Source organism: Gymnoscopelus braueri (assembly GCF_963280865.1).
Source record: "Gymnoscopelus braueri genome assembly, chromosome: 6".
NCBI classification, from domain to species: Eukaryota; Metazoa; Chordata; class Actinopteri; order Myctophiformes; family Myctophidae; genus Gymnoscopelus; species Gymnoscopelus braueri.
This window is the reverse complement of record NC_137607.1, coordinates 25892753-25964841: the sequence shown is the minus strand read 5'-3', so window position 1 is coordinate 25964841 and position 72089 is coordinate 25892753. Positions and strand designations below refer to the sequence as shown.

The following is a 72089-nucleotide window of genomic DNA, read 5'->3' as shown; positions in this document are numbered from 1 at the left end:
TTTGGGGGGGTTCCAGCGGGTCCCCAACTAAATGATTGATAGTTAGGAACCAAATGGACACTTACAGGTATGTAGTAACTCTGTCAGTGTACAAATGGTACCAAATGGACCCTTACAGATCTACATTGTTACACATTTGTACATGTTAGAGTTAAATTAACACAGAGGATTTCACAGTGTAGACTGGGATCGCAGATAGGCCTAAGGATATCGAACCGGGGGTCCTTGAAATTAAAAAAAGGTTTAGAATCTGTGGTGCTGGATGGATGTGAGAAGCAGGAAAATGAGTTTTCCAGAATCCCACACATTAGCCGGGAGCTGTTTGGCCTGACTCCGGAATAGGAAAGCTGAAATCTGTTTGGCTTTGTTTTGTTGGCGGAAAAATGGTTATAGATGGATTAACAGAGTCCCAGTGCTCAAGGCCGTATGGCCCAGACATCAACCCCCCATATCACTGCTGTCGCATGGAAACCTCATAACCCACATATGGACATGGTCCTAACTCCTTTGTACAATGTCTTAACCATGAGTTTTATGTATTCAAGACATGCATGGTTGTCAATCTGAAAATAAGGTTGTTTTTCAATTCAGAAAACCAGACTTTACAGCAATCAATGAATCTCTTTGAACAGCAGCAGTATAATGCATGCTGTATAATATGCTTGAAGCTGGCTCAGAGAAAGACCGTCTTCATAACTGACACATAGTGAAATGAGTATGCACTCTTTTCTAACTGCAGATATGAAATGCATTCACAACAACATCAGTAGTTGGGACACAATTGAAAAACCATAAATAATAATAATAATTGGAATTTATATAGCGCTTTTCTAAGTACTCAAAGTCGCTGTACGTGTGTGTGGGGGCCAGGGGGAGAGGGTAAAAAGGGAACAACTTTATTAGGAGAAAAACTCAGATCTATGAGCGTACCTGTGTTATCAATGATGATTTTAAGTTGAATGTATGCCATGTTTCTTAACAAACTAGTCAGTGGCGTAACGGAGGGGTAGCAAGTGATGCTGTGCGGGGGGGCCACCAGCAGGGGGGGCCCCGCCTGCGCTGATACAAATATTTTCACAGTTAAAAAAAAGAAAAAAGTTGATTTATATTGGTCAAATAGAACCGAATTAGACCCGAATTAGACCAAATTAGACCCGAATTAGAATTAGACCCGAAATTTCCAGGTTGTGCACGCACATGCACGCGCGCGTACGTGAAACTCCCGCGGGGAGGCCCCGCGATTCTGCGTTACGCCACTGAAACTAGTACTGTATACAATACATATTACTGGCCTGGAATTAAGACCATTGCCATGTCAATGACCATGCAGATAGGTTAGAAAGGCAAGGATCAACCGAGCATGCAAACTATAGTACATCACATCTTTTAAGATGAATATACAGAAGTGTTCACTCCCTATACATTTTACAGCAGTGATGGGCAGAGGTACAGTATAGTTAATTACGCTTCATCCTTATTTTGTTTCCTGTTTTGGATCTGTCACATGCTATAAAACTAAAACAATTCATATTTACATTACACTGTCATGATAAATTACTGAACACTGGTCATAAACCTGTTAGTACTTTTGGTGAAAATAAGGCAAAACTATCATTTATTTTGTTAATCACATTTCTGTTCTGTGTGTTGGAAATATATTTTACCATTATGTATTTAAATACAATGGATGTATGAATACAAGGGACATGCTGATGTGGGCATGCTTGAATTCTCCTACACACCTTTATTCATGAACACATATGGCAGACAATGTTCTGATGCGGGTATGGATCATTTCGAAGTGATAGTCTACTCTACATGATTCATCTCAGTGCAGAACTTTCTACTTGGATGTGTGTATTATTACCCACAAAAACATGCGTACACCATGTCAATTCAAGTAGTACTAAGCTAAGCTAAATACTGCTTGTAACCAGAGCACATACTGTAGCGATTAGTGTGGCCTTGGATCAGCAGAAGACAGATTCATTTGTAGGCTGGTAAAGAGATTGCATATCATCAAACAAACTCCGCATTTCAACTGTTATTTTCAGTTAAAAAAAAATATGTGTTTATTGGATTTTCCATAGAAGCATTCAACATCAAAAGTTGGTACTTATGAAGATCCAGTGCAATCCATCAAATACAAAAATTGCAGTAAAGAGCAGTTTTTTGTTTCCTTCATGTTGTTCTATGCAACCATGGAAAACTGGCTATTTCTCTCCTCCTACGCAATGTTCTATAACAATACGCATCTTACTGTCTTTTACAAGGTAAAAACGCCCTACCCATTACAGACGAGATAAAAAAGTTCTAGCACTAAAAGTAGAAATCATTACGTAAATGCAACCTGCAGACAAGCCTAGATCAGCAGCAGCAGATTTCACAGCCTTGTACACGGCGTTGTCAGCATGTGCCACCTCAGCGCTGACTGAGACACAGTAGTATATTTACTACCATCCTCATTAGAAGCTCAGTCGTTTGCCAGCCCAAACCTCAAACCTCAGTCCTGAACCCAACCCCTGACTCTACCACACCCCAGGAGGCCTTGCTATTTACAGCAACACGCAGGCAAACAAAGTTGTGGTTGTTGTCTGTTGCTCACTCCCCGTTTTTCTTTTTTGTTTGGAACGCATTAAATGAACAGCAGAACTGGATGGACGGATTGGATGGATGGATGGATGATTTGATGAATTGTTGGAAGGATGGATGGGACATGCCTGATGACGTGATGCCGGTTGATGTCAGCACAAGTTGCTGTTGGGCAACGGTTTCTGTTGTGTGTGACATCAGACCAGGTCTCGATCATAGAGAGAGCTAATGACAGAGAGAGCCTATTTATTTGGCTCTCAAAACCTTTTATTTGCTTAAATTTCTTTTAACCTGATTGATTTCTATCCCCTATTTTATTTTCTCCCTCAAAAGGCCTTGCCTTTTGCCAGGCCACAATTGTAAATAAGAATCTGTTCTTAATTTGTCTTGCCTGATTAAATACAGATTTAATCCTATATTAAAATTGGCTACTGGGAGGGCCGGCCGGCCGGCGGACCAGGCCACGTCACTCTGACTCAGACATAACCATAAACAAACCCGATACGCCGGACGCCCATATACAGTATAGGCAGGACCATGGCCACGTCACTCTGACTCAGACATAACCATAAACAAACCCGATATGCCCATATATAGGCATGTCACTATGACTCAGACATAACCATAAACAAATCCGATACGGCCATATATAGGCATGCCACTTTGACTCATACATAATCATAAACAAACTCGATATCCCCATATATAGGCATATATGGAGATCCGGATGACCAGAGCCACAGAGCTATAATCGTCATTAAGTCCATTGGGTGTCATAGTGTTGAGTGTGTATATCCACTGCATTTCTCTCTGGGCCAGTTTCTTTAGATGTCCATGGGCATATATGGATATTAGGGCTGCATTATGACCAAAATGATTATCACGATGATTTTGATCAATATTGAGATGACGGTTATTTATCACGATTATTCATTGAGTTTAGTGACAAACTTATTTTTTATTGCGCTGCTACACAAACATAACACTGCTTGCACATTCATGTTGTGCTAATGTACACATCTTTGAATCAAAATAAAATTGTTCCTCCTCATTCAGCTACTGTAAATTCTGCGCATCTCAGAATGAATAACAAAACATAACACTGAATTAAATGAAGAGAGCACTGCTTTAACTTTTACATTGTGCTACATTCCTGCTAATGATCATCAATAAATGTCAATAATCGGACGACCATGTTCATGTAATTGTGGGAAGCATAAATTGTGATCACGATTAAAATTATTTTAATTGTACAACCCCTAATGTCCAGAACCACCAATCCAACCAATATGCCCATATATGGACATGCCAATATACAGGCCATATACCCCCCCACCCCCCCCAATTCCTAACTAAAAACCAAACACTAATGAAAGAAAAATGCTTTCTAAACTAACTAAAGAGAACTGTGGGTTGGTGCTCCTGGGTGTGTGTGTCGACTGCAATACTAAATAAACATGCTGGCTTTTAAAGCAGTGGTGGAAATGGGGCTGCCTTCAGCAATCATTGATATGCTGCAGGTGTGCCTGCCTGATGGAGAGAGGAGAAGTCACAGCCACGTGGGTGATGTCATGCCTCACGCAACACTCCCTAGCTCCACCCTCTCATCCAAGTATGGTCACTTCTGGCTGCAAGGATACCTGACGGCAGCGTACTATATCCAACATGGCGACGGCCAATTTACTGAACTCAAGGCTTCAAAATGAGAATACACAAACCAATAGGTGACGTCACGACAGTCACAGTGACTCTGTCCATTTTTTTTACTCGCTATGTGCTCACCACCACCTTTTAAATCAGTTCAGTATCGTGGTTTTCTCTGGGTTACATCTATTGGTTTTCTGAGCCTGCCAGTGTAATTCATTGTACTGGTGCATACAGTGTGACTTTGGCATCAGCAGATCTCTCACCTCATTTAGCAGGCGCCTCATGCTGTTCCCTCCGTCTAAACTAGCTCTGCTAAGAACACCCTGACTTTCTGCCTCATCTCCTCTTCTGGATGGTCACCAGGGCTTGTCCTCCCGTTAGACAGGATTGTGGTGCCATGGTGTGTGTGCGTGCGTGCACGTATTAACCTTATAGAAAGCACAAAAATAAAATAAAAACCCTAAGAGAGAAATCAAGGGGCCACTTTCTCAGCTTAGAAACAAGTAAAACGATGTAAAAAATGTAAAAAAGTTTTAAAAAAATGTTATCCAAGCTTCGGCTTCAACCCCTCCAGATAAACTGTGTGGCCAATTAGTGTTGAACACTGTCAACACTGTCCTTTGCATGAACCAATTATGTCGGTTCATGCAAAGGGCAGCTGCCACCCACCCACATATAGGATAGATCATTAAAATGCCCTCGAATGCATGTTCTCCCCGTGTCTCCTAGGGTAGTTAATACCCTCACAAAAACATGTAGTGATCCTGGTCACTATACTGCCTCCCCCTGGTCAGCCAGGGCGCCTGATGGAGGGGAAGGGAACTGGTTGGAATAACGTGTTCCTTCCACGCGCTACCTCCAACCAGGGAAACTCCCCCGTCAGGTGACAAGAAGGTCAGTTGGCTCTCATGCGTTGAAGGAGGCATGAGCTCGGCCCTGGGCTCCCTAGGCTAGTGTAGTACCCAGGATCACTTAGAAAATTGGCACCGGGGGAAAAAAAGGGTTACAAAATCATGGGATAAAAAATTAAATAAATAAAAATGCCTTCGAAAATGTTTAACCAATCTGTTACATTAGCAGGGTTTCCCTGCTCCATAATGGAATATGGGTTCTCTGATCGTCTAATTGTTTGGAACAATAATAACGCCCATTGACAGAGATGTAACTACTGAATCTATATGGATGTGTTGTTCCACTGGACAATGCTAATGCCACTAATAATTTGCAGAGAGTCAGAGATAAACCGTACCATGGCATGGGAGAATCAATAGGTTCCTCTCCACTGTTTCATTGATTTGACCTTGAGGGTCAGAAGGAAGCCATACAGGAAATAAGAAAGGTACATTTAAGACTGCTAAAGGTCAGAGGGCAAAGGCCTTTGGCTGAGGGACTGTTCTACTCACTCTGTACAATTAGCTCACCATTGACATTAGCTCAAACCAGTGGTTAAATAGTTAATCGAACTTATCGAAAGAATAATCAATAATCAATAATTTAGTAAGCCAATTGATTAATAATCAATCCCTATTTTGAGCATGTAATTATAGGGGAACATTTTCAAAACATTTAAAACTGTGAAAATAGAAGTTCTAGAAGCTCACAATGCGTGAGACAAAGTAAAATAGGGCTAAAGTGGTTATAATCGATTTGTCGATATATAAATGATTAAATAATTTAAACAGTATTTTTTTTAAAACATGCTTCTCGATTATTTGATTAATTGGACAAGAAGTCAATAGAATAATCGTTAAGAAAATAATTGACAGTTGTAGCTCTAACTTAAACATCTTGGTTTGTGATCTCAAGTGGTCCACTTTCAGGGTTGTGTCAGGTTCAATTCACTTCCCCAACAGGACTGGTGAAGGAAGCATAAAAACCGAAGCGCAATGACATGTGCAAATGCATAGTATAATAATCGTCATCTCCAGCAGTCATTATCACAAATCATCTGGCAATTAAACATTCAGAGAAAATCCTGTGGCACACTGGTTTCTTTTAGTGTGCTCAGGGCTGCGGGAGCCCAGATTGGCACTTTGCAAAAAAATATCTGAGTTGAATGTTAAGATTGTGCAGTGTGTCCAGTTGGCAGCTATTGTGCTGCTGTCCCTGGGGCCAGGCCAGCAACCATAGCCAGTCCACTTTGTTGGAGAGAGCGAGAAAGACAGAGAAAATGAGAGAGAGAGGGGGGGGGGGGGGCAGAAGACAGACAAAAAGATAGGTAGACTAGGTAATGCGTGCGTGTGTGTTTAGGAAACAGTGAAAGAAAGCCAGACCGACAGACAGACCGACCAACAGACCGACAGACAGACAGACCGACAGACAGACAGGAGAGAGGGGATGGATATCATCATGCCAAACCTTGAATGTCAGTTCCATATATCACCTCCTGGCCCCTGCTCTTTGCTGCAGGCTGCTCTGCTAATGTATTCTGGGGGTGATTTTGTTCCACGACCACAGCCGGCCGCCATTCGCCGTTCTTCAACCTCCCACACACACAAATCAAATTGGAAGGCAGCAGTGCCTGTTATTTTGGATTCATAGCACTTTCATTTATTTCTACCATGCGACTCATAAACGCACGCACATCTTTGACTAGCATAGAGCTACAAGCTCACAACACATCACAATGCAGCACTTGCAGGGGTGTGAGCATGTAAATCTGCACTTTTCGGTGTGCGACACAGGCGAGCAACTAAGTAAAAATCAGGCATTAGTGCTTAGTTTACTGTGAGCCATGGCGTTTTCTAATTTTTCTTCAATGTAAGATATACTGTATGCCTTCTACTCATGAAAATATGAATTCCTATCGATCTGTATGCATTCATAGACAGTTCCATTCATAGCAATGCTGTGGAGACAGTAATTCATCCATGGCTGCCTCCGTGACACATTTGTTCAATAGGAAGATTCGGTTAAACATCCATAACAATAAATGTCATCAGGTCCTCCAGCAAAGTAGGTGGCTCTGAACATGGGAAATGTGGGCGCCTATGAAGTACTCTCTTAACTGTACCTCTCAGCTGTAACCCATCGAATCAGAATAAGGCGTTTAACCACTTAAACCCTCTAGTAAAATGGACCTGAGTTGCAACTGTACATGGTACTCTATATTTTCACACTACACAAAATCTCTGCACCAGAAATGGTGTGGCGCGTTGTGAAGCTTGTAGATCTGCTGTTTTTGCCCCAGAATTGGGATGCGGGGGTTCAAGTGGTTAAGAAATAGTTTAAAACGTTCTTTTTCCACTCTCTAATTTCGCCGTTGCTCCTTTCCATTTCTCCACAGGCCCACCTGCGCTCAGTGGATGTGAAGATCCTGCAGCAGCTGCTGGCCGTCCACGAGGGCATCGAGGCGGTCAAGTGGCTGATGGAGGAACGCAGCACCCTGACCAGCCGGTGCAGCAGCTTGACCAGCAGTCAGTACAGCCTGGGAGAGGGTCCAGACACCTCCTGGAGAGGCTCCTGGAGCAGCCTGCACGACAACGACAAGCTGGACAATATCTCCATTGGCAGCTATCTGGATACCCTGGCGGATGACATGGACGAGTACTGCCCCTCCAGCTCCGAGTCTGTCATCTGCTCCTCCGCTCCGCCGGCCTCCGAGGCAGCCGGGGCAGGCCGGACAGCGGGAGGCACCGGGGACGCGGTTACAGGAGCTGGGGTCGGAGCCGGAGCCGGATCTGGGTCAGGGTCCAAGTCTGGAACCGAGGGCACCAGGCCCGTGGGCGCTGGGCCTGGGGCCGGAGAAGGGGCTCGGCCTGGGGGTGCCGGGGTTACGGTCGGAAGTGGGATGGAGGTGAAAGCCGGTCCAGGGACTGGGACTGCCAGCAGTATCTCTGCAGTCGCTACACGCGCTGCAGCACCAGGGAAATCAGCTGCAGCTGGCAGCTCTCCGCAGAAGTCTGAGGGTTCTAAGCAAGACGCTACCATTTGGACTAAGGCAACAGAGAGGGAGAAGGGAGCCCCGGTCAGCAAGGACAATGGCCCTTCAAAGGCAGTTAAGACTAATGGTGTCCTGGAGAAAGCAACCAAGCAGATAGGCGGTGGTGCTGACACAACCCGGTCCCGTCTCAATGATAAGTTGGGGAAAAAACAGAGTCCAAAACTTAAGCCCTACAAGAATGGGAAGATCGACCTGGAGAGCTGCAAAAGGAAAGGCAAAATGCACCTGGAGTATGACGCACACTGGCGGTGGGTGCAGTCACAAGAGGATGTGACTTTTTTGTAAGAAGGGTATACAAGCCGCTGTTGACCACACTCTCTGTAATGTAAAAGAAAACTTAAGTGAAAGTGTATGATGGAATTGAACTGCTGTTTTCAAATGCACAGTTACAGGAATGCTGTTATGAAAGGCACTGGGTTTGGATGAGAGAGAGAGAGGATATACTAGTATTTTTCTTTTGTAGTTTCAATCCTGGAACTGCACTAATGTTATATAAAACATTGATGATGTCAGTATTAGGGTAAATGCACATTACAGAACTTTGACCATAATATAGCCGAAATAGATGGCCTCACAGAAAAGTACAGTAGATTATTTATAAAAAAAAGAAAAAAAGAGCCCACATCATAGTGTTTCTCAGGGTCTATCTCAGCACTCCCTGATTATATATTATATTTTCTAGATTAACTCAAGTACTGTCATAGTGTGAGTTCACCCAAATAAAGCACAGTGTTAAGATCTGTTATAATCTCGTCTACCACTTGCTGGACAGCCAAAACATCTCTTCTGATTTGTATTGTTTTTGGTAGACATTTGTTTAAATCTATTCTATTCAGGAAAACAAAACAAATATATACATAAAAACATGTAATAATTCAGTTAACTAGAGCTCTTCAACATGAATCAATCAATCAATAGAACCTAATCTCCAAAGTTCATGGCCAACGTTTTCCACAATCAATCCCACTTTCACACAAGTGAAAATTGATTTATAAACTCCAGCTCATTGACAATTTATAATTGAATTGAACCATGAATGTGGATGTTCATAGATAGTATTACTCAATAAAGTAATAGCAAAAGTTGTGCAACCCTGAAATTAATTGCCTGAGTATCGTTATGAAATCTGTGAGCCACAGTGTCCTTAGTGTTTCTCTGCCATTTCTATTCATTTTACCAGGAGCAGATGACATATTAGTACAGAGAGAACTGAAGATAGTAACAATACATTTCTCTCATTCAGAATGTACCCACTGTATGCACCTGTGTCTTTGTGGAGCTAATACCTACAGTACTTAACCGACCAATTGCAATATTGTATAATCAGTGACCCTGCAATAGTGCAATACAGCTACTGTGCATCAGGTACTAGTTGTGAATGGTTGTAGGCAAAACCTAACTGTTATTGTTCTTTTCTGATGGTTACAGTAAACTGTGTTATAGATTTATATTTGAGAGCAAATGTTGTGCCTGATTGGTGTAAACCTAACCTGCATATGCCTGTATTTTCTCTCCCAAGATGACTGCACTGTTGTTATGATAATCTTGGTTTTTTTATATGACAGTTGTTGGTTTATTTGCCTCTGCTTGCGTGTCTAAATCAATAGACCCACACTCTTGTGTACTCTTACCATGTGAGTGTTGAGTGGTAAAATGTGTTAGTGTGACTGGGTGGATATTGCATGCCCTAGCTGTGCTGAGAGCTTTATTGGTTGAATTGTGAGACAAATGTGTGATAGATGTAATACTATCAGAGAAGAAAAGCAATATTCCTGGAAGACTTTATACTTGGCTTATATCAAAAGCCTCTCCACACATAGAAAAGCCACTGAAAGCTAATAATGTCTGCTCTTCAAGACAGCGAGTTTGCCAAGACTACTGACAGAGAGAGGGTAATGTGGATGCTTGCATGCATGTGTGTGTGAGTGTGAGTGTGAGTGTGAGTGTGAGTGTGAGTGTGAGTGTATGTGTGTGTGTGTGTGTGTGTGTGTGTGTGTGTGTGTGTGTGTGTGTGTGTGTGTGTGTGTGTGTGTGTGTGCGTGTGTGCGTGTGTGAGAGGGGAAGAAGGAGAGAGTGAGAGAGACTGCCTGCCTGTGCACAGCTGGTCTGTCAGTTGGGGATGCGAACAGACAAATCCCAAAGGTTTTCAAGAGTTTTCAACTCATTCTTCATGGGCTCGCTCATATTTAACTGTCATATTTAGAATGGGGGTTGCTGTATTTGATATATAGGCGAGACCACAGTTCATAATAAGTTGCTCATTTTATTTATTTATTGTACCTTGCCAGAAAAAAAACAACCTCTTAAAACGTTGCGGTTTATGTTCCCTCCTACATGTTATGACCTTTTAAAGAGCTGACATTTCAGGCTATGAACTTTGTTAGGCCACTTAGTACTCCCGCTATTACAGTTCTCCCTCTTCAACAGCCCTGGGTCGGGTTTTTCAAAAGTCCTTTTTAACATAAAGGTCACCATGGTCCATTGTTGTACGCTGGAACGGAACTGATTACAACAACTTGTGGCTTTCTTTACAACTCAGTAAAGCAACAAAGACGATGATGATGGTGTTGTTTGTTGAGTCTCAACTGACTGTGCCACTCCTTGTGATGAAATTATTCATCACTTACAGGCCGAAATAAGAGTGGAGCACCATCTTCCTTTATTCCGTTTTTTTCTCTATACTGCTCCCCTCGCTTTGTGTGGTTCTTCTTCTCCATCACAACACTGGCTTCATGGAAACACACACCCAGTGCCAGCATGCACACACTACTATGCATTCACAATGCCTGCACATTTGAGGCTGCACCAATAAAGATGGCACCACAGTAACTATAGTGACTCCAGGCTCACTCTGGAGGCAGGAGAGGGAAACTATGCCAAAAACCAGACTTTTTAAATGTAACATTCCCTCATGGACCAGTAATACATCATTAAAATATTTTCCCCCAACTAATATCTCTTTCTCTTTTTTGTTTTGACCCCTCCCCCCCCCCCCCTCTCTCTCTCTCTCTCTCTCACCCCCAATTCTCTCAGTAAAACTAAAGAGAGCATCCATCCATTGTTGGATGAGTGTGCCAACCATGAGTGTAGACATGGAGTCTGGTTCCTTATTTAACATATGTGTTGGCTGTAAAACGTGATTGCGTGCCAGAGCGTCTGCTCCCACAGTTTGTGGTTTTTCTTTCCAGATTAGCTTAGCCATATGGAAAAAGCTACTGTACCACTTTCAGTGTGGGGAGCAAAGCTGTGAAACACATTAGATCAAGCTAAGGTATATATCTTAAGATACATGTACTGCCGTTGTAATGTTTCTTCACTTTGCCCATCCATGCATAATACACAAACAGAAATGGTCTGAAAAGATCATTTACACATTGTTTCTAAAAACCGACTCACCAGTGAATCACATAAAAATCACATAAAAATAAAAACACAATGTACCCTGAGAAATCCTTATGGGTGCATTTTTACACTCAGCTCAGGATTTAGGTGCCAAGAAGTGCTGTGACTGTAGGAGCAGTCTTTGAAAGCAGACATGGTGGTAGGCTCGGTGATTGAGTCACTGTGTGTATGAGTTTTCTTTGTCAGTGATTCTCAAACGTTTTGATTCCAAGAAGCCCCATAACTCTTAACAGACCTGTAAGGGTCCATTTGGAAGCCCCTTAAGGAACGTAAAATTGTATGAAGACATTCTGTGTATATAATCAACAGTGGAAATGTAGCGTTGACTGACTAGTGATTTTCAGCTCCAACACAGAATTCACATAATGATGACCAGAATATGATTTGAGACTTAATTGAGAGATTATGGAGGCGACAATATGCTAGATCCATTGCATAAAATCCTGCCAGGCACCCTGTCATTCTGGGCTTTAGACAAACAGCATGATTATGAACAACTGCGGATAACCACTTCAGTTGCCATGACAATGAGACCAACGAGGCTTCACCACTGATGGCCTGCAAAAACGATGTAGAACAATCATTGGATTATGTAATCAGATGACAAAAATAGAGTAACTTACAACCAGCCTTTGAGATCATTGTATGCGCTTCTGCAAAAGATTATCCACAAAAACCTAAGTTGAGGTTTTCTTTAATTTCTGACTAGTGCATAAATGTAAATGGTCATTTTACTATTGCCAACAGTATGTCACTAAAGCTGCCTGTTTTCCCACACTGGCATCTCAAGTGTGCCCATTCTGCATTAGAAAGCTCAGTCACACTCTCCAACAGCTGAGTTGGTGCAAAGAGGCTCTTTACTCGCCAGTGGCTAAAGCTGGGGCTTGTTTGAGTGGCTCTAGAAGAGAGGCTAATTACATCTCCCTGGATAGGATGAGGAGGGGCTCATAGAAAGCTGAGTGGTGGAACTGAAAGGAAGCATCCACCACCGGAGTCATGCTGTTTTTCCTGCCTTTACTCACAATTGTGCTCGCATGCACATGCACATACACGCACTCACTCACACACACACACAAACTTTACCCCTGCACTGACGTGGGTCTCCAAGCACCTGATGGGTCCTTGAAGAAAAGAGCCATTAAGACCAGCTTTTCCTTTCATTGATACTCTTATTTATGCCACTCTCCCTGCATGCGCCCAAGTTCATGTGGCTCAAAGAACTGGAAGTGAATAGAAACAGGCCCACCGTGTACATGAATCGCCTCCAGAACCGAACACAGGCTGTACATAGTGTGAGGAATGGACAGAAGCCATTGAGTCTGACTGCAATGCACTGGATCAGTGGACATAATGTTTGACCGTGTGGGTGGGGGAAAAAATGATTTATTTTAACAACACATGATTTTGTTATGCAATGTTTCCAGAGAGGAATATATTATTTGTCTTGGTAAAATTGAGGTGTTCATAAAATAGTGATTGAATATGTTCATTCATGTTGAGAATTATATTATGCTGGATGCAAACTATACAAAAGCTTATCCAATGATGATTAAAGGTATTTTAAATGTTATGCCTTTGTCTCTGTTCCCTCCGCACGACTTGCTAAGAAGGAGATCTCCAGTTATGTTATTCATGAAAACATCCCATTAACAGATCTGATGACCTATCAGTCCCCTGGGCTTGGTTGGGTTTGGATACTTTGGCAATTCGTCAAATATTTCCCAACAAAGAAAGCAAATAAGACATTTGAAACGGATACCTTCCTCCTGGTGTGCTCCCCCCCCCCCCACGACCTTCTAATGTGGATTACTAAATGTGCTTTCAGGGAAACCTGTGTAAGTTCTGTAAATCAATAGACTCCAATTCTTCCTAGACACCCACTCACACTGCAGAACCATTAGCACTCAAATGTACATGGAGGACATTTACTTGTTTGTGATAAGATACTGTAATGAAAATACAGTGAGCATCACTGCCATTTCTAACTGACCTCATACACTGTCAAATAAAATACAGTGTTAATTTAACTCTAACTCTGAGAGTGCACAAATGGTGAGCTTATAGATCTACTATTTCTGAAAAACATTTGAAAAGAAATCCCCTGCTAGAAACAAAACCCCTTAAGGGTCCATTTGGTTACATGATTGTGTACACTGACACTCTCAGTAACAAATGGATAAATAAATGAACACTAAGGATTTTGGATTACAAGGGAAAGGGGTAGTGGATTAAAGATGAGGGGAATGTGATGGTGTGTGTGTGGTGCAGTTATGTTTGGTGTGGGTTTGAGTATACGCTGGTGGTGGTGAGAGATTGAAGTGATGCAGCATGATGAGTGACATGTGAAGCCACGCCCCCTGGGCACACATCAAGCTCACATGATATGACAGGACATCCAGATATCAAGACTGCTATGGATTGTGGGAAATTTGAACAATGCTCTCGAGTCAATTGGGGCATGAGTCATTAGCATTACTGGGTCTGTAATACCAGGCTGAACTTAATAGTCATTTACTAAGGCTTACATAGAAACAAATCAGCACATCCAGAAGCGATATCTTAAAAAAGAACATCCAGTTATTGACCTTTATAATGTCTGTGACTGTGACCAACATCTTCTTTGTTGTTTTTTCATAGGATTAGGAAAAAATATATATATTTTGTTATTAATTAAACCAAGCAAATATCACCCTGAAGAGAGTGTGTGTGCTTGCATGCGGGCGTGCATGTGTGTGTAAATCCAGTCAGTGCCTCATCTTCTTTATCCCTTTGTATTGGGGCTACAGGAGCCCTTTCTGATCTAATAAGCACCTCTGGCCCTTTGTCTGTCTGCTGGTACATGACATTTACACTGGATTAGAAGGAAAAGGGGTGCAGGGATTAAAGATGAGGGGAATGTGATGGGGTGTGGTGCAGTCATGTTTGGTGTGGGTTTGACTATAAGCTGGTGGGGGTGCAGTGGTGAAAGAAGCGCTCAGATTTTCAAAGAATAGCGATATAAGGGCTGTTTTATACTCCATCGTATGATGGTGTCGTGCGGAGAAAAGAGCCGATCTAGAAGCTCACAATGCGTCGCATTGTGACACATTGTGAGCTTATAGATCTGCCGTTTCTATTTCATTTTATTTTTTGGAAAGTTTTTTTTGTATAATAATGTTCATGCTCAAAATAGGTTGCAGAGTGGTTAAATGGTGTAAAATAAAAACTCTTGCAAGTCAGTGATTTCCCCCGCGGTGGAAACAAAACAAAAGCGTTTCTGTTGAGATGATGGAGTGCAGTGCTTGATGCAGTCTGGTCTGTAGTGTCACATGCATTGGTTCTCAGTGTCTGGGAGACAGTGGTTTTGTGTCGTAGTGCATAGCTTTTACTAATTGAGCTGGATAAGTCTTTGCGGATTGTGCTGCTGCCTGTGTCAGCAAACCCTTAACTGCAGAGCCATGAGAAGCCATTAGGTCCCACTGCCGGTGCGGACTACGCAGAGCCACAGTAAAGCCTAAAGTCACTAGGTCCTGCTCTCATACAGAAATTGTCAGAGAGTGGAAAAATACATGACTATATACACACAAACCAAAATGTAATTTAATATCAGGTTCACTCAAACGAAAGAAAGTTAGAAAATTTGAAGAAAAACACAAGATGATAACATTTGCATTTACACCTCCTTATTTTGCCATTCTTTTATTCCTTTGCTTTATTTTCTACACCTGGTAGTAAAGAGTGCCGAAGGTGTACGAGGAAGGCAGGGGAGGCAGTAAACAGAGCAGTGAAACAGCAGGAAGTAAGAGGAATCTGCTGGGGAGACAAACAACACCACAGGGCGGGATGGGGTGGGGGTGGGGGTGGGGTAGGGGTGGTCTTGAAGAGACAACAAGCAGCAGCGTCTGGGAGGATATGAAGTTTCAAAAAATCACCCCAAAATGTTGGCTCATTAAACATAAATCAGTAGCAGATGACTTTGCGTGGAGAGTTCGACACAAACATCTTCAGAAATCTCCAAAAGGCACTTAAAGCTGCAATCTGGAACTTATTTTAATGAATAAAACGTGGTTTTAACCAATATGTATGGTGTTATGTAAGAGTTATCTTGCTAATACAATATGATAAATAGCACTGGAGGAAGGTGGTCTCTCTAACGCCTGAAACTGAAAGCGCAATATCTCCCCAGCCAGGTGGGACGGCCACTGTCCTGGAACAGTGGTTGAAAGTGATAGAGTGGGTTTGAATCCCAGGCGGGACATGAAAGAGTGCAGCTTTTAAAAGTTCAAATCTTATAGGGAACTCTGACTTACTTCTCCCATTAACTTATAAAGCTACGCATTCATTACAAGCCAGAACCAGAGAGAATGAATTCCAGTTGACTGCTTTGTGCTTCCTGTCAAACATCCATTCAGGTTAAGGATAATGGTTTATAATGAACCACAGAGACCAACCGCACACTATACCATTAAGCCCCCTCAAGTGCGCCTCAATATCGGGACAACAAACCTTTAAAACGGGGTGAGTTCTCCAAGACTGGGGTGAAAAACACAGCAGGCTCCCCCTGGCTCGGCCTAGGGAAGAGGAAACCACACACCGGGGCCTGCTTACCACCAAAATATCTCAAGCCAAGAGTTTTTTATGACGTCTGACACGTCTCCAGAGCATGTTTACATTACTAGAGCTTTTCAAGGACAGCAGTAGCTGCACAACTGATCAGAATCAAAGGCATTGAATATTAATTTGAAGTACAGCCAGTCAGCCACACAGTAAAATCCTCTGATTTATTCATTTGTAACTTTGACAGTGTTGGTTACATATTTTACACTGTCAGAGTTAAACTGATACTCTGGATTTTACTGTGCATGCTGACAAATTATGTATTAGCAGCGGTGGAAGAAGTACTCAGATGTTTTATTAACAGTAAGTAAAAGTAGTAATACCACAATAAATAAGTACAAGTAAAAGTCCTGCATTAAAAACGCTACTAAGTACAAAGGTATTGGCATTAAAATATGTCTCTTTTCAGAAATCATATTATTGTATAAAGTAATGCATTAATGTGTTAATCAATTAGGTGTTATTTGTATTACGTTATGTGCTGTTGGTTGGCTTTATAAATATATCCTTTATCAGTTAATGTACAGTATATTTTGTCATAACAATCTACGTAAATCTGCAAAATAACTAGTAACCATAGCTGTCAAATACTTGAAGAAAGGTAAATATTTTTCTGTGAGATCTAGTCGAGTAGAAAATATAAACTACAAAAATAATGGAATAGTTGTACTCAATTACAGTACTAGAGTAAATGTACTTTGTTACATTCCATCTATTAGGTAGTGAGAGGACTGGAACATCCTGCTAAACCTTTCACCCTTTCTAGGTTAAGGTTCATTTTTGTCCCACGCCCCCTGTTTCATGACTGTGTGCTGAATGCTCGTGAACACACACACACACACACACACACACACACACACACACACACACACACACACACACACACACACACACACACACACACACACACACACACACACACACACACACACACACACACACACACACACACACACACACACACACACACACACACACACACACATTTATAATTTTAGTTTTACGTCTGTACTGACACGTTAATCAGTCTATCTCTATCTGTCTATTGTGCTTTTATTACAACATCTCACACTGTTCTGGTCCTCTGACAATTTGCTTGAAAATTCCCAGACCATTGGAATGTGTGTAGTTTGTCCAAAATAGGTTGCCACTGTGGAGTGTTTTTTCTGTGGGGGTCCCTAGCTGTTTGGGACTCTGAGGGACAAAGAGGAAGAAGAACTAGGCTGCAGAGTTCCCACCAAGTGATAATACATCCTCAACGTGGGTCAAGGTTAGTCGAGGTCACGCGTTGCGCTGGAGTTGTTGTTGAATCTCCAATGGCTACGCAGTCATTTTGTGGTAAAGCAATCCCATGGCACTGTTCAGCATTTAGACCATATGTTTTGTGTTAGCGTAACTGGGTGCATATCTGTGTGTGTGTGTGTGTGTGTGTGTGTGTGTGTGTGTGTGTGTGTGTGTGTGTGTGTAGCGTGCACGCGCGAGAGAGAGAGCAAGAGAAAGAAATATAGACAGAGATAGATTTTGTTGGTAAAATAATATAGTATGGTATTTATTTGTAAAATTGTAAATGACATTTTATTTAGTATAACAGTGACATATTTATTGTGATCGTTTTTATAATACTTTATAATGTAGTATGACATTTTTTGTAAGTATTTAACCACCTAAACCGTAGTCTTAGAGAAACAGACTTGATGTGTATCAATATTTTTATCGATTTTTTCACATTTTCTTTAACAGTACTCAACACCACATTCATACGTAGACCCTTTCCCACCCTCACCACCCCCTACACAGTACACAGTCCCACCCAATTACACAGATCTTCAGTATACAAACCACATACAACACACACAGTGCCCAGCGGTATAAAAAGAAACAAAACTATTAAAAACCAAAAAGAAGAAACTTCTTCAATAACCAAAAATACAATGATTAAAATGAATAATTACGAAACATCAGTTTAACCTTTGACGAAATTCAAATTCTAAATAAGAAAGAAATGGAGAAACGGACTTGAGTTACAGCTGTACTTGGACCACTATTTTCCGTCTACACCGAAATTAGCCGATCTGCAAGCTCATAATAACACGTGTTGTGAGCTTGTAGATCTCTTCCCCTCAGAATAGGTATGCTGGGGTTCAAGTGGTAAGTGTATCACACTGTATCATCTGGGCCTGTGGACATGAACAGGAGTTGGCTGACCTTCATTCCCATGGCTTTAACTACTACTAACATAACGTCCCTACAAAATAGCAAACAAATGGCAGATCTACAAGCTCATCTGCTATTTTGGTGAGAAACGTTGTACAATGAAGCATAAAATGGGGCTTAAATCGTGAACCACATGAACCCTATAGCTTCCCTTTTCTGGGCATGTAATAATTGTATGCGTACATTTGGCATGTAAGCTTGTTGTTATTTTCTGCAAAGGGGTTTGGTGTACAGAGAAGAAAGGAACTGGCCAAGTATAGACCCTGAGGGATTTAGTTCAACAAAGTAAATGGGTTTAAGAAGCTAAATGAGCAGATGTGGTAAACAGCCTGAAATGGAGTGATGGGGTGAAATTATAAAAAGAAAGTCCTGCATTAGGACTGCTATGACTGCACAGACCTCCAGAGTGTGATGGAATGCTGGAGTGTGCCAGTAATGTATTAAAAGAGTGAGACACACCATAAAGAGATGTCCCCCTGACCTGCTTGTACGCACGCACGCACGCACGCACGCACGCACGCACGCACGCACGCACGCACGCACGCACGCACGCTTAGGTACAGTACACTCATGAACACATGTTTGGAACTCATGAACATGAGTCATGCATTCTATCTGTTGCGCTCTCTCTCTCTCTCTCTCTCTCTCTCTCTCTCTCTCTCTCTCTCTCTCTCTCTCTCTCTCTCTCTCTCTCAGACACACATAACCTCATTTCACACATATGTCGACCTATGGCTACACTAAGCTATACTTTCCCCTTCTTAAATTGAGTGAAAGTCCACACACTCTAGCCTAGGTACCCGTGTTATTACTTGAAATACACAAGTACGCAATTCATTTCAGGCTTACTTGAAAACAAATATAAACAAATTATTATTATAATTTTTAAGGTAATTTTGTGGTTCTCTGGTTTAGAAGGTGATGTATTTCTTTTGCAGAGATATGGTCAGAAATTCTACTAAGTTGGCTGTGAATCAATTATGCCTGTGTTTTTTTTTCATGTCAAGACCCCCAAATTGATGTGCATTTGGTTGTGGAACCCCATCTAAAAATATTTTGTGGAAAAAAAAAAAATCCACAATTGTTCTAGCTTATAATAATAATAATATAATAATAGCCAAAGTATAAAATAGGGATAAAGAGGTTAACGTTCCTCGTTTGGCTGGGGACCCCCTGGAACCCCCCCCCAAGGATCCCTGGAGGTCCCTGGACCCCACTTTGAGAACCACTGAATTAGACCACAATTGAGTGTCAGAGTGAATGGAGGCATTCAACAGCACCTCTTTCACCCTATTAGCCAGAGACAAACACACTGTGTGACACACATACTGACGGATCCAAAGGAATTCTGCTCATCCGACCCATTTACCACATGCAACCTCAACAAACAGGCTTCCCCCCTGGTCATTTTCAAAGACTCTGAGTGCATGGCATGTGTATCTCGTGTTTTCACCCAACGAGCAAGTAGACTAATGGTTTTCACCACAGAAATAATTGGGCTAATGGCTTTTTTCAAACAATTGATTGTTTTTGGGTTATAAATAATTAAGAAACCATGAATCCGCATAGGCCTGCCTACTAGAGCTGCTACAACTCGGGGCTGCGCCCATGACCTAGTTTACATAATATATTGATAAATTAACTTATACTATAAAAGTACACAATTCTGAAAAATAGATGCGTTCAAATTCGATTAAAAAAAAAAAAAAAACATACACACAAGAACCTATCCACTCACTCTTGAACTTGTATCCACACACACCTCAACATCCACACACAAGCATTCCAATATGCTCATATACAGTACGTTCTCTTCTCTATATCAGTATCTTCAAAAGTCTTATTATGAATAATTAACCACTTTCAATCTGGCATCCCTAATTAATTTGGGCATACATGTCATTATAGAACTATATAATAATCTACCTATTCTAGCTATTTTTGTGAGCTAGTTGCTGCAATTTTTGCTATTGGTCTCCCTGCTAAACTCAATAAACTCAATGCTCAGGGCATGACCACTGTGGTAGGTCATATCCAACCACAGTGGTCATACCCTACCCTATCACTGGTATGACAGGGTTTGACCACTACTGGTTGACAAGTGGTACTGTCTGAAGGTTAAAATGCAGCTTCTCTGATTCTGATTCTGATTTCTCCCTTGAGCAGCAAGGGGGGCAGCCAGGGAAGCTCCATCACTGTAGCTCAGTGGTAAAAATGTCAGTACTTGCACAGGGGACCTGGGTCGGAATCCCAGGCAGGACATGAAAGTGCAGCATCACGTAGTAGTTCATGTACTTGAAACCTTGTGATGGGGTGACGGTGTAAAGTGTGTCGTCCACACACACGTACAGTACACACCCCCAATCTGCTGACGTGAAAGGCACCTGGACCTTGGTGAAATATGACGCCTTGAGGGTGAGAACAGGTTGCCCACTCCCTCTGTCAGTGCCTGGGGAGCATATTGGCTCCTTTGGCTCCATGTCCTATTCTGTCCTCCCCTCCCCTCTCCCTCTCCACGAGTTGCTACCATCAATATCCCCACATCCAGTGCTGATGTGTAGCTACGATTACAGATTAGAGGGAAGGGAGAAAAGCTTTTCATTCCCCACTGAACCTAAATCTATCCCACTATCTGAACTGTGGTGCCTGGCAACCATAATGGACGGGGTTTTTTTAACCCCTGTTTACAAGGACTGAAGAGAGAGCACATTCAAAAACAGCTTGTTAGTAGATCCAAACCGACCAAGGGCAGATTTTCTCATTTCCTTTGTGGAGATGGGGTTTTGGAGTGAACTTACCACATTCAGACCTTTGCCCCAGATGCAGGGAACCTCAAAGCACACAAGAATAAATGCCCAGTAGCTAAAGCTCCTCACGATTGCTGTTTAAGTTAATGCCTGGCGATCAATGTGGGATTTAGAGAGTCAAGCTGCTAAAGCGTTCTCCTGATTCCCATTAATAGTGATGACAACAGCCCATGCATGTACACACATGTGACATGCACCCTGATATGCATTAAAGTAAGTCTTTCCTGTCAATTTAACAGTTGACTTGCTTTTCCTGACGAATTCCTCACAATGTTCATGATATGACTTCAAATGCATATAGACACTGTAGTTTTGCCACTGGCAAGAAAATATGTATACATCAGCATTTCCTTCTTTTTTTTGTAATGGCTTAAGATGTTAATTTTGGTTCTGAGCCCACATCTATTCCTTTTAGGCCCCAGGGTTAGCACTCAAACCGTTCCGATTTGGTTTCTTTGTGATACTAATGCAAGAGATTGTGCTTGCTTGTGTTTGGGAATAGTTTGAATAGGATTGCCCGAAATTAAACTGTTAATGTCACATCTTTTGTAACAGGATTGGGTTTTTATTTTTAGTACTGAGGTATGCGGCAGACTGTTGTTAATTGATATAGACTTGTAGAGAGTAATTATCTAGGTTCTGCTCTTTGGCAGGTTTGCCAAAGAGCAAGTTAGCACTGGAGCTCCAATTGATCCATTTCTAACTCCAATTGTTCCATTGCATGTTCCATTGCACAGTACACTCCCAGAGTTAAATTAAAGGGGGGGGGGGGGGTTTACAACTGTTCTTAAAGCCCAATTGGGAAAAGGGGAATTTTAACATTACTGTTAGGCTGGCCCTAACACTAAGCAATTAGCGGCTGGAAAACAGTACAGAGCCAAGGTACGGTGCAACCAAAAGGTGTGTGCATTCACCACAGAAAACTACAAAATGGCAACAAATGACAAGTTCCAAAACAGGTGACATGGTGGAGTCCAGCTGGAGGCAATTAGTCTGGACTCCACCATGTCAAGGGGTATATTAAAAAACATACAAATACCTTTAACCCACATAAAATGATATTAATCATCTCCATGTACTACACAGGTAAGTACTGATTCCTTCTTCAAAATGATTCCTTCTTCACACTATGACACCATAAATATCCTAAGCAATTCCAACACCACAAGCCCCCTCTGCCATTCTATAATATTTTCTAGTATTTCTTCACAGGTGGAACTCAATCAGGGCTCAGTCGCCAATTCAGCTAGACAGGGAACAAACTTAATGTTCTGTAACATTCCAATACATTCTTAAAATCCTGACTGTGCATTTATTAACTGTGCAAAATATGTTTGTGCAAATTATGCTGTGCAAATTATCAATCATCCAATCAAATCAATATGTGTAAAGGATAGGTAACAGAGGACCTCTCTGTTACAACTAGCCTCCTATGCTGGGCATGTCATAATAAGCAAACATTCTGCAAAAATAGTAGATCTACAAATTGCGAGCTTACTAGATCAGCTGTTTTCTGGCAAAGAGAAAAAAGGAGGGGACCAAGTATGATAGAAATGAGAAGATGCTTTTTTTTTAGGCCCTGATGACATTGCAGAATTACACTTGTAAACTCCGCCAGTCAGATCCTCCACTCTTCATTTTCTACATCTTTCTACCTCCGATATTTTTTCGTTTAAACAAAAGATTTTTTGTTAAAAGGTTAAAGCACTATATTCTGACAGTAATCATTGCTGTATAGAGTGTTTGTTCAGTAACAGGAGTCTCCCTGTCTCTCCAGCTCTTTGATAAATAGATAGGTGACAAGTTCCAGTTCCAAATTTGTCTGCTCATTTCTGGGGGGAGCATTCGTCAGAAATAGCCGTTCTACAAGCACACACAGCAAGATTTGGTGTTAAAGGAAACAATTCAGACCAAGTACAGTTGCAACTCGGTCCATTTCACTAAGAATAGAGGGTTTAAGTGGTCAACCTTAAACTTCTCGTCCACCACGTGTTGTTTCTCCTGATGCCTGCTTTTCTTCTTCTTCCCGCAGGTCAGAGGCATTTAATCACTTCCAGATGAACTGCACTTGGCTCAAAGATAAATCAGATAAGATTCCCAAGTTGGTTTTGGTGATTATTGCAGTACCTAAGAGCTATTTCTTTGGAGGCGTGGACGCCTTCTGTGGAAATATTTGTGCAGGCCAAGACTGCGATGCACTGACTCAGTGGGGGACGTATTTCCAGATGGATGGATCCAGGAAAGGGATAGGGATGGTGGCAGGGTCACTGGTGGAAAGTAACTAAGTACATTTACTCAAGTACTTTACTTAAGTACTATTTTGAGGTACTTTTACTTTACTTGAGTATGTCCACTTTTCAATGCTCAATACTTGTACTCCACTACATCTCAGAGGCAAATGTTGTACTTTTTAGTCCACTACAATTATTTGAAATCTTTAGTTACTAGTTACTTTGTATATTTAGATTAGTATTGCATAACATACATTAACCAATTAAGTCCTATTTATTTAGAGCCTACTCAAAAGCTTTGAATCGCAAAAAAAGTGCTATTTTAAAAAGAAAGGTTGGCAAAGTTTGAAAAACTTTAGTATTAACTATAATTGTGGATACGTTTATTTTGATGCCAATACTTTTACTCAAGAAGAAGATTTAAATACAGAACTTCTATTTTTAAAACAGAGTATTTCTGGCATTGCTTTACCAGCCACCACCAGTGTTGAAGACAAGAGTATAGGGAGAGAGAGACAGGGAGAGCAATATGCAGTAATAAGTACTGTATCATTACATGTTTCTTAACTTGATTCATGGTACAAACGATTTGTGTTATTCCTTGATAATTTTATGAAATTACAGCGGAGTCTGTGTTGTGTATTGTGCACGAGACTGTCCCTTGAGCGTAACTGTAACTATTTTCTGGAATAGTTACTGTAAATCAAGATTAAAGGCAGGAACTCAAAAATTGATTCTATTAATCTGAACCAGGAACATACAATATGTGATCTCATTTGTGCACATCGTCAGAGGCAGTCACAATCGTCCTGAAGATGTTGGTGGTGGTAAGAATACAAAACAAAATCTCTTTTGTCATGTTCCAAATTAAGCTAGAGCAGAAAGAAATACAAATCCAAAACATGTATTGGTATTGTGTTCAAATGTGAATGACACTCGTCAAATGGCACTGTAGATTTAAGTGCAGTTTAAGAGGATATATTTTAACACCATGGGATGCTATTTGGTCACATCTGAAAGCTCTACACTATATCTGCAAGGTACCAAATAGCTTACACATGTGCAGCATGTTTTCCTGCCTTATCGCATGACATTCCACTAAGCCCCTGGTTTACAGACCAGTAACAAAAACACAGGTACAGGAGTCCAGGGGCGCCTCTAGGAATTCGAGGCCCCCTGACAAGACATGACACTGGACACATCAATAATGTTTTCCTGGTCTTGGCTACTTTGCTGATTGAAAATAAATTCAAGGTTCCATTTTGGACACACGCACCATTTTGTTCCAATCTAAGAGACCGTTCTGTCAACCAAATATCAAACCGTGTCAAACGTGCCCAGTGAGTGCTATTGCTTATATATTTCAAACCTGCCCTTAAAGTGGGGAACCTAGCCTAAACTAGAAAAAGTGCTCCTCGGAGCACAGGTCTCCGCCAGGTCAGGTAAGTTATTGTGGCCTCCTGGTGGCGCTATAATAGGCCAATGTGAAAAGGGTGGCATTTCTTCCTCGGCCTAGTGGGAATGTGCGTGCAAATTTTCACGGAAATCGCACGCCACGTTCATGATTTCAGACATTTTGTTCAAAACGGACCAATCCTGCAAACTTTGGAAGTCAACCGTAGCCAATCAGGATGGAATATGAAATATCGGACAGATGCGTCTTGATCACATGACTATAGAGATACTGTGTACCGATGTGCGTGATGTTTGGATAAAATCTGAAGGATTAATATCCAAAAAAATATTTGACATAAGTCGGCCTCCTGGTGGCGCTGTAAAAAGCAGATGTGAAAAATGCAGTTCAGATGTTTTTCCTTGGCCTCTAGGGAGTAGGCGTGCAAAGTTTCACGCAGATCGGTGCAGTTATAGTTAAAAATGCAAATCGGCCTGTTATAGCGCCACCATGAGGCTGATGTGAAAAGTTTTAAGTGACATTTCTTCCTCGGCCTAGTGGGAATGTGCGTGTGCAATTGTATGGAAATGGCAAGCTGCGTTCATGGTTTGAGGCAGTTTGTTCAAAACGGACCAATCCTGCAAACTTTGGATGGTAACCTTAGCCAATGAGGATGGAATATGGGAAATCGGACAGATCAGGGTTGATCACATGACTATAGAGATACTGTGTACCGATTTGCATGAGGTTTGGTTAAAAACTGTAGGAGTAATGGGGAAAAATGGGTTTTGCACAAATCGGCTTCCTGGTGGCGCTATGACAGGCCTATGTGAAAATTTTGAGGCAGAGGTTCTGAATTGGCATCCAGGGAGTGTGTGTGCACAGTTTCGCAGCGACCGGGCCAACGGTGCCTGAGATTTGGTGCTAACACACAGACAGGACACACGGACACACGGACGGACACACGGACGGACACACGGACGGACACACGGACGGACGGACGGACAGGGGCGAAAACATACTCTCTCGCCATGCCTTTCGGCCTGGCGGAGACAATAATGATCCATTATACAATATAATGCCCTGCACTTCCAAGAAAGCTTGTCAAATCAAACCATTAATCAATATTCACAAACATAGTTCCTAATATCCAATCAAGTATTTTCTCTTACTTTATTACTCTCTTGCTCTACATTGTCACCATATCGGAACTGAACCTGACATCATCAGGCAGCAAGCCTCTCTGCTTTTGGCACAGTGATGGAAGCTTCAGTGTGCAACATCATGCCCTGGTACAAGACAGGCAGGAACAGCAAGCAAAGGCCAATCAGAATAGTGAGAATACAATTCGGTTCTTTGATTATTCTTGACATATCAACCCACAGTGGCACAGCGGCACTCATCTGTCACCTTGTGGATGTGAAATGCAAATACATATGATCTGCATATCATGCAACATCATACAGCAGGGGCCTTCAACGTTTTTCGGGGCCAAGCACCCCCTAGTAGAGAGAGAGATGAAGCATGGACCCCCACAACATATTGTATAAAACGGTGTTGAAGATTAAACTGTTCATATATTTCATATTAGATAGCTTCATTATCTTTATTATCATTATCACACACATTATCTTTTCTATTAACATGTTGAATTCATGTTGTATATTTTCAGACAGTTAACCTTTTAAACCCAACGGTCAACTTGACCGAAAATAGCTGATCTACAAGCTCACAAGGCCTTGCAGCGCCAGGGGTCGTGAGCTTTAGATCTGCTATTGTTCCCCCGTCACACAAAGATTTGGAGGACCCCCTAGGGGTCCCGAACCCCCTATTGAAGACCCCTGTTATATATGGCACAGCAAAGGGGTGTCGTGAATGGTGGAGGATGGCTGATCGTTACCTGCAGTCTGGCTCCCTCTACTGTCCACACCAGGAAGTAGGCACCAGAGTATTTAATTACTTTGCAAACAACCGAGTCTTTCCCCTAACAGCCGTGGATAACATAATATAACATAATAGCCTTGGATCAAGACTATAATAGATGTATTTAATCGATTTTTACATTTGCATATCTTATCTATGATCGTCTTGGGCTTTACCACCCGTGACCCGATTGTAAATGGACATCCGCCCGTAAAGTCCTTATTTCTCCGAACATGTACACATGCAAAATAGAAGGTGTTTACCCGGTAGCCCCGGATGTTAACTCGGCATTCGGAATCTTTGTGCACTTTAGTCCGTATTTTTCAATAGATATGTGTTTTAATATATGTGATATGTGTTTCATCATGATTTGTGTGCATGGGGTCCTCATCTTAAACAAGCGTAATGCTTAATGAGGGTTTCCAGTTTAGTAGACCTTGTATTGTGAATTTGTACTTCCATGTACTGTTATGTACTGTCATGTACTATTCTCATGTCTTTCTAAATAAACTACATCAATCAATCAATCAATAACCTATGGTTAAAACTTTTAACACTGTCTGTGCCTGAACGCCATTTCTACCCCCTCGTTTACTTCCTGTTTACATTGAGTGTAATACCGGCTTTCACCGGATGCGCCCATAGACTTATAATATAGGATGCCTCCCATTGAGGGAACAGAATCCGACACAGACGGGATTAAAACACACATCTATTGAAAAGAAAAAAGGCTAATACAGTGAACAAGGGTTCCTAATGTTGAGTTAACATCCGGGGCTACAGGGTCAGCACTTTATAAGATTTTTTTGTACATGTACGGAGAAGTACGGGCTTTCCGCGATGATGTCCAGTGACCATTGGGGGGTAGAGTCCAAGACTCATAGATACGAAAGTAACAGTCAGACTCGATCAAATACATCTATGACAGTCTTTATCCAAGGCTACTCCCAAGTACATTTACAATTCAGGACTTTTACTTGTAACAGGGTACTTCTACATTGCAGTATTGACACTTTTACTTAAGTAAAACATTTGAGTACTTTTTCCACCACTTGTGTTTTACATGTGCCAGCACTTAGTAGCCTCTAGATGGCAGACAAGTCCAGCTCATGTTTAGGGCCTGTTTGTGCATTTGTTTACACATCCATACACCTTTGAACAAATTCAAACAATGTTTCCAGCAGTGGCTGCTGAAACAAAGCAGATACCCTTTTTTCGCCTGACTATTAGTATACATCATCATAAATTATGTGATGGATTGGACATACCTGTATGTATGGGAAATACCTAACTACACTGCATATCAGGCCAGTGGTTCTCAACCTGTGGGTCGGGACACCTAGGGGGGTCCACCCATGATTTGGGGGGGGTTCCCAGATGACAGTGAAGTGACAATTTAAGGACTTTAAAGACCTTTTTAATACATTAAAAAAAGAAGGGGAAAGACCTCAACTAATCAACAAACTACACCATGAAAACTGGTCAAACATTGGCCAAATTGTCAAATAATATAAGAGGCAACAACTGTGAAAATAGACGATCTACAAGCTCACAACGCCTCGCGAGGCAGTATAACTCCTACATTCCAAGTGCTTACCAGGGTGGGCGTCCCAGTTCAAATTAGATTTTTTTGGGGCGGTCACAGTCTGAAAAGGTTGAGAACCAGTGTATTAGGCTACCGTTATGGTTAGCCTGCTGACTTCATGTGACAATGAATATGACTAAATACACTCCAACATCATATTAGCAGTGATATGCAGGCTGTGAGGACCTGGATTCCTTTAACATACCATGAGCTCTGAGATAGTCAGCAGCAGCATCTGTTTTGCTGTCATTTAATGATGGTGATTGTGGTCTGTGAGGATGTGTGTACAATAAAAGTGATATCAAAATGTACCTCTCCTTTGCAAAGACTAACAATGGCTATAAAGATGTTGACAACTGGACGATTTGCAATTTGGGGCAGAACATCAAAACATAATGACACTGCATAGATATTAGGCTACCTAGGCTATCTGTATGCGCACCTAAGTGGTGAGGTGCCTGGATACTCAAATTGATGTGAAAGTTTCATTTTCACTTCTAATTTGTAGATAAGGGTCTATAGAACAATTTTCGAACCATATTTATTTGTTTGCCCCATTTCCAAAATGGCCTGGGGTCCAAGGGTTCCTTGAGGGGTTCAACTTCTAAATGGACCCTTATAGGTCTGTAACTCTGTAAAAGAGTTATGGGGTCATCGAAAATAAAAAGTGTGCGATCCACTGACCTAGAGCATTCATCTCATAGTATTACATAATACTGTACTAGAGTAAATTGACATACCGGTATATGCCATTAGGCTAACGCATGTGCTCCATTGTCAAGAAACCAGAACCATTCACAATAAATATTTTATTTTGACCATGAAAAATAGACGAGATCTCATACAATAACAATATACTGTATATATCAACCCTTCTTCCAGTTTTTTCCCCAAAACTTTCATGTCCATCTCTTCTTCCACTGGTTTAAAATGTACATTCTTCAGTCTTGTGAAATACCATTCTAAAGTTTTCCATTGAAAATAGCAAACACTGAAAAATAGACAGCACATTTCTCACGATATGTAACGTTTCAATTACAGTATAGCACAAAGGAAAAAATAGACATCTGTATTATTTTTTGTTTTTTGGTTGGCAGGTTTGATCTTTAAGCAGTCCTCCTCCACAACAGTGAAGGTAAATTAGCGTTCAAAAAGCAGCTCCCATTGATCTCTTCTTTTGGCTTTGTGAAATGATCCACAATCCCAATCAGTCAGTCACGGCAATGGGACTGAAATGAATGAAAACGTCAAAGTCTAGTGTGCTCTGAGCCACAATGAGAAAGACAAACCCATGTATCGTAGATTTTCTTTCACTTTCCATCTCTCCTTCACATTCAGTCTAATGGTCCGAGAAGTGTCCAGCATCAATCCATTCTCAGCTCTAAGCTGGAGTGGAGCAGTAGTGTAGTCGACGGTAAACACAGCTGTACAGAATTAATCCACATTTAGCATAGGCCCAATTGGATTTTGAATTAGGCCATTTAGGACATTTAAAGTCACAACATACCCACCTCCCTCGCCAATGTATGGTATCCACATCCTCATCTATACATTATGTCCACCGCATTGCCGTCCATTCCGGGCTATGGGACCACACAACGACAACGCCAGATCCCATAGAACCAGGGCATTGCCATCCATCTAGACTATGGGACCGAAACCGCGTTTGTGGTGAAAATGCTAGTGAACAGCTTAAATGTGGCAAAAGTTGGACATTTACCTCCTCACTCCCTGCATATGTAAATGTGCCATTTCAGATCGATTGATCAACCCACAGAGGAGAAAAATGCATGAGGACAGACGTACGTACGTACGGACAGACGGACTGACAAGAGCTTTGTTAATTTTATAGTAGGATGACCACTGAAAAGCAAAGTGTAGGCTAATCCTGCAGTCTGGGTGCACATTCTGCAGAAGTACACACATTGCATGAACTGCTACTATAGCACTGAGTAGAAATTGTGCTTTTAAAGCTCAGTAAAGAAATCCAATTGAAAAGCCTATACAGGCTCTACACAGATCCACACCCTCCTCTCTTCCGTTCTTCTTGTCTTACATTCAAGACACAATAGCAGCAATCAGTGAATAGCTAGAATTGTCGGCTGAGGTATTATACATGCTGCTGCATGATGCTTCATTGTGCCTCATGAAACAGCATGAAAACCTGCCCGGCAACACGTTGGGATGGCACAACTTCTGTTTTCTTGTGAAAGAGCTATAATTTGCCTGGAGCAGCTCTGAACTGAGGCCGGTACAATGGTGTAAAGCCATCCACCGACCCTGACCCCACAGGGCAGTCCTCTATGCTTAAAGCTTTGTTTCTAAGGAGCACAATCTTGGCTTCCTCCTCCGAGTTTTCTCTCTCGCTCTCCTCGCCCTCCTCCTCCTCCTCTCTAGGATAGTCCATTCCTAGGTAATACAAGTCCTTCTCCTCCCTCATCCCCTCGTCCTCCTCTTGCTCCGACCCTTCGGAAAAAGAGGCCACAGAGTTATACGAGCAGGAGCGCCGCGGGTCGTCCGCCTCCCCGCCCCGGGAACTCTCCAACTCCCACAGGCCTCCGTGGAAAGATCCAGAAATGTCTGAGTTGTTGGCGGAGAAGTTGCCCTCGTCGCTGGAGCTGCTGCCGCTGCCGTCCTTGTAGCCGTGGTGAGTGGCCTGCTGGTCTCGCTCCGGGTTGCACAGGAGCACAGTGGCATAGGTGACCGAGGACTGGGCGGAGCTGTCTGCGGTGCGAGTAAGGTGGTCTGGTTGGGTGCCGGTTGGCGGGAATCTGGCCACGGGGTCGACGGTAGGGTCTAAGAGGGAAACTTCAATCTGGACACCATCCCTGTCGTTTTCGTTGGGCTGATCAAGCCCTGAAATCAACCTGGGTGCTAGAGAGAGAGCTACCAATTGGGCCATGGCTGTGGTTGGAACAAGGAGATCGGTCTTTCCCACGATGACAGCTTCTGAAATGTTCTCAGAGGGCGACAGCAGCAGTGGCCAGGCTGACACACCCTCGGGGAGGGGGAACAAGTGGTCAATGGTGTCACCCTGAAAGGATACATGGCAAAGGGAGAAGGAAAGGAATAATCAATGTACTGTACTTACATGTATTGTGATGCACTGAAAAGGATGTCTACCACAAGAAATCTGACTTCAGTACTGAGTGGGTATAGGTGAAATGATGATTGGCAGGTTAAGACATTTTAGTTGACAAGAGCTGAAGATTCTAACTTTTACGTTAAGGTTTGGATTTTTGGTAATACACAAAATGTAAAACTTCCATTGATCCCTACATTTAAAATAAAATACATGAACATTGCTCAAAGGCTAATATGAATTATAATATGAATTTGCAAATGCATTTACACAGTTAAATTGCATTTTCTTTCCAAATTTTTATCCAAGGCATACAATTCTTAATTCATTAAGATATTTGGGTACACCACCAGCAAAAGCCATGTAACTAGAGGTGTAACGATATAGTAACTGCATCGAAAAATCTATTTTAATTTTCAACGATCCACTATATCGATATGCAAACAGCAAAATATCATATCGTTTGACTTTGTATCGTATCGAATCGTTTTGCAATGCAAATAATCATATCGAATCGGTTTGCAATGCAAATAATCATATCGAATCGGTTTGCAATGCAAATAATCATATCGAATCGGTTTGCAATGCAAATAATCATATCGAATCGGTTTGCAATGCAAATAATCATATCGAATCCGTTTGCAATGCAAATAATCATATCGAATCGGTTTGCAATGCAAATAATCGATTGTATCAATACTAAGTACTTGTGCGTTGTATTTAGCAATTTTAAGAAGACAAAAGATAAAGGGGTTTAATTACTTTTCCATTCCATATAGCTACACTTGGTTTATCGATAAATGTGTGTATTCTCTGTGTTCATGTCAAGGTGCGGGTTTGCCCATAATGTGTTCAAATACAATGTCCCTGTATTTGCCAGAGAATCACCGTGTTTTCTTATTTATATCCATAATATTATTTTTTTCCCATAAAAAACCTGCGCTATCCACGTTTCAAACAGATCTTTTTTTTTGTGCTAAATAGTTACTGTATCGATTTTAAATCATTGAATCGTATCGTATCTTATCGCCATGAATGAACCAATATCGTCCATGTATCGTATCGTCAACCATGTATCGTGATGCGTATCTAATTGCTGTTAAAATGTATCGTTACAGCCCTATGTGACCCATCCTGATCTTAAGAAGCCATTCTCTATTATTTGTGTCTCACCTTTTTGAAGTCCAGGCCTTTGGCCCACGAGCAGTTGTTGGGGTTGGGTACGTCCTTCCACACAAACTTCTTCATCCTGGGAACAATAACAACAAGATTTCTCAATATCCCTTTTTTGCCCCTTTTATACAGAAATCCTACAACACTGCTGTATGATTATTTCATTATCATTATGTTGGCTTTGGCCTTTTTACACAGAACATGGCACGCTGTGTTCTGGAATCAGAGGTGTGATGTACAGTATAACATACTGTAACAGCAAGTTAAGTTTAAGTTGACACCGCCTATAGATTTATTTCACAAAATACTGACACAAAATGAACTACTGAAGCATTTTCCTTCACCCAGCAACATAATGGCAGTTTCTTCCAAATAAGGAGATCTTGGGTTTCCAACCCACTCAGTTGTTGTGAGGTCATTCCTGTGCATTTATTAAACAAAATACAGATGTCTCTATTGTTTATTCAGACTATGGCTATTCACATAGGGTCATTGATCTAAATCTGTTGTTGCCACTGCAAGGTCAGGAGTCAGGACTGACTCAAGTCTTTTCTAAAAAAAATCTAATATTTGTATTTTTCCATTAAAAATGTGGTGAAAAGAGATGCATTGCGGTTGAAATTATTTTAATTGGCTTGGGTGGGTGCGGGTAACAAACACAGACCTGCACATCACTCCTGTGCATAATACAGTATAAAACATGTTAACGTTGCAATGGCAGATTCACGCAAGCGATGTGTTTGTGCAATCAGAAATACATTGGAGGAGAAATTGAAGAGAAGCAGGGATTCTCCATACCTTTTATACAGAACAGTGGGGCGGAATAAAGGCACAATATTCCAGCCTTGGACAGGGTGTGTAAAAGGAGCTTATGTCCGTGCCTCTATCCCTGCCCTGCTCTCATTTCTCTCCTCTAATCTCACTGTTATCTATCAGCAAAGGTCAAGAGTCATTACACCCTTGTTAACTGTTAAATGCCACACTTCAAATGCTGCATAATCAGGTTGTCTAATCCCCTAAATTAGATTGTGATAACCCACCCACAGAGATTAACATCATGTATCACCTCTTGATGGCATCTGAGTAAAGAGTAGTCTTAGTAAACATTGGTATCATAGAATTAGCAAGAGGAACCAGGCACAATTTTAGAGGGAAGAGCCTAGCCTGGTTCCAGACGAATCTGCCATTGCAAACAAACAAAAAATGCCCTTGTGATATTAGTCTGGCCATGCCAGGCTAGGTAGAGCCCACCACAATCGATCTAGTTTTCACGTTCATGCATGACTTTAGTGGTGTGCTGTTGTGTGCAGTTACAGTCACTTTTTTCGGGCTGTGCAATGTTTGTGTTTGTGTCAATGAAATCCATTCAAAACCCACTGTATAATCTGAATCACTGCAATATTTGATGGTGAGGTGAGATGTGCTCTTACCGGTTTTGGGAGAGGACCAGAGTGACAAATAAAACAACAGAGAGGAAGGTGATTATCATCAGCAGCATGTAGGCGGCAGGGTTTCCTCTGCTGGCTACAAGAGGAAAAGAGACTGGTTTACTGAAGGAATACTACAGTCCAACACATGCACATTCTGTTCATTTAATCAATATCAATATACTTCATTGACCGGGGTCCCCCAGGGGTCTATCCGTGGCCCCCTGATCTTTTCCCCACTACAACAAATCTGCTGAAATTAGCCGATCTACACGCTCACAACGCATCACGACCCGCTGTTAGCTTGTAGATCTACTATGAAGATCTGCTATGACATGTCCAGAATAGGGATGCTAGGGTTAAGTGGTTAAGACAACAGAAAGCCCACTCTCTGATGTTAACATAAGTCATGCCAACCCGAGGAACCAAAACAAATTGTATTTCTAAATGTACAACAGACAGACTTTTGCTGATTTATTTTCAAAGCTAGAGTTATCAGTAGTTAGTTATGCAGTAGTTTGAAATACATGGGTTAAAAGGGCCTTTGCTGCAATATTGTTCAACTGTTGAATATTACCTGTAGTGAACACTGGCTCCCCCTCTCCATCAGCAAACACTGGATGTAAGGTGAAACCGTACTCTTCTGAACCAAAGAAATCACCTGTGTAATGACAATACAGATTTTTCTTAAAATCATTTCAAAACGTAGTCTGTGTGTGAACACGGTACAGTACAATTTGACTGGAAACATGGGGGACACATGGAATGACTGCTTAAGCCGTTCATGCCTATGGCCTATAGCGAATATAGCTGATCTACAAGCTCACAAGATGATGTGTCACAACACGAGGTGTTATGAGCTTGTAGAATAGGGATGCCAGACTAAAAGTGCTTAAATCCATTGCACCCCTCAAGACATTGACACAAAATGGAACTCATTCTAAAAAATAAATAAATAAAGCCCATTCATACATTTGGTTATCTTCAATTAGTGCTTGGACACATGAATCACAATTTAGAGTAGACTGACAGATGGATATGATTTGAACATGAATGATGTTTGAGAGAAGAAGTAAAAATGGATCTGGGGATGAGAATATTATTCAGAAGCTTACAGTATGTAGTGTTTATCTTCATGCTGCATTTTTACCCGTCTATCTGTACTGTATATAATGAGCCACACTCACTTACCCCTTAGATGCAGAGTACGACCAGTGTAGGGCAGTCTGACCCAGTTTTGGCTGTTCTGTCTGTCAGAGTCCTGTAGCCTCCGTGCTGACCACTGGACCACCATGGCTACTGGCACAGAGCTGTTATCCATCAAGCTCCAGGACAGAGATGCACAAGTACTGTTGACAATCATCACACAGAAAAATCGCACACAATGGCCTGCAGAATACAAGGAAGGAAGGGAATCGAACAGAATAGGTTGCATTAGATATTTTATGTTATGTACTATACAGTATACTGTATATAGCTATGTATAGAACATGCGATTGACCTATTATTGTAACATTACTAGTGTCCAGTAATGGATGACACTCACATTGCACACTCACAGTGCATTTGAAACATAGCACAAAAGGACAATTACAATGTCAAAGGTTAATGTCTTTTCTAGGAGATCTGCACTTATTATCTACAGCTTTGAAAAACAACTTCGGGGTTTTTTGTAGACATTTTGTAAATAGCCAATTTGATTATAATTCTTATTAGCTATTTAATGAAAATTTGACTAAATTAATTAGACAAACTCAGTAAACAAACATCCCAGCAGTGTACCCACATGTAGTGCTGTTAATAGGATTATCCCTCTTGCTTTTTCTATTAGAGCGCTGCAAACAAACTACTTCACCGAGGCTAATGGATGACTCTCCAATGCAGGGCTTTTAACTCCCATAGACACACATTAGTGTCATGCCTTAATGTCTAGTTGTATTCTCGTTTCTCAGTGCCAAATGCCAGGAAAGCATAACCTCTCGATTACGTGCATATTTCACTGCTTACTCCATTAGGCACTGTAGCACAAGGTTGCGGCTAATAACTAATGAATAACTAATGAAAAAAAACATATAATATATATATAGCTGCAACGCAGTGATTTGGGGGTTCAAGACAACACTGACTGTTTAGAAGTTGAAATTTGAAATCCGTGAGGGGTCTAGACCTTTGACGGTTTCCATCATCTGTATTAAAGATTTGATACAGATGATGTTTAACAGGTTTTATGATGCTTGAACGTATGCTCATTCATTTACATCACCCCCTGTTGTTCAATTTCATTGAACAACAGGGGGATATGCATGCATATGCATGCATATCAGCTGTTTACCCCCCCCCCCCCCTACTGAGTTGTGTGCACTACATCACACCAGTTGTCAGGGAGTGCTGGTCTGAACACCTTCAAAGAGCTTAAAAAACATATTAACCACACAAAAAAAACATGATATTGTATGGTGGGGGGTCTTTAATTACAGCCCCCCATCATGCCAATTGAAGTCATATTTGTAATACACACAACTTCCAGTTGTTGACGATGTAATGTCTCTACCATTTGGGTCAAGAGGTGCACTCACATCCACAAGTCGGCTATTTCGACAGGTGCTGGATCAGAATAGATAACACTGTAGAGAAGGAGAACGTCCACACACCGACTTAATGCTCCCAAAAATATTCATTTATTGAGCGGTAAAAACACAACCTTTTGGCCTCTGTGGCCTTCGTCAGGTGTACTGACTACCAATTACCATCTATGGGGAACTTGTTAAAACCACGGCAGGAGAAAAACAATAGGGTATCAGCCCTAATGGTAAAATTATTCATGTGCGCGTGTGCGTGTGCGTGCGTGTGTGCGTGTGCGCGCGCGTGTGTGTGTGTGTGTGTGTGTGAGACGTTCTCAAGAACCGGAGGCATAGACATGATCCTTGGTTAGATGTATCGGCTATAGAGCACCGAAGTCCTGACGTGACTCGTTCATCCCCAGGTTTGCGGAAGTAATTTCTCTATGGAGAATAACATTGGGTCATCTTAGAATCGTCTCATATAAGAATTGTGGTCCAAAAATAAACACCGCGTGTCGGCGTTATTGTCAGGGAGGGGGTTCTGTATCGTTTATGATAGTCAGTCACTTATATTTGATACAGTCTGTTTCTGGCGAAAATGTAACTAATTCGGCGGAAGTAACATTAGCGTTTTCTCACCGTCAGTTGATGCTTCATATCCATAAGAGTCAACACGCCGGGGTCATTTGTTTATTTTTGGAACACAGTTCTTATTTGACGCGATATTAAATACGTCTATGGGATTCAGAACGGGGGTGGAAAACTGCGAACCAGGTAGACAAACAAAGGATGTGTAAATGACGTCAGACTTCGGCGGTCTATATTGTCCATCTCAAACCCACAGGCTACCGGCATGGAAAAACACAGTCACGCCCTCTCCTGGAAGCCCCACCCCACTGTCCCTCTCATTGGCCGCAAACACCCCAGACTGCAGTAGCCCCAACAGGGTTGGTACATTATCTAGAAAGAGGTTTTAAACTCAATCGACTCAATGCATCGTGTGGCGGAGGAGTAGCTAGAGTTGCATTAATAAATAAAAACTCACGTTTGGCTTGTCTATTCAGAGTCATCTTGATGTTGCTCGCGGAGCTCCCCAGGCTGTTGTAGGCCTTCACAGTCACAGTATGGACCTCCTGGCTCCACTCAAAGCTGTAGGAGGCCACCTGCTCTATCTGCTCACTGGTCACGGTGCCACCGGAGTCCTGGTGCTCAACTACAAGTCCATTGACACAGTAGGAGTGTCCACCTATGGGGGGATGCTGAAGAAGAAGACCTTTTGAGTTATACGTTTTTAAATTGGTAAAACATATTTTATGATCATTATTTTATGGATATTATACTGCCTTTAGACTTCTAATTAATCCCTCATCTACCTTGAAGAGTAGGGTGACGTTGGTTTGGTTTCTGTATGGATCATCCACAAGAATTCTCCAGAAGTCAGGACCGTGCTCAGGAGCTGAAAACATGCAGCATAATGTTATGTCATAATAGCATATTATATAATCTCATATTATACTCCTACACCTAACCCTAACTCCTACCTGTTACAGTATGTTCAGAGACGGTGATGGAGATGATGTATTAATGATGATGTTGTGGGTAGTGTGTGCGTGTGCGTGCGTATGTGCGTGCGTACGTGCATGTAAATGTCACAGTGGCTGTGAGTGCATTCAGAAAGCTGTGCATGGGAGGGTGAAACTGCCATAGCAGAGGGCCGTTTATGTCAGCCTACCTCTGCGGTTCTGGGGAGTGGAGTAGACGGATTCCGTCCAGCCACTCCAGTGGCCTGTGCTGCTAGCGGGCATGCAGCGGACCTGCACCACATATACCCTGCACATGTCTGGGACCGCTACCTCCGCCTGCGCAACACGTGTTGGACTCTGGATCTGTAAGAGGCACATTTTGTTTTCTCAGAACTTCATGATGTAAATATAGAGATGACCACGTCACTGTAATACCCATTTCCTCAAGCAAATCACCCAATTAAGCTTCTCAAATGAGAAATTGCTTTGAGGAGAATGATTCAAGAGAAAGTTTCAGAGGATGTTTCCACGAAACCACTACAATCAAAAGATGGCAATTCGAACTCATACCTGCTAAGGGTCAGGGTGAACATTAGATGCCAAATTTAGGAACTCATTTATGTGGATAGTCATTTCGCAGAACCAGCTAGTACCTGTACTAGCTGTCTACTTGCTTAGTGTTTTGTTTGTTTGCTTCTTTCATTATTTGCTTGTTTCCTTCCTGTCTCTTGAATATTGGCCAAATTAGCTTCTTAGTATTTCATTAGCTGTTTAGACAGTAGCATGACAACAGTCCCAGGGAAGGAGAGCTAACTGTGACGGACGTCATGTCTCGCATTGCAGGTTGGTGAATTAACTCTTCAACAGCTCTTAGTCGCTACCATGTTGGCAAGTTACAGAAGCCATTGTTGCACATTTGTCGATATACATGACATTCATAGTACAACCTGGCCACGGCGGTGCACGTTAACTCATTCACTACCAGAATAAATAAAAAATCAATCTTCCACTGCCAGCGATTTTTCTGAAGAAAAGTCTAATAAAAAGCTCTATATTACCTTCCACTCTGGCTGGGCCCTCACAGTGGAGGGGGAGTGATGCCGGAACTGGCACTGGACACCTTCCACGGGCAGAGGTGGAGACTCCCATGTTACCAACAGTGCCCCACTAGCCTGCGTCACTGCCGTCACATTAGATGGAATGTGAGGTTTCACTGCAGGGGAGACAGGATGGGAGATGACCAAAGCATAAGAACTGGTAGAACTGGTATGTGCTTTTAATCTAATGAAGAACTCTGAATAGAATAGTCCTTTGATACATTAAGTAACAGAATATTGGCGGTTTATGTGTAAAGGCCCTGAGACTTTGTCCTGGCTAGTCTGGAGTGTGCATGAAATTCGCCCATCATCAAACTTCCTTTCATCTATGATAGTTTTATTATATTGCGCGCACTGGATTGGAGTTGTCACCATGTGGACTCTAAACGAGGGCATTCAGAAAATCTTGTTCTTTGAACAGAATATTGATATTGGACTTAAACTCTTCTTAACAGGGACATTTTGTTTGCTGGTTTATTTTTAATTCTGGTGAGTGATTCGGCAGATCACATCTGATGAAAGCATCCACTTTAGTATGTTAACTCTAGTCCTTGATTATATGTCTGTCCTTCCGCCTACTTTCATCTCTTTCTCACTTATAGAGCACGGACAACATCCATGGGAGTGCTCCTCACCGTGGTCTGTGGGTGAGACGTAGATGGGTCTGGACCTGACAGGGCCCAGCGGAGAGTGCAGCTCCAGCCACAACTTATAGCAGTTCATCCTCAGAGGCTGAATGGTGCAGCTCCGTACCCTCTCCCCCAGCCTGCCTGAGCACACCGACGCGCCCATTTCTCCCACTTCCTCCCCGGCTCTCTCCCTCTCCTCCATTACATCACATGGCAGGTCGGCCCACCTGTAATGGAAGGAATGTGGAAGTGAATGAATGGAGTTTAAGTAAACTTAAATCTAAGGCAAGCTGGTGACTCAGTACTGTGAGGTACAGGGACACACCCTTTCCTTGCAATGCTGTCGCAAGGGTTTGGATGCAGTTCAAAACCCCTTGGCACATGCAAGCGTCCTATTAACACACACACACACACACACACACACACACACACACACACACACACACACACACACACACACACACACACAATTTTACAAAAGGTGTTATACAGACCCTTTAAGATATATGCTGTATAGCACCAAAAGAGGTTCCCCCTATGATCTGAGCAAAATAACCACTTGTAGTGCTATTTAACACCATTTGTGCAGTACCCTAACATCATCCCATGAACCCATTCAATCGAAATGTTATTTTAGATGTTAGCTATAACCATTATTTAATACTTTGGCTATTCAAAAATAGCAGATCTACAAGCTCATAGCGTGGCACTCTGTGCTTTTTTTTATCGTGATGATTTTTAACTCAAATCTTCTTTGGAGGTCCCTAGAACAACATATTTTGAGATCCGCGGCGAAATACATATAATTTTGGCTATGATGCTTTTACCCATCAAAATATGTTGTTCCAGGGACCCCCCCATCTTTGTATTCAAAGATTTGCACAAAATGTTCAAGATTTTACAAAAATAGCATATCTACAAGCTCGTAGCTTGTAGATCTGCTTGTAGCTTGTAGATCTGTTATTTTTGAATAGCCAAAGCATAAAATAATGGTTTAAAGTGGTTACACAGATGCGTTCCCTGTTTTAATGGGTTAAGGAACCACCTGGGAACGGAAGGATCTCAGTCAAAGTGACCTTGAGAAAAACACTCAAATCTTAATTGCTCATGACGAGCAATTAAGGATGGCACCTCCGGTTGTCTCTCTGCCATCTGTGAGTGGATGTGTGTGTGAATGGGTAAATGTGAGGCATGTTTAACCCATTCAGTCTGGTAACGCATCTACAAATGTCATCTAAATCCTAACAGTTTTCTGAAAACCGTATGTTGCTATAATATCAATGCTCAAACTTTTGATAATGTATTTGGCCGCGGACCCCCCACCTCAAAATATTTTGTTCCAGGGACCCCCCCAGAAGCAAAGATTTGAGTTACAAATGTTCTCTTTAAAAAATATATATTCAAATATTTGCAAAAAAAAAAAGAAGAAAAAATCTAAAATGACACAGATGCGTTCCCGGATTGAATGGGTTAAAAGGAAAGGAGTCAGACCCAGAAAAGGTCAGTTTTCACTGAAGTTTATAATCCATCATATGCCATTCCATTCAAAATGTTTTCCTTTGTCCAGCCATAATCAGTGTGCATTACGTGAGGCACAAAATGTGAAGCGTTTGAGTTGTTGGAAGACTAGATTAGAAACCAATTACCATTTGTTCCTCTCATGCTTTCCCTCAGGTCAGGTTAGTACTTTTCTACTAAAGGGATAGTTCACCCCCAAAATGACTTTTTTTCTATCGATTAGTCACCCCATGGAAACTTGAATTCATGGATATTTTTTGTTTCCGTCACATTCCTAAGCCAATGATTTGATGACTGGCAGCGAATCCGGTAGGAGACACAAAGAGTCTCCTTTGTGTCTCCTACCGGAACCGCTGCCTACCGGTCATCAAATTATTGGCTTAGGAATGTGACAAAAACAACAAAATATCCATAAATTCAAGTCTCCATGGGGAGACTAATCGATGGAAAAAGAGTAATCATTTGGTGAACTATCCCTTTAAATATACTGTAGATTTGTCTGAGGGGAGGTTTGAGATCTCTTTTCTGATCTCAGAAGATCAGAGAGACTAATTTATTGATATCCTAATTGACAAAATGCATAAACATATCATTTGAACATATCTGTCAAAACGATAAAGCTCGAGAGCTTATTTCCAATGTGGTCCATTGAGTGTGAGTGTGTGTAAACTGAGTGCCAAGAGTTGTGTAAATAATATAGTTAAAGTACGCTAATAAGTAAAATATATTTTTTACTTTTCAATTATAAATTGGCAAAAAGCTGATAGAATATGCACATCACTTGTTGGGGTACTGGGTTGAGATAGGATCATGAAAAAGAATACTGTAGAACCTACACACTCACATGCTCCAATACGTTTTAATCATAAAGGAATAAGTCAGCGCAGACAGCTGTATGCTCCAAATATTTCTTATTCAGAGCATACAGCTGTCTGTGCGGACTTGGTCCTGCACCAGCGCCTTCCTGGATGTGCATAACAATTGTTTGGGCGAATAAATTTTAATGACCACGTTTCGAGCATGGGCTCTTCAAATCAATACCTTCCGCTTTGCCCACCACAACGCTGCAGTGATTCAGTAAAAAAAACACCAGTGAAACTCTGATTCCTTCCCAGCAAGCACAGTCAGGACCCGGACCAATCAGTGACGTCTCGATTGGGGCTAGATCAAGTCAAACCAAGACAAGTCAGATCTGGCCCAGAATATCACCAGATTTCAACCTAAATTAATCCTGACCACAAAAACGTCACTTCCAGGACGTCATCTAAACACATTTCTCATCACCCAAAATTGCTGTCCAAATGTCCATATGATGTCCCGGTGATGACGTCCTGTAAATGAAAAAGATCATCCCCATATGGGCTGTGATCTGGCCTAGTCCTGAACGTCACCGGGGTGATGACCGGGCGTCATCATAACGTCATCATGACGTCATTGTGCTTGCTGGGTTGTATTACATACTTACTCCATACAGCCTTTCTCCAAATGTTGATCTTAAAATGTATGAGCTTGTGAGTGTGTAGTCTCTATTCTTTTTCCAAATATAAAGTGGTGACATCACTTATTACGAAAAAACTAAACAACAACAAAAATTGTCACAGGCAGGTGACACTGCCCTAACACTAATCCTACCCCTACCCATAACCCTAACCCTAACCCTCCCTAACCCTACCCCATACCCATACCCATACCCATACCCATACCCATACCCCTAACCCAACCCCCACTGCTACCGCTACCCCTATCCCTATCCCTATCCCTAACACTAAGCCTAACCCTACCCATAACCCTAACGGGAGCGTGTCTATATTCCCCTGGTTCTATGTTCCACGGGTTCTATGTTCCACGCTTACCTAACCCTAAACCTAACCCTAACCCGAACCTTAGTGGGGGAACATAGGGATGACCCCACCCTAACCCTACCCCTAACCATAGCACCAGGTAAGTGTACGGCTATATGCGTGAATTTAAACTGTCTTTACCTGGATTGGAAAGTGAGCTTAGTCCACTGTTTGTTTTCCCAGCTGCAGGTCATAGCATCAATGTCACCGTTGGTCTGACAGCTGATATCAATAGCTGCACCTGAGAGACGCAGAGGGAGAGACACCCTGTGGTCAGGAAAGCTGAGCAGCAGCAGCAACGTGTGGTGTCCCAGTTGACGTCCTTAGAAAAACATTTGTGTTTGGCTACCTTGGTTCAGAGTTCAACTGCTACTTTGCTGTCACAAGTCTGTCTTGTCTCCACGGAAGGAGGCGCGCTAACTACTTAAACATTGACGTTTCACTAGAACTACATATTTATTGATATTTATTGATATGCTATCATATGATATGCATGATATGGATCAATATGCCGCAATACATTACAAGATATCATACAAGTGACTGACATAATAATGATCTAACTGCACTAAATCAAATACTGTACAATATACAAATGTGTGGTTCCAAACAAGAAGAGCAATGCAGCTGCAATTTAACATGAAATCATATTACAGCTTTTATTGATCAACTGAGCCACTACCCTATAGTATACTCAATGCTTTCACACTGCATTGGCTGACCGTTAACGTTTCTCCCCAGAGTTACACAGTAAACAACGAGTTTCACACACACTAATATTATTTATAACCAATATGCCATTCAGCATTCACACCATTATATACCACAAGCGTTGTGAGATTGTAGATTGGCTTGTGGGCCGGCTTGCAGACTGCTACTTTTGCGCGACACTGTTCTGTTATAAGTGCATTTATTTACAAAAATAAATAAATGTGGAGATACAATGTTTCTTCATGACAGCAACGATATTCTATATCATCCCTGGTTCATGAGCACTCACCTTCAACATAGATCAGGCTGTAAGGGATGTTCCATTCCTGGGTACACTGCAGGAGATCATACATCCTCTTCTGTGATGGACGCATGGTGACCTGGCTCACCTGGGTAAATTGGACAGGGATCACTCCAGATGAGTGCTGCATGCAGAGTTCAATTTGCTTGGGGCGATGGGGGGGAATCCATGTCTTTGCTTTTGATAATCCCCCCCCCTCTGCTCATTATTTTTGGGCGGTGAAACCGCCCCTATAAGTGAGGTTTGGAAATTTGTACAATTATCTTGGGCAGTGAAACCGCCCCTATAAATGAGGTTTGGAAATTTGTACAATTATCCTGCGCTGTGATTGGCCAATCACAATCTATTCAGGACTGTGATTGGCCAGTGTCACATGACACATGTGCATAGCCCTATATAAGAAACCATAACTTTAAAAAAACATAAGTTTGTTTTTTTAAAGTTATGGTTTCGTCCATCATAAAGAGTGTTTCAATAAATGTATTTATCTTTTGTACATGATTGGTTGACTCACACAGGGTGTGATTTTTTTATTGCCGGCAGGGTTTGTTTTATCCCTGCTTCTGTTCAGGCTGAATTAATAAGCATTTCCTTTTGGGAACTGTAGACTGTATACACATTAAACCTGGCATCCCTATTTTTCGGGATATACTGTATATCTTTTAATTTTGTTCAATAATAGCAGATCTCTCCAAGCTCACAACAGGTCGCATTGCATTGCAACGCATTGTAAGCTTGTAGATCTGCTATTTGCCATATAAAATAGTAAATAAGGCTTAAGTGATTAAGAAAATAAGAAAATTTGTTTTCTTTTTTTTACAAATCGAACCCTGGCTGCATGCATTGTTCTGGCTAAACGTATGTTGCTAAAGAAAATAAGTTGTTGTTACTGTATTTACCCGTCGGTTGAGCAGACTGGACTGGCTGTGGGGAAGCTGATGATTGAAGTTGAGAATCCACACGGCCATGCTGGCGTTGGTGTCAAGGTCGTTGAACACACAATACACCGTCACATTCTCCCCTGCCCTCACCACCACCTTCTCTGGGATGTAGCTCACAGCTGAGGGAAAAAGAAAAAAAACTCTAAATGTTTCCAGCTTATTAATGCGTATCTTTACCAATTGAGTAAACAGTACAATGTACAACACAATGTTTCCACTGTATATGGTTGCTTTCAAAGTAATGCGTCAACCTCACTGCAACAAATTCCTTGTAGGGGTAAGTGCAAAAATATCTGTCAATGAAAATAATTGTTATTCATATCCACCATAGAAATTCTGAAGTATGCAGAAATGCATAATTTAGAGATGGTAACAAAACAATCGTCACAATGGGGAAGCGCTTCTGCGAAACTACATCTGAGACAATTCTAGGGGCGCAAAAGATTGATTAAATTGAACTTATCGATTCAATCAATTATAAATAAACAATTGCGAGGGTGATATTGGTCACTGCACTTTTTGCATGACACTATTGTGTGACAAAGTATAACATAGGGCTTAATTGGTCATTGATATATAAAAAACTATTCTTGATTATTTGATTAATAAAAAAAGTAATCGATAGAATAATCACTAAGAAAAGAGTCCAAACCATGTTGGAGTTTCAAAATAGATGACAAAGTCTTGACATAATGCAAAGATCTTGGTGATTAAACCATCTAAATTGCTATTGTTTATGTTCAGGGGTGCACATAACTGGTGCTCAGGTGCGCATGCGCACCCAAAATAAATAATGCGCGGCACATCGTCCTTTTTTCTCGCGCAGCCCCCCCCCCCGCCCCCCGTTGACAAAACTGTCCCGGTGGGCACCGTGCTGAATCCCCGCCCCCCCCCCCCCTCCAAGTCACATCTCCAGGTGCTCTTCTGAGTACTAGACCTAAAAAGTTAGGTGCACCCCTGTATATGTTGCTGTTTTGAATCTTGTCACGATGATGTCGGATGATTTGAGCTCCAGGGCTGCTGTCTAAATGCTCCAAACACTAACCCACTAATTAGTCGCCATAGAAACCACCGTCTACAGAGTGCAAATGAGCATGACTAATTTGCACATCAGAGAGTATCTCGCTGTTTTTCTTTGATTCCTTGAAGTGGACCTCGCTGTTCTTCTTTGAATTCTTTATTGGATGACAAGCATTAACTCAAAGTAAATTGGCCTTTTATCTTGTGTCAGTATACTGCTTCTCTTCAATTACATAACTGTAAAGTCGTTTGAAATGCTCACGCTCTGTAGGCGTTTTTTCTGAGAAACCATGTGTTGAAAAGAAAAAACAGTGTTAAACAGTGTTAAAACTTCATAATCCTTAGAGCTGTTACCTCAACCTCAGCTATCAAGGTGTGTACATTCTGTGGTCTTGGTTTGTTTTATGAAGCTACGTGTGTAAGGTGTGATGGCCTGTCCACCAGCATGTTTGTCTGACATGTCTGACGCTCTTACTTGCGTTCATCAGGTAGCTGAGTTCATGGTCTGCAGCTGGGTGGAGGCCTTTAAAGAGGACAAGGCTGTGGTTCTTTCTGGGCAGAGTGCCCTTTTAGTTTAGTTGGTTGTTTCTCCCCAACATTTCTATCTCACAATTGCTCACTCATCCAACGCTGACTTACTGACACATCATTCAATAGTTATGAATTATTTTCTTATTATTTCTGATAACATCTACACTATTCTCTTCTATTCTAAACTATTCTTTACTGTGTGGACTCCCCTCTTGTTTCGACCTTTAACGAGCAGTCGTAACAAATGGCGGCTCGTCCAACTGTGAACATAGTGCAAATCTTAGATTGGAACCGGTTTTGGCAAAGAGGAATACACTACTAGACAAAGTTTTGAGACATGGTCCAGTTGATTGGGGTTGGTTAATGTTTGGTTGACCTTTGTTTGTGTTTACAACGGATTGGAGGAGTTTTTTTTGCTGGTTACACTGGAACAGGGAGTTACCAATCAGCCAAAAAGGATGATTGGTAAGTGCTTTCCCCATGTGATGTACAATCGTGGGGATGATTACGGCCTAGTGGTTAAGCCAGCTTGGCCGAGGCAATGCTTCCTCATCAGGTGGACTCGTTGATTTGTTATTTTCTAGGTGGTTTCTTATTTTTGTATGTATTCTGCGTGGTTAGTAGCGGTTGTCGGGGGCCAACAGCCATAGCATTGGCTTGGGGCTTTAGCCATCCCCACTGTTTTACTCTGTAAACCTGTGATGTGACAATAATTCTGATTTTTGATTCTGATATACAGTAGGTGTGCAAAGTACCCACCACATACTTAGACTAGGTGTGAGTTAACTGTTCAAACACCCTTTGACAACATTTATAAAACATATTAGCTGTTTATGAGAATGCCAATTTTTTATGTCAGTACTGTATTTTCACATAACTTGAATACCCAACCCAAATGTTGCCCTGCCTTTAACCCATTAAAACCGGGAAAGCATCTGTGTCATTTTAGATTTTAGGGTCGGCTATTAAAAAATAGCAGATATACAAGCTCACAGCAAGCTTGTACATCTGCTATTTTTGAACATTTTAGAAAAATCTTGAAAGTGTGAGAACTACTGATTTAGAAGGCATTAATGGTTAAGACAGGTAGCTAAGGATCTCATGGTCTGCAGCTGGGTGGAGGCCTTTAGTGCACGGTCACACAACACTTCCCCATTGTCCCAAGAAGTCTTTGTGTCTTTGAAGTTTTTGGCGATTGGATCCTATATTTAGTTCAGTGACCATGGAGATACAGAATCGTTCAGAAGCTGTGTTCATGTTCACTCTTCCATTGGAAATAATAGACTCCAACCTGCTTCCGGTCTCCTAAAAAGGCGTCCGCCTACTTCACGCAGATACGGGAAGTAAACCGGAGATGGTGAGTCTTGCAATTTTCGTCTTGGGTTTTACTTCAGTGAGCCAACCACTCCAACATAAGTCAAACAAACTTACACACCAGAAAACCAGCACTGCCCACGACCCGCAAGACAACATGGGATATTATTGACACGTCTGATGCCACGGCATGTGTTGGCTCACAATGCTTCTGATGCAGATGTGTGACCTCTAGGGGTGTGCCGATATATCGTCCCGCGATATATCGCGATACGTTTTCGTGACGATATTTATCGTTTTTTATTTTTTTTATTTTTTTACAATAATAATAATCAGGCATGCAAACAGCCCCGAGGTGAAAAGGGTGACAACATGTTGTTGTTTTTTCGGGTCAGGTGTCACACTATTGCCCTATTTGGATTCAAAACGGCTATTGTAGCTGAAAAGCTACAAGTTCGCATATCTGAATAATGCAAAAACAGAATTATTTGTTTGCATTTGCTTTTTTTCTCCCCCATATATTTTTCATAATAAAAAAAGTGCGTATCGTATCGTATAGAAATCGTATCGAAGTTGTGAGCCAAATATCGTATTGTATCGTTTGGTGAAATTAAACACCCCTAGTGACCTCACATCTGTGTGACAGATGTGGAGGACCCAGGGGGGGTCCCCAGCTAAATGACTATGGGGGGGTACATGGCCCTAATGCATAGTAAACTGGGGGTCCTTGAATGAAAGTTTGAGAATCATTCAGCCATTCAGTACCCTAGGCTCTTGAGTTCTTTCTCTCCTCTGTGCAGGGTGCCCTTTAGGTTTGGTTCTTTGTTTCTCATCATGCATTTCTATCTCACCATTGCTCACTCATCCAACACTCTTCCCTCCTCACACTGACTTACTGACGCCACTCATCATTCAAGAGCTGATTATTTTGTTTAGTTCTAATAAAGTCTGGACAAAACTGTTGTTTACTATATGGACTCTCCTCTTTATTGCAAACCTTAATGAGCAGTCGTGGCACAGGCATGTACTGTCTGTCCATCTTATCTCTGGAAAGCTCACCTCTATCAGATGAGTCAAACTCAACTCCCACCTCAGTGTGTGCGTTGCCATGCCTCACCTCATTACATTCTTAACCTCTGCGACTTGTCATCATGTGAAACATACACAAATGTATCATCTTGCAGCACCACAATGACTCAAACGGACTACGGCCGGGAGTGACTTGGTGCGGATCCAAAACGCACGCACGCACGCACCCACGCACGCACGCACATGAATAAAAGGTTAACCCTTGACCCAATTTGTAGTTTCTGTAGATGTAAAACAACTCAATAAGTCAGGAAGATTAGAGGTTAAAGACGCAAAAGTCACTCTTCATTTCAAAAAACTTTAAAAGCATTTATTTTTTATAAAGAATGTTCTTAGATGATAGAAAAATAAAAGCTTTTTAAAAGTGTTTCAAAGAAGAGTGCATTGGACTTTTACCCCATACCAAGAGCACCTTATTTCGAGTAAATTTGACACTTTGCACTATTTTTGCATAACTTGTTTCTTTCTTCATTATTAAGAGAGGTGTTTTTATTAGTATTTTCTTTTAAATTAGCTATAAGCTAACTCTGATACGGAACATCAAATGGTAACTTTAATGTTTAAAACTGTACATGGTACCCTACTACCCTCAAAATAAAATACATTCAAATGTAAAAAATATCTCCTTTATTATACAATATCCTTTATTTAAATTAGGCTAATTATGACTGACCTCTGATTCAGACCTTATTGATCTTTGCCCTACTGGAATGAGTTCTTTGTGAATGGCTAAGGCAAATGAGTGCTGGCCGGCTGGGGCCAGTTTTATCGTTTAGCATTGACATGCCATTAAATCTACCTGAGAGATAATGAAGGTCAATGGGTGAATCCTTACTTACTTACTTATGCCTGACACCCTTTCCAGGGTATAGGCCGTCGACAAGGGACCTCCAGAGTTCTCGGTCACTGGCATTCTTTTCTATCTGCGACCAGGTGCCTCCCAGCCTCTTGGTGTCTGCCTGGAGATGGTGAATCCTACACAGTCATAAATAATGGAACGCCTCGTCTCTGGACGTAGTAGAAAACTAGAAAATTGTGCTCAGAGGAGCACAGATCTCCACCAGGACGGGTTGCCTATCAAGGGCTGTCAGTCAGGACATGAGGAAGCTGCTTTTCATGCTATACTGATCAGTCTAGAAGTGTCTGAGATTCGCTGCTCAAAGCCTCACCAGAGGCAGACGCACAGACAGGGTCAAAAGCATAATGGCTCTTTAAATCGGCCCTGGGACGTTCCGTCCAAAAAAGATGCTACAGTGTACAGACAGCGTGGAAGGCTATTCATGAATGCCTTATACAGTATAATACCCAAAGCCATTGACATAATTTTTAAGAATGCCAAAGAGCTGAAGGCTGTGATTTTAAGGGGATCCATTGAATGGCAGCTGTGACTCATTCCATTGTGTCACTGAGTCTACTATTTTGGTTGAGCAATCTAAAGGCCATAAAGGCTTGCCGATTATGAAAAGGGCTCTGTTGAATAGAACAGAATCTTTGCTAGAATTATGTTTAGAGTGTTTTTCTACCTTTTCTGTTCGCTCACAATTAGTCTATCCATGACGGAGAAGCAGAGACAATACTGATTTCCTGGATGAAAAACAGAATTGCTGTCAAACTACTGACAGGGATTTTATTTCAAGTTATTTTAACAATTTTCCAGCTGATTCTAATACCGTAATTTCCCAGCATATGGACATGGTACAATGGACTTGGTTAATACTGACCCTAGACAAACAATTATAATGTAGCACATAATGATAGTATCACTCCACTTAAAATGGTGGAGGTCTGGCAAAGAGAAAGCTCCATGGAGATATGAAGAGACTGGCAAAATGGTTCTTGTCCAGAGGAAAACAAAACTTAAACCTTTGTTGTAAAGAAATTGTAATTGCACAAATCCTTCTCCCCATGCCCTCCAGACAGAGGAGCAGCATAGTAGCAATAAACATGGAATGGGTATAGATGTAAGCACAGTAAGGCAGATGTTCTTCTTACTGTCAAGGTAGATATGATGGGGTTGGCTCCAGTCGCTCCAGACGCGAGGCTGACCAGGACTTGAGCAGCGAGCCTGAAGGGTGTAGTTCAGCCTGGGCTTCAAGTCCAGAGGCACGCTGGATTCTCCCGACACATACACAAACTGTGGAAAGTAGAGAAATAAACACACACACAACAAGACTTTTACTACTTTACTAAGGCAGTTAAGCAAGTTTCCAAGATCTTTGAAATGATGAGGGCATTATCACACAAAGCATTCTTTCCCCAACTGCCACTGCCTTTTTCTTACCTACAATTCTATGGGATCGAGCCACAAGACACTAAGAAGGCAGCCGTTCCTTTAAAAGCGGATGCGCTCGGCCGTTAATTTGGCAGAGTGGAGAACTTTCAAAAGGTGAAAACAGCGGAAGTTTTTCAGATAAGCTCAAATGACCTTAATCACTTTTTAACAGCTGACCAATCATGACGGAGAAAATGCTGCTCAGGAGGCGGGCTATTTCCCAAAATACCACTAGAGATGGAGACAGAGGAAGTGAAATTACCTGTTGATAAATGCAGTAAGCGCTGACCACTGCAGAAGCACTCTCCCTACATCTTTATTGCCCGTCTCCAAAGCCAAAGCTAAGCAGCCTCCTACTCACCATGGTTAATTGTAAAAAAAGGGGTACACATGTGTGGCTAGTGGTTATGGATTGAGTCGCTAGGACCGCAATTAAAATCATTTCAGCTGTCTGTTGCAATATGTGTGGTTTTTCATGTTGGCAGGAAATGAACTCCAGGCAGCATTTTTCCACTCAGGAAGCACTACTGGGGAACAATGCCTTAATCAATATTCATTACTGAACATCACCTAAATTTAAAGTTGTGATTAATGGAGTTCTATTGAATAGTTCTGATAGTAAGCTGGCAACTCTAATTACAGTCTTTTTACTCCTATAGTGACATTACAAAGCAGACTGTGAACAAGCCATGCTGAATGAACAAATCCTGTGTGGCAATTACGTCAGCTGGTAGTGGGAAAGCAAATATTGAACATTTGCCCACACAGGCAAACGGCTGGCGTCACAAGAATTGTTCTGGCCAAGTCAGGGCAATAAATCTTGCTGTGCGTGTCAAACTAAAGGTATCTTGTGTGGGATCCCTCAATACCACAATAATGATACCAAGCAAGACATTAGCACACACAGTATACCTTTGTGATGTCAGTTCTTTCTTAGAAAAATCTTATTTTTTCCAAAAACATGTAGCCCTTTGCAACTTTCATTTATTCTGCCAGTATTCTTCTCTGGCCTTATGTGCCACAAGGCACGAAGTGGATAGGTAACAGGTAATTCTTCTCTGTACACCTGCTATGTTACTCAAAGTCAGAGGCAGGGCTGCTGTGATTAGCCTCAGTGTCCTTGTTCCTAAAATATTTATTAATATTGAAACATTTAAGGTGTCATTAAATGGCTTTATTGCTCAAGTTTTTGCTAAGTTTAGCTCAGGTGAGTTTTTGTTTGACCAATCACTGTGTCAGCCGACAGTCTCGTTCCCTCCGGGCTATGGGGTCGATGGACTCTACACACTGCACTGATCAGAGAGCACAGGCAGAGGCACTGGCAGGCAGAGAGACGGAGTGAGAGGAGGGCAATGTTAGCGGCACCTTTATGCGCTGCATTGCTTATTTCTCACCTCCATGTTTTCAGATACATATTCTAATGTTTAGTTTAAAACGAGTAATGCACCGTCTGGCCGTCATCTTGAGTTAGATAAAGAACGAAGCAGCCAAGGGTGTCTCCCTAATAAAAATCCGGTGCGAGCGGAGGAACACAAGCTATGGGAATTGATTTATATTCATAAGGGTCTATCTATGTGTCTACGCACACGCTGTACGTTTGCGTAATTAAAGTAATTAAAAATCGACTTTTAGGGACTTTTGACACAAGAATACAACTGTTTTTTCAATTTGTTTGGCATCTAATGATAGATATGTCCTCATTATGACCGCGGGTATGCTCTTAACGTATGAAAAACATATTTTTAATTTCACCACTGTGTGATGTCAATGTCAATTTAATTGTGGAAACATATATTATAATATACAATTATGCAATAAAAGGTGCAACCCTAATAGACCCAAGGAGTAAGCATAATGTATTTGATTGTCATACCCTCCCCACTGCTTTTAATGTCTGAAATGCACAAACGGTTACACAACATTTCGACCGCTAAGGGTCTTCATCGGGTCTGACCCGATAGTGGTTGAAACGTTGTGTAACCTTAATAAATGTTTCTACTGGGAGCTTAAGAGCCGTTTCACACTCGGGTCCCGGGTGCGCACTCCAGACCACATGGCAGATGTTGTGGTAGTGTGAACGTAGCGAACCGTTCCCCGTAACGCATCACCGTACCGTACTCGAAACCACCTGGGGAGGTAGTCTCGGGTCCGATTGCTGCGGAGTCGGGAACGGAACGCGGCAGTGTGAATCCATCCGTACCAAGAGAAGGAAGTGGACAGACTGGACTGCTAATCATATATCATTTTTATGTTTGTTATAATGACGCATTATTTTAGCTGGGTTATACCTTCTCATTGTTCTACTTGAATGTTGACAAGAAATAATAATCCCGCTAGTGTTTGAGTAGCACGAGCCGTGAAAAATAATAAACAAAAAACACATGTGTGGCGAACGTATTTATAAGGATAAATACACCAAGGGTTAGTCCGTGACGTCATACCAAGGATGCGTCCGTGACGCCAATATCATATTAACAGACGACGTTACATTTCGAGGTTTCAAAGACCAGTGCACACACTGCTTTGGTTGTGTATTGTTGATCTGTTGTTATTATAACTCAAGACATCGTCAGGAACACAGTCAAACTTTATTATTCACTCTAGAGTGACTTTTCTTCTGAGAATGACATTCTCTCTTCCAAAGCCCCATAGTCAACAGCGCCCCCATGAGGCACATATTTACCATTACTGCTAAATTAAATGGTCGAGTACGAAAGGATTTTGGCCAGTGTGAATGCTGACCAGCTGGGAGAAGCTAAGCGTACTCGGGAACGCTTCGATTCAAACGGATCCAGTCTGAAACCGCCCTAAGAGTCCCTTCCCTTCCTTTTCTCTAATGTACGTATTGTTGTTCAGCACCTGATTACGTTTTTTGAGGATGTGCGTGCTTCCCTCTGGACTCTATTTATAAACCGGTAGTTATACACACATCACAGACAGAGGTGCAGGGCCACAATACTCTTGCTCTAACCCATTTCCATGGGCCACTCATGAGAATTAATCCTATACCATTATAGTGTTGTGTTTGCCCAGAGGCCTGTGAGTGGTTACCTGCCAGACTGGAGTGCTGTTGGAATTGTATCGGACCTCACAGCTCAGTGGGCCGTTGCCAAAGTGTGTGAGGTCAGTCCAGCTCAAAAACAGCTGGCCTTCAATCGTCTGAGCATGTGTCAAATTGACAGGAGGACTTGGTTTCGCTGTAAAATGCAAGCATATACACAGACAAACATACACAGAGAATTACCCCTCTTGACAGTATAAATAACAAATCAATAATTACTAACCAATAACTCAAGCACAAACCAGTTGACAACAACACGAATACCACTCCATATTATTTATTATATGGCATGGCTTTCAGAAGGCTTCTAAGTCCTATGGAATATTACAATATACACAAAAAGAACAGTGGATGAGGTTTGTATCTACGTGTATGTGGGATTTAAAGATCAATTTTGTGGCCTTACTGTAGGTTCACACCAACTCTATATTCTCTTTTATGATCTAGGTAATTTCCTATCTGTGATAATAAATGACATTTGCTTGCCCTTAAGTAGTTTTTTCTGATATAATGAAGATTGATATCTGGTTGGTCCTCATGCCTGGAATGTCCATACTTCATATCTGAATGAATCATACATTGATTCATTCCAGCCCGGAGGCAGAGTTGATGGAAAATACACTGTAATGTATAATTTAGTTTCTGTGCTTGCCAATCTATCTAATTTCCTTTGGTCCTTTGAGCTTTTCATTTATATAAAAATCCTGCCCTGATAAGACAAGGCCACAAATCCACGGATTTAAGTACTGCCAATAATAAGAGACACAGTTATGGAGACAGTGAAGTGAATCTTCTACCTGAAGCCACTTGAAAATCTCGAAAGCGCTCACAGCCGACCCATGTGACCACTTGTTAAGTGGTCAGATGGGGCGCGCTGCAAGCATTTTCAGAGCATGTTTATTTGTGCACTGGCTTGGATCAATGGAACTAATATAGTAGACTTTAAGTTCCCATGTATCACAACACATTTTTCAAGGTTCCCCAACCCTAACACTATGGAGATCTCAAAGCATTAAAGATACAAGAAGAAACACCACTTCAATTTAGGCATTTAGCAGACACTCTTAGAGCGGATACAAGTGCAATACCAAAGAGTTTCGCACACACACACACACACACACACACACACACACACACACACACACACACACACACACACACACACACACACACACACACACACACACACACACACACACACACACACACACACACACACCTGTTCTCTTCTCAGTACTCTGATCAAGTCTCCACTTGACAACTGAATGAGACGTTAGAGAATTCATGTAATGCCAGTGAGTGCCAGTGAGCCAGTGAGTGCCAGTAACTAGCAGACTGTAGTGTAAAATAACAGGAAAACACACTGACCCTGTGGCCTATCCCTAATGTTTTCTGTGATGGTGCCCATGTACAAGGATTTGTGAAATTACACATTTCGTGTTGTACAGTATGTGTATTGACGTGCACAATTTTGTTATCAATCAATCAAGGGTGTTTTCAATGTGCTATTAAACTGCTTTGATTAAGCTAACGGCCTGACAGTCTGACAAAGATTAATAGGACACTTGGCAAAGTTTAAGTGACCTATTAAATCTAGATGTGTGGAGAAGTAGTCATCAAATCCATGACAAGCAGGCAAAAAAAAAGGGATGTATTGTTGTTGTTTTTTTATTTAGGAATATGTCAAAGGTTTCATTTTGGATGATGACATGTCATGATAACCTTGTCTTCCTGGTGAGGTTTTGCAGTGTTATGGTATATTGCAGGGGTTTTCAAATGTGTTTTTCAAGACCTACATTTCTCAGAAATGTATAAAAAGATAAAGAATTAACGCAATAGCTCTCTCTCTCTCTCTCTCTTACCAGGATTGGGAGGAACATGGAGCAGGACTGGAGGAGCCATGACATTGGAGATGTTGACATTAAGCACAGAGATGAAGCCTGTCACACCGCTGAGAGTGATGGAGCACACCACGGAGTCTTCTCCCTCACAGACGACAGGACTATCAGCCCCACCATCTCCAGCCTTCATTTCTGGGTTCTCTTCATGGGATCTGGGGGAAACACACGTGGTTAGGGTTGTCACGATGATGACATTTCACTTGACGATTAATAGTCATTAATGATTTAAGATTAATTATGGAGATAAACATGAATTTACCGTACATTAGATCATACTGTGTATGTTCACGGGCAAAAGTTACATGTCATAGAATTAAATAGAATCAAACATGTCATGACTCAAAGTGACATTTAGCAAATATCTAATGCTCGAGAAGACAAACCACCATGTGTGACTGAATGTCTGTTATCAAATCTCTGTTAGATCAGCAGTGGACAGATAGGCTTATCTATTGTTAACCTGTAATGTTTACTGTGTAAACAGAGGCTTAGTCTCTTTGTGCCAAATGGAAAGGTTGCCATTCAGATCACACACACACTCACTAACACACACACACATTAAATAGATTCATTACACACACACACACACACACACACACACACACACACACACACACACACACACACACACACACACACACACACACACACACACACACACACACACACACACACACACACACACACACACACACACACACACACACTACTCTCGGAGGGACAGCAAGCGAGGAGGCATAACAAGCAGGATGAAAGGAGAGACTCTTTGAAAAACAGACTAGAGCTTCATACTCACACCAAGCGCTGTAAACTCAGTGCCAACCAGTGAGCAGCCGATGTGCCCGTCGGTCGGGTGTGAGACTTAAGATCACATATTACATTTTCCCACTTTTCATCAATTCTGCACATGGTGTCAAAGCAGGCATCTGAAAACAAAATCATAATTGCATGAGTAGTTAGTACCGACAGCAGCAGAGGCATCGTCCAATTATACAGTAAATTAATTATTACAACGCCTCAAGGGCTCTGCTAAAGAAATGCCCTACACTTCTTTCAAATCAGTTCTTAAAATTTGCATGTACCCAAAGGTCTTTCCATCACAACGTATCTTTGGGCGGTGTAGCCGCCCCTATAAGTGGGGTTGGGACACCTCATTAGTATTAGTTTCCTGCACTGTGATTGGCCCATTGGTACACCCCTAGCTGTACTGTGATTGGCTGACTCTATTGTCTGACTCTATTCAGCACTGCGATTGGCTAGTGAGACACATGATGACATTAATAACCTATAAATAGGATTATGCACTTCCAAAAATCTTTTTTTTTTTAAAGTGAGCTTCCATCACTATGATGACCACTGTGATGACCACACCGCCCACTTCACACTGGGTGTGATTTTTAACTTATATTTTATATAATCGTAAATGTTTTTATTCTGTTGCTGACTTTAATTAAAGCACTTTGTTATTTTTAATTAAATGATTATTAGTAGTATTATTATTAGTAGTATTACTCGCATTATTAGTATTATGGTGACGACTCAACCTTGAATGAATCGGACTGAGTGACATGAAATAAATGAAAACTCAGCTTTTAATTATAGGTCCATACAAGGTTTCAAGTAAAACAAAGAGCAAATTAAGCTCCCTCCTCCTATACTTACACTATGAGCTGTAGTCTCGAGTCAATTATAAAGTATTACAATTATACCCTCGGTCAGAGTGATTTTTCTTTGTCTTTTTTTTTTACTTAAAAGTTTAAAGAAAGTTTTATAAGAATATATTGTATGTACAAGGGAGATCCATGCCTGCCTATCGCGAATCAAATTACCCCCTTGTCATTCTTAGAAACTTAGAGCATGTGTGGGCCCTGGTGTGCACGTGACACAGAGCTGAAAGCTCACCTCCATCTAAATGCCACAGAGAGCCATCAGCAGGGACAGAACAGCCCTTTACCTTTCCCAGTTAATTATCATTACCTAGACCTGGACCCGGAGGGCTTCAGATAACGACATTGATTAGGATCTCAAAAAATCGATCCAACAAACCAATCTCCCACAACACCATAACCAGTCTCAATTCTGTCACATCCACCACTGCCCCCATGCTAACTGACAATGAACAAGCAGTTTAAGACAATGCCTCGCGTTAAACAACCTCAATTTTGTGTTTTAAATTAAACACTTGAATGCTTATTCTGAGGGGAACATTCGCCAAAAATTGTATAGACGGGAAAAAGCGGTCGGAAAACAGTTTCTATTTCTCTAAGACTAGAGGGTTTAAGTGGTTAAACAACTCTCTCTCTGTGTATGTTTCCCTCCTTCCAGCTTTGCTTTCAGACAAATCAAACACAGTGATCTTTCCTAGCTAGGGAGCAGAAGTGAGATTTGTGACTGGTCTTGGATTTTAGTGATAAACAGAATGGGAGAGCCTCATTAGTTGGTCACAGCTGGAGACTAGAAATGGCATATGGGTCCAAAGGAACTGGTCCCAATATATTCAGCGGTGTTTCTGATGGTGAAAATGTATGTTAACTTGAGCATTCTGATAGGTCGTAATAGTGTTATTAGAATATAACATTTTATCTGAATTTCTTTGTGAGGTTAAGTCACAGCACAGTCGCAGCACATCACATCATGCACTAAAATGTGTGTTGGATATATCCTATTTCCTAACTCATATGAGCACCTTTCACATCTTCACTTTACTGATAAAAATGAATCATCATAGCAGTTCTTTAGTCACTGCACAGGAGGCAAGAATCTTACACATAACATGAGGAAGGGAGTACTGATGATAATGATTAAATTGCATTTCATATCTTGTCTGTTCCACGCCTCTAAGGTCAGAACCATGTTATGACAGACAGACCAATTGCTCAGGGTTGCTTTCCTTCCTTCAGACAAATGAAAAACATTCACCTTGTCTGCCTAGGGAGCAGAGGTAAGATTTGTGACTGGTCTTGGATTTTAGTGATAAACAGAATGGGACAGCCTCATTAGTTGGTCACAGCTGGAGCCTAGAAATGGCATATGGGTCCAAAGGAACTGGTCCCAATATATTCAGTGGTGTCTCTGGTGGTCAAAATGTATGTTACCTTGAGCATTCAGATGTCTGATGGGTTGTAATTAGTATTTAAGATTTACTTCAAGGGTACATAATCTCAAATATTAATATCTAAGGAGAGCAGGCATGTCAAAGAAAAACATAAGTCATTGGACTTACCTCCGCTGGGCTCATTTACATGAGGTTGGGATGCACTTGTTGAGCTGCTAAACTTGCAGTGGAGGGAGAGTGGGTGGTCTGATTCAGACTCATTTTTCACAGACCCCATTCTGGATCTGCCCTGTTCGTCCTCCTTGATGGGGTGGCCTGCTGATGAGTCACAGCACAGCACATCACGCCATGGGAGGTCCAGAGAGCCCCCCTTCTTTGGCACCAAAGACAACGCACCTGAGACAAAAAAGAACGTCTCACAGGAATCACAGAGTAACAAAACAAACAAAACACTTCCTTAGATGTTGTGTCCAATGAAGGACTCCCTGACAATTTGAATTTATTTGGCATTTTCTGGTATAGTGTCAATAACAGCTTGTCAGCTTTTTCAGGATTTAACTTGAATTACTATTTATTTCATATCTTAAGAAGGTGACTTTTGCCGATATACTGTACGATACATGTTGTGTAAATTAGGTTTGCATACAACCTTTCTAATGTGATATCATCTCATGTAGAAATATTTGGCTTTTTTCTGTCCGTTTCTCACTTTTTGTATTCATGTAATGTGTGTACAAAGGGGGTAAAGGAGTGGGAATGTCAGACAGGCAGGCAGGCGGGTGGGTGATGTTTATTGACTCAAGCGCCACTCAGGAATCTTCTTCTAGGTTTGCCAGTATACACTGTATGATTGAACTGTATGAACTGCATGACTTCCCGTGTCTGTGTCTGTCTGTGTGTCTGTGTGTGTGTGTGTGTGTGTGTGTGTGTGTGTGTGTGTGTGTGTGTGTGTGTGTGTGTGTGTGTGTGTGTGTGTGTGTGTGTGTGTGTGCGTGCGTGCAGCCCAGGGGGAAATATGTCCTCTTTGGTCATGTGTCAGTTCTATCTCAAACAATCAACTGCAGTCTTCAATGTAATGGAATCAAAAAGATTATGTGGACTTATGTGAAGCAATATTACCAGCTCAGTGGGCTTGTGATCAGAGTGTTCGCCCTGAGACTGGGGGGTCAGGGTTCAATCCCCAGCCAAGACTATTTTTTAGGACAAAAACAATGGTGCCCAGTGGCTCTCTGCTTGGCACTCAAGGGTTGGCAACTTGGCATCAAGGGTTGGATTGGGGGGTAAGTCATACTAGCGTCATGTCCAGGAGGTGTACTTGTACATCAAGCTGCCTCACACTAAGGAAACAGGAGATAGGCTCCTGATGTATGGGGCCACATGGCTCAGGAACCTGTGGTTCCCAAGGGCAAGGCTAATTAACTATAGGACCAATATTACGTCATTGAACCACATATTTTCCCTCGGTGTTACGTAATGAATGCCATTTCACATTGCATTTGAAAACAGTGCCATTCAGGAATTTTTTATTAGGGGTTTCTCATCACTGAGCTCATCGTGTAATGAGTATTGCACCATGTGTATAGGAGTATATACGTATATACAGCGCACACACACACACACACACGCACACGCGCACAGAGAAGCCAATACAGAAGCTGAGAGTTCTTTGGTGTTGGAGTTGGAACTCACCTTGGGAGACAAGTAAAATATTTACTAGGAGAGCCAACATTGCAGTCCAAACCCTGTATAGGATGAGAGAGAGAGAGCGATAGAGTGTGTCATAAGAGGTTGTGAGGGATAGAATATGAGGGGGGAGATAAGAGAGAGTAGCGAAGAAGAGGTTGAAGCAGCTGGTGATGTAAGTTGAGTGAACACAATTCTACTGTAGAGGGATAGCATCATGGTATCACAAGGGAACACGGTAGAGTATTATTCAGTAGGCAACGCGTGCCACTGACACAGTCACTTCAATGCCAGCTAATTTAGTCACTGTTCCACGGCACAGTGAAGGAACAGGTAGACCAACTTATCTGCCAGGTTGATACATGTTAAACAGAACTTCACCCATGCAAAGTTACAACACAAGGGACACTGGTTTTGAATTGAAACCTGTCAGCAATTCCTGCAGTGTGGCACAAAGTGAGTGGGATTTTTTAGAGAAGATGATAGCCTACAAAAATATACTTGTATTCAAGTATATAAAGTAAACACTACACACAAAACGACATGTTTAATTCTTTTGATTAAAATGAGCATCAACCAATCTTGAATTACCTGACCACTGACCAGAACAGTGACATTGCTATAAACAAAATGTGCTGGCTATTTATATTCCATCAGTGATGTCCATGCAAAATGCCTTAAGGCTCATGCCTTATTAATCCTGCTTCGTGCCCCCGAGCCAATATAGTACTTACATTGTATTCACAGCTTAGTGGGCATGGCCTGGGCTTCGGCTGCGATAAATATCACTGAGGAGGGAGAACACAACAGACGTTAAGACTTTGCTTAAGGTCACGTATACAACGAGTGTCAAAGCAATACATTTAAGCAAGGAACAGCCATTTAATGGTGAAGGAAAAACTGGTCAAGGTTCAAGAAGATGCATTTGTCCCGTGCTCATTTCATGGGTGGTTATATATTGGTGTGGGCATGATCACTGGTCATTAATTCTGGGAAGAAGTACTAATCTCACAAGTCTGTTACTTCCTTGGTACATCCTGTGTCCTTTGCTTTAAGAAGAAACCACTCAGGAACCAGGCACCACAATCTGGGAGAAAGAGGCAATTTTCCAGCAATAGCATTATCAGACAGACACCAGACTGTTTGTAGGATAAATCATATTTCAGAGGCAGGACCCTAACCAATATATGAACACCCAGCTTTCACATCTTCGCTTCACTGATAAAAAAAAAAAAAAGTCATCAGAGCAGCTGTTCAGTCGCTGCACAGGAGGCCACATTCTTACACATAACACACAACAAGGGACTACTGAAGATAATGGTTAAATTGCCTTTCAGTTTTCATCTGTTGCACGCCTCTCCTGTTAGCAAATCAGCACCATGACAGACAGACCATTTGCTCAGCGCTAGATAACAAGCAGCTATTTGCCTTGTTTGTTCTTTTTTTTTTTTCATTGTGTGATCAAGGTTACTGTTACTTGTCTTCTGGGCAACTCACTTCAATTGACACTATAATAATGAATGCACACATTATTCTGCGCTCTGTTTTTCACCAAAAGAAACAGATGTAAGTGGATAGAATGCAACATAACAGAAGCTCAGTGACGACTACTGAATTTATTGATCCACATCATGCTGTAAAAACGAAAATAAAAACAGCACCACGGACAGCTGCCATGTAGGCACCTGCACAACATGTGCACCAGCGGGTGTTAATGCATGTGTATGTGCATTTATGTGCGCATGACTGAGTGTCAACTATGGCTCATTGTTGAAAACAATGACAGAAGGGGGGAATGGACGACTACACCAAAATAGTCAATGAGAGGTAAGTGGCGGAACAGTAAAAGACAGTGTGCAATGCATCATATACACCTGTCACAAAGTACACTTGCACAAAACAAGCCTTGCTGATACACTATTATAGATTATAGATTAGAATAGACCATGGCAATACAGACAAGCTCCTGGGAGAGATAACAACTCGCTATTTAAGGTTAGCCCTAATAGATTTTTTTTTTTTATCACTTTATCTGTTTAATGCACAATAATGACTTGGCACTGTTGGCTGTTTGTCATCAGCACGATGACAACCAGCCAACAGTGCCAAGTCATTATTGTGCATTAAACAGACAAAAGCGATAAAAAAAATCAATCATGGCTAACCCTAAAATAGCCTATCTGCAAGGATTACATAAACACATAACTATTGAATGTCAATATATATCAAGTTAATAGGCTACTGCAATGCTGTGAGGGCTATGATTGAAATGTCTGGAGCCTACTTATACTTAAAGTACTGCACAGCATGTGTGACAATGACCCTCTTGGCCTCTGCCAATTTTCCTTTTCTTGGGGGAAAAAAAGACAAAAGAAATATGCCCTTGATTATCTGAACTAAATGAATACCTATTGTTTTCCGATATTCTATTTAAATCCAAGACAGACTCGTTGTGTGCCTCAAGGGATCCAAAACGTCCGCCAAACCAGCAACTATTCATTTAGGTCTGACTCACACCCTCTGCCAGCCGGTATACACCCGGCGCGCCGGGGCTTGTTTCCAGCAGAGGAAACCCTGAGTTTCTCTGTTGTCTGCAGTGGTGGAAAAAGTTCTCACGTCTTTTTACTTAAGTAATAGTAGCAATACTGCAATGTAGAAATACTGTTACAAGTACAAAACATTTACTTGAGTAAAAGTACAAAAGTACTGGTGTCAAAATGTACTTAAAAGTACCAAAAGTAGAAAGTAGGCTACTCATTAATAATGAGTACTTTCTACTTTTGGTACTTTAAGTACATGTCATTATGCAGAATGTCCCCATTTCACAAGTTTTCAAATGTATACAAATCTTTTTAAAATAGAAGATCTACAAGCTCACAATGCATAGCATCATGACTCATTGTGAGATTGTAGATCTGCTATTTTTAGGTGGTTAATGTATGTTTTGTAATAATAATACAAATCTACAAAGTAACTGTAACTAAAGTTGTCAAATAATTACAGTGGAGTAAACGTACAATATTTGCCTCTGAGATGTAGTGGAGTAGAAGTAAAAGCAGGCTACTGAAAATTGGAAATAGGCTACTCCAGTAAAGTAAAAAATACCTCAAAATTGTACTTAAGTACAGTACTTGAGTAAATGTACTTTTTACACCACTGGTTTCCAGCTGTAGCAGCAGAGGAAACCCTGAGTTTCTCTGTTGTCTGTTATTTTTTCTGTTATTTTCAAGTCGTTTCTTGGGAGACGGCAATTATATGACTAATGTGTCTTATGGCGTAGTGGCGTACAGTACGCTGTTCACACATACGGTCTCGTTTAATGTCTGACCTAACAAAAAGAGCATTTTTAGTCATTCACAAAGGCTTTGGGGGGGGGGGGGGGGGGGCAGACATGAGGACAATAAAACTGCCAAACTGTTAGCTCCAATCGGAACCTCTCCCTCCGCTGTATAGCTCCGAGATGAGGTCCCGCTGCCTACGATGCCAGCAGAGTGGGACACCTGCGAATATTGGCCAATATTGTTGAATCTTACCCTTTTCCGCACACCGTATCCATAAGGTAAAGGTCGCCCCCCCTGCTCTCAAATGTTTGACATTTTAGCGGTAAAGAAAATGTAAGCGACGTGTTGAAACAAGAGTTTAAATCGCTTATTTAGTCAGCCCGTGGCCAGTCAACCCCCGTCCGCATGTGCAGTACTGCTCCCGTTAAGGTTGCATTGGGAAAACATGGCACAGGCTGACTAGAAAAAGCAATTTAAACGCTTGTTTCAACCCGTCACTTAAAATGTATTTACCGCTAAAATGCAAAACATCTGAGAGCAGGGGGGAATACCTTTACTGTTTGGATATGATGTACGGAAAGTACAGATACGAAAAGGTAAGAATCAACCATATTGGCCACCGTTCGCCGTGTCGCACTCTGCCGGAACACCGGGCACCCTACGCAGCGGGACTTCATCTCGGAGCCATACAGCGGAGGGAGAGGTTCCAAACGGGGGCTAACTGAATCAGTTCGCACCTGTGCAAGAAATATCTGAGGAATGCAGTTCTGCCTGGCGACAGCAGCAGTGCGTGAACTATTTAAACTTTTAAATAGAATAATTAATGAAGCTGCTGCTCTTCTGTGTTATTTAATGAAGTCCTTACTTGGCTTAGATGATCTCCTGGGGTGTTTGTTGTGGCACAACTCTCCACTCGACTCGTCCCAAAGTCACGTCCAGTTGGGGGGTTTCCACCAGTCCTCAGTCTCAAAGTAGCCTACAATATAGTCTCTGTTTTTGGCGTTCTAATACTATATTAATGTCGGACTTTCCCCCTAGTAATGATTATAAATATGTGTTTCTCTCCCACGTTCCTCCAGTTCCCCTGACTGACATTAAAGTGTCTGGGCTGTGGTAGCAGACTGTGTGAATATGAACATAGAGGCGGGAGAGAGAGAGAGAGAGAGAGAGAGAGAGAGAGAGAGGGTGACGTCAACAACACTGAATTTCATGTAGCCTACGATAGTAATTGATCCTTACTTTCTTATTCACAATCTATTATTATCGTGTAAGAGGCAGTTTCAAATAAGTCGACCCTTGAATGAGTCATCCACGCGCATTTATGTTGAAAACTCACTCGGCAGTTGATTGATTAATATTCACGTACCCTTTTTATATATAGCACATTAGATTGTTTAATTATGTATTCTTCTATCTGTATTTTAAATGGAAAAACGCAATTAAAAAAAGAAAAGAAAACTCATGCACTCATCGTCTTTCCCCCTTCAGCTCACTTCTAATGTATAGTCTCATGGGACTAGTTTAAGGGTATTGTAAGTAATATTGATTATAAATGTCGTTATTCTAATGTTACCGATGAACACACAAGAATGTGTGTGAGTGACCTCATCCAGGATGATGTCATACTGTGCAACATGAGGCTGGCTTTACAGAGACACACATGGGCGTCATACATACCCTCCCCCCCCCAGCCCACTAGCCCAGCAAACAATATTTGTATTGACACACTATAAAATAAATTAAACTCCATTATACACTGTCACTTAAACAAAGTCTGGATTTTTACTGTACAGGAATTGACTAAAATACATTCCCCTGATGTATTTTATGAAACTATGCATGTCCCTCAGGGATTTGTGGATTTATGCTTTTGGAGAACTGCTTGATCTGCCCGACTTCACAACGGGCCCCTCACTCCCTCGGGTCCTCGGCTATACACTGATACATACATCATACTAATTGGAGGCCAATCTATGACGTCACTATGATGTCGTGTTGATGCAGTGATCTCCATATATGAGCATAACAGGGACACGGACAGACAGAGGACAGATACAGAGATTTGCAGAGATGCAAAAGGCCCACAAGTGGCCCACTAGGGGATGTGTTGTTCCTTAAGGTCCTTACATCTTCGGAGTGTGACAAATACACAATCCGCAATTGCGTCTATTAAACTATTCATTTGGTGATACCTCATTTATACTGGTCGGTGTTTTAATTTGCAGTCAAACATAATACATCACATAATTACATCACTTTATCACCGCATTATATTTGCATTCTGATGGATGTGCGATGATGACACAAACAGCAGTTTTTTAATTAAGAACTAAATGCTCATAAGGACCATTATACCCAAACAGACTAAAGACGTGGTTGTGGAACGGTGTAGTGTGTGATGTACGTACATTAGCCTACGACAGTCTATAAATTAAGCTATAGACCATATTCACACGGCGGCCATGTTGATATTAAGTCAATGAAGTGCCACCCCGGTTGCCACGGCAACGGGGTGGCACTTTCAATGTTAAATTCCAAAATGGCCACCGTGTGAATATGGTTTATGGCCCATGGGCTTAAGAACCACAGTCCGTCTGGTGCTTGTATATTCAAAAAGCCATGTTTGTTTTCAAATTCAAGCCCTATATTTTGATTGGTCATCTCTTGACAGATGACACATGGGGTGCTGAGTGGGGTGAGCAAACATTGCTTGCTCAGGGTGGGACAATGTCGGGTCTCAGTAAAGTGTCTTGATGTGATTTGACACTTAATCAAATTGAATTGAATTGAATTGAGTTTGCTGCTCGAAATAAACTATAGCCTTATATAAAGTGATAAACTATTTTGATCTCTTTCCACTATTAACTGCTGTGGAGAAATGAACTGCCTGATTTCCAGGAAGGTTCATCTAGCCAGGAGATTTAATGTGCAAAGCAATTTCCATGGCAGTCCAGCCAGCAGTTTTTGAGATGTTGTTTGGGACCAAAATGTTGGACTGGACGGATGGACGAATTAACATCACGGCACTGTGGTGCTGAATATCTAAATCCAAAATGTTGGTATGATGTTTCTGCTGGGTAGCCTACAAGTGACATTTATGTGGATCACTCAAATTGCCAACTGCAGTTTTGTAGGGGTATGTGTCAGGCACTGGAAGCCTGCAGTTTTCATATGTTTTTCTCCCATGTGTTCTTGGCAGTCATGTGACTCTGAAATCAACACAAAGTGCTTTTAGGGCAGATGTCATAGGAGGGACACTCCTGAAGGCAAAATACATAAAGTGTGAATTAGTACTGTTATACTTTATTAAAAGAAAATGAATGTTCCATTTAGCATCATTGCCTTTGCATTACCCCTGGGTGTTGGAGCTCACATTAACTGTCTGTAGATGATAAATTGAAGGCTGGTAAGAATGCTGAATCGGGAAAATATCATAATGAATGCCTTGGCCTTTGCTGTTCTTCCCTTCTCTCTCTCTCTCTGCGTGTGCCCGTGCACGCATGCGTGTGTGCGCTTATGCATGTGTGCATGAGTATGTGAAGCTACTGTAAGATTGGCCAAAATGTGGTTACAGTCCTGAATAGACTATTAAGCTCATTGAATGGAGTGCACAGACAGCAAGGACAAAGTGAAGTACATTGGTGCTCTTTAACCCATTAATACCTGGAACTGTGTCATTTTTAGATTTGAGCTAAAAAGCATTATTTTACACTTTAGGCTATTCAAAAATAGCAGATCTACAAGCTCATAGCGCGGCACCGAGTGCCGCGCTACGAGCTTGTAGATCTGCTATTTTTGAAAAATCATGAAAATGTGTGCAAATCTTTGAATATATATTTTTAAAGCGAACATTTTTAACTCAAATCGTTGCCTCTGGGGGGTCCCTGGAACAAAATATTTTGATGGGGGTCCGCGGCCAAATACATATCATTCTGGGGGTCCTTGACATGAAAAAGATTGAGCACCACTGATATAGAAACAAACGTTTTTCAGAAAACTGTTGAGATTTAGGAGACATGTAGAATCGGCTTCAGGTCTCAATGGGTTAATTACTGTTATTCATTGCAAAATGCAGCCTAAAGCATTTTGGGGGCAATTCTGTGGGAATCTGTGAATCCTTACAGATTGTAGTCATCTCTATCAACTTCAGTAATGAAAGTAGTGTTCATCCTAACAAAAAAAAAAGGCATGGGTTTCCGAGGCTATGTTCATCCTGGCCTACACACGAGGCCCACACATTTCCAAGCAGTGCTATTGGAGCAAATGCCCTTCTCCCTTTGTGAAACCAAGACACATCAGCAGGCAACAACAGTTCCCAATGTCTGTGTTTTTGTTAGTTTGTGTACTGGGGACCACACTACTGCACCCAGACCTGTTGTTACACTTACACTTTTGTCTAGATATGTTTTTCTAAATAACTGAGCATAGCTATAAGTTCTGTTTAATTGCTTATTTATAAATCCTTGTGTATTCTTATATCACATCAGTTTATATATATGTATGTAGTATGTGTGCGTTTTTGTCTGAGAGAGAGAGAGAGAGAGAGAGATTGGGAGAGAGATAGAAGAATTCCCAATGTCAACATCAACATAAATACTCAGTACTATTGATGGGAATTTATATGACGTACAAACTTTGTGGTTGTGTGTGAGTGACTGAATGCGAGTGCCTGCCCACTAACACCTTATGACGTATAAAGTGTGTATGCAAATATTTTACTGTATGAAGGAGGAGCTATATTTCCATAAAGATTTCCCTAATCTGCGTCATAGTGAAGCTGCATTACTTTACTCATCACCTTACTGTTACAGCTCAGTGGCTTTATATAGATATATTATGCTCCTCTGCCAGCGGGCATACTTTCCTCTGTGCATGCTGCAATGGTTTGATGTTATTCAGCATCCGCGCATGAGCATCATTTACAAACAAACACGCACGCACACACACTCGTACACACACATCTAAAATCTCTTAATATGAGTCACAAGATAAGGGGGGGAAACAGTGTGTGAAACACAGAGGGGTGTGTCCTCATTATTTGCCTGTAGGCACATTTTGTTTCAAATGGACCATAAACCAATGCAAGATTGACCTTATCAGATAACAGCCATACTCACTCACTGTGAGATGTTTTCTGTCATGCCACCATACTCTTGCTGCTTTTGATGGGAAACCTTCCTGTTTTCATCTGGGCCTGTCCTGTGCAAATTCCAGTCAACTCTGTTGACGTCACAATCAAATTGACAAAATCTTGAATGTTGAGTGTACAGTATATATGTTACAGGGAAAATGGCATTCCAGGGAAATTGAAAGGGGTACGCTTGTTTTCATGCCCCTCATGCAATTCTGTAGAATCAACGCTAGAGGGCAATGCAAGCCAGACATGAGCCCCACACCACACACGCACGCATGCACAAACCAGCACGCACACACGCATGCGCACACGCGCGTGTGTACACACACATACACACACACACACACACACACACACACACACACACACACACACACACTCCAGGGGGCGGGCCTGGCGGGCTATGTTAGTGCAGTGAGTGGCACTTGGGGCAAACGCAGTCCCCACACAACATCATTTACGATTCTGTGCCTATCGGTACATAACTCGGACGGCGCTGAAGTCGACTAGCAGACCATCGGCCGGTCGTCGCGGGCACTCGCGCCTGGAGGCGCTCGGGCGCGACTCCTCGGCCTCAAGGTCTGCTAAGTCGGAGCGCCTTCCGTCATGGTCCAAAACTATACTTTATCAGCGAAAAAAAAGTAGTCCGCGGTTGTTTGAAAAAGTAATGTCCCAAGCTGGAGTCAAACCCCGGCTCCCAGTGGTAGTGGGTGGGGAGTCCAATGATTATCGAAGTGCGCCACTGAGGCTTGTACTAGTGGTGCAAAGTAACAAAGTAGATTTACTCAAGTACAATTTTGAGGTATTCATACTTTACTTGAGTATTTCTCTCATATTATCCATTTTATTTTCAGCGTTCCCCTAGCGTAGCTTCCTGGTTAGTATGTTGTTGTTGTGGTCGTCGTCCTCGCATCAAAGCCCCGCCTCGCAGCACCGCCCCGTGCCTGTAAAACAAGCGCTCCCCTGTCAATTTCCCTGGAATGCCATTTTCCCTGTGACATATACACTGGGAAACTATCTGTCTAACAGTGCGCTCCCTCCCAATGTCTGCAGGGTTGGACAGGCAAGGCAACGACACACTTGAGAATAGTGGTTCAACAGAAATACTCACTACTAGAATTAGTTTTTATATCCACAATTCCATCTGTATAAGTTTAATGGAGTTAGAGAAGTTGCTTTGCTGCTCCTCCTCACTTCTCTGGAAATGCCATCCCTTTTGAATCAACAGAGGCGATGACAGTTATCTTATTTTGCTGCCAGGTAGAATAGGTGTGTTCCAATGCTGAGTAGGTAGAACCTGTTATGCATGTGTGCATCATAATATCACAACACATCGCAACATGACGTGTTGTTTGTATATTTGCTATTTTCACTGAATGTTCACCTATTTTCACTGAATGTTCGCCTATTATGAAATGCCCAGAATAGGGATAAGTGGCTATATGGACACTTTCTCATCACAATGCATAAAGAAGTTGCAGGCCAAGAGCCAGGCTTACTGCACTTTCAGCCAAACTTACTTTCTGTACAGTACTGGAAATAGCCCAATGAAGATACTGATGTGCACATCAAACTGGTACAGTATCTTAAAGTAGAAGTTTCCAAACTTTTTTTGTTTTTGTTTTTCATGCCTCAGTGATTAGATTAGAATCCACATGAGAGACAGTGCTAGAAAGGGAAACACAAAGCAGGGGGATGATGATGCATTTGAAATGAAGAGGTGACATCATTCGCCCTGTCTAGTATCATCCCACCCTGGATGACATCATCCTCTTGGTATATGTAATGCTCCAAAAGAGGATGGCCTCCTGCAGTATGTAGAATCTCATACATTATTAAGGAACGGATTCCCCCCTGTTTGAAGAGCAGAGGCCGGCTTTCACACTGCAGGGTCCATTGGGACACGACACACAATAACAAAGAAAGAGCTGTGTCAAAATAATTATAAAGAAAAAGCTCTATTCATCTATTATCATAAATATTTGAATTTGAATTGGGGTATGTGATATATAGTTCAGCTTGGGAAAAAAAGAAAATCCCCTTGGGCTATGGCATAAAATAAAATCACATTAATGAATATCACATGCAAATGGTAAATGGACTGCCTTCATGCTATTCCTAGTCTTTACGACCATTCAAAATGTACTTCACATTCCCCCATTTGCACGCACCACAACAGCAAAACACCACACCTTTCACATTTACGCAGAACCCACCGATGGCTGAGGCAAACATGCAAGTCACCAGATGGCCTCTCTACCCCCTGAGCCATATTGTCCTCTCTCCAATGCTGATCCCATTGGAGAGACTCTAGACTCTAGACTCAACTCTAGTCCTCTTCTGTGTTACTGTTGTAGATGAGTATGCTTTCTTAGCTTTGGCCTTCTGCGCCTTTGTTTGACCAATGTTACACACATACGCACGAGGGACACACACACGCACGGACGGGTGATTTGGACTAGAAGATACTGTTCCAATCAAGACTGATTGATCCTGTCTTACCTCGCTTCAAAAACGTAAACGGCTTTTTGAAGTGACACACCTATTTATAGAATTGTATTTCGTCATGCATCCCTCTAGCCAATCAAAGGCATTGGTGTCAACATATTAA

At 41.7% G+C, this 72089-nt stretch overlaps 2 protein-coding genes across 3 annotated transcripts in view; one reads left to right on the top strand and one right to left on the bottom strand.

The window, feature by feature from the left end:
• The window catches only part of lurap1 (leucine rich adaptor protein 1), a 17259-nt gene extending 5532 nt beyond the window's left edge, over nucleotides 1-11727 (top strand). Inside the window, exon 2 of the mRNA XM_080431071.1 lies at nucleotides 7526-11727. Within this exon, the coding sequence (XP_080287197.1) occupies nucleotides 7526-8467 (942 nt within the window). The 3' untranslated portion in view covers nucleotides 8468-11727. The remainder of the gene's footprint in view (nucleotides 1-7525) is intronic.
• Nucleotides 11728-29127: 17400 nt separating this feature from the next.
• Nucleotides 29128-65452, bottom strand: lepr (leptin receptor). Of its 2 annotated transcripts, XM_080431589.1 has the most exons (21): nucleotides 65210-65452; nucleotides 61798-61851; nucleotides 61070-61122; nucleotides 59549-59776; nucleotides 57122-57251; nucleotides 56287-56477; nucleotides 54415-54560; nucleotides 51084-51225; nucleotides 45096-45256; nucleotides 44185-44284; nucleotides 43326-43425; nucleotides 39832-40052; nucleotides 39158-39312; nucleotides 38309-38462; nucleotides 37950-38032; nucleotides 37622-37835; nucleotides 35207-35404; nucleotides 34593-34676; nucleotides 34019-34112; nucleotides 32589-32664; nucleotides 29128-31367 (listed from the first exon to the last, which is right to left on the bottom strand). In XM_080431589.1, coding segments are annotated over exons 2-21 (3351 nt in total). In that variant the 5' UTR covers nucleotides 61800-61851; nucleotides 65210-65452; the 3' UTR covers nucleotides 29128-30548. The 2 variants fall into 2 exon arrangements, with proteins under 2 accessions (XP_080287715.1, XP_080287716.1); XM_080431590.1 differs by lacking the exon at nucleotides 61798-61851.
• Nucleotides 65453-72089: the final 6637 nt, after the last annotated feature.

Coding starts and splice junctions, on each gene's coding strand:
- lepr (XM_080431589.1), bottom strand. Junction 51,226..54,414: donor ACAGCACTCCAGTCTGGCAG/GTAACCACTCAC, acceptor TACTTTCCACAG/TTTGTGTATGTGTCGGGAGA. Junction 39,313..39,831: donor CGTCTCACCCACAGACCACG/GTGAGGAGCACT, acceptor TCTCCCCTGCAG/TGAAACCTCACATTCCATCT.